The sequence below is a fragment of the Salvelinus namaycush genome, chromosome 11 (genome assembly GCF_016432855.1).
Source record: "Salvelinus namaycush isolate Seneca chromosome 11, SaNama_1.0, whole genome shotgun sequence".
NCBI classification, from domain to species: domain Eukaryota; kingdom Metazoa; phylum Chordata; class Actinopteri; order Salmoniformes; family Salmonidae; genus Salvelinus; species Salvelinus namaycush.
This window is the reverse complement of record NC_052317.1, coordinates 2,047,425-2,119,513: the sequence shown is the minus strand read 5'-3', so window position 1 is coordinate 2,119,513 and position 72,089 is coordinate 2,047,425. Positions and strand designations below refer to the sequence as shown.

General features: G+C 41.7%; 1 protein-coding gene across 1 annotated transcript; it reads left to right on the top strand.

The window, feature by feature from the left end:
* The first annotated feature begins 18,309 nt into the window (after positions 1-18,309).
* Positions 18,310-71,240, top strand: mfn1a (mitofusin 1a). The gene is made up of 20 exons (XM_039004443.1): positions 18,310-18,564; positions 18,780-18,899; positions 27,169-27,345; positions 32,276-32,399; positions 32,697-32,832; positions 33,253-33,415; positions 33,737-33,861; positions 42,410-42,518; positions 42,867-42,974; positions 43,402-43,555; positions 43,931-43,998; positions 44,105-44,226; positions 44,825-44,951; positions 45,401-45,505; positions 60,078-60,180; positions 60,739-60,965; positions 61,333-61,491; positions 62,497-62,693; positions 70,876-71,010; positions 71,171-71,240. Exons 1-20 carry the CDS (start codon positions 18,310-18,312, stop codon positions 71,238-71,240), a joined length of 2,784 nt encoding a protein of 927 aa, XP_038860371.1.
* The last annotated feature ends 849 nt before the right edge of the window (positions 71,241-72,089 follow it).

Sequence of the window (72,089 nt, the reverse complement as noted above, 5' to 3'; positions counted from 1 at the left end):
ACAGAAAATAGCTTACAGTTGTGAGTGTGACTAAATAAATGCAGGGCATTCTACCTGAGAATTTATTTACTTAGACACTGGCCTAATGTTATATACTAATTTAACTTTGGTGCAGGTAATGCTGTTCTTCACATTACCGTGTCTGGTAAACACATACTCTATCAAATATATTCTTTATATTGTGACAAGTTTATTGTCACATGCACAGGATACAGAAGGTGCAAACGGTATAGTGAAATGGTTACTTGCATAGTGGGTTATTTTGTTTAGACGTGTAGCTAGCTAGCTGACCAGGTAGCACAAACATCTGGTCCACATCTGGCCTGATCTAAGACTACTGGCCCGAGTCATTCGTTCCAGATCTGACAGCTTTAACTTTTTTTATTTATGGATAGGCAGGGGCACACTCCAACACTTAGCCATAACTTACAAACGAAGCATGTGAGTTTTGTGAGACCGCCAGATCAGAGGCAGTAGGGATGACCAGGGATGTTCTCTTGATAAGTACGTGAATTGGACCATTTTCCTTTTCTGCCAAGCATTCAAAATGAAATGTAATGAGTACTTTTGGGTAGTAGGGAAAATGTATGGAGTAAAAAGTACATTATTTTCTTTAGGAATGTAGTGAAGTAAAAGTAAAAGTACAGATACCCCCAAAAACTACTTAAGTAGTACTTTGAAGTATTTTTACTTAAGTACTTTACACCACTGAGGCTACAGTACAGTTACAGATCTCTCTTTTGACGAACATATCAAGACTGTTTCAAGGACAGCTTTTTCCATCTACGTAACATTGCAAATATCAGAAACTTTCTGTCCCAAAATTATGCTGAAAAGTTCATCCATGCTTTTGTCACTTTTAGATTACACTACTGCAATGCTCTACTTTCCGGCTACCTGGATAAAGCACTAAATAAACTTCAGTTAGTGCCAAACACGGCTGCTAGAATCTTTACTAGAACCAAAAAATTGGATCATATTACTCCAGTGCTAGCCTCTCTACACTGGCTTCCTGTTAAGGCTAGGGCTGATTTCTAAAGACTGTTGACATCTAGTGGAAGCAATAGGAACTGCAACCAACTGCCTTAGAAATCTAGATCCACATAGAAAACAATTGAAAACACTGTCACCTCAAAAAAAAAAAAATCCTGGATGGTTTGTCCTCGGGATTTCGCCTGCCAAATAAGTTCTGTTATTCTCACAGACATTATTCAAACAGTTGTAGAAACTTCAGAGTGTTTTCTATCCAAATCTACTAATAATATGCATATCCTAGCTTCTGGGCCTGAGTAGCAGGCAGTTTACTTTGGGCATGCTTTTCATCCGGACGTGAAAATACCGCCCCCTAGCCTAGAGAGGTTAAGCCATGTTTCAGTCAGGCCAATCACATCAAGATTATGATCAGTGATTAGTTCATTGACTATAACTGCCTTGGAAGTGAGGGATCTAACATTAAGTAGCCCTATTTTGAGATGTGAGATATCACAGTCTCTTTCAATAATGACAGGAATGGAGGAGGCCTTTATTCCAGTGAGATTGCTAAGGCGAACACCGCCATGTTTAGTTTTGCCCAACCTAGATAGAGGCACAGACACGGTCTCAATGGGGATAGCTGAGCTGACTACACTGACTGTGCTAGTGGCAGACTCCGCTAAGCTGGCAGGCTGGCTAACAGCCTGCTGCCTGGCCTGCACCCTATTTCATTGTGGAGCTAGAGGAGTTAGAGCCTTGTGTCACACGCAATGTTCATGAAATAATCTGAATACATTTTAATAATCAATCCTATTTTATGAAATCGTATTTTATGAAATAACCCAATAGGACTTTGTTTTAATGTGTTATTAAAATGTTGTATATACTGTACATTGTGGACAATTGTCTGGCGTGATGTATGTATTGAAATTAGGATGACACTAAATATCCCTAATATTACATAAAACATTACCTAGCTGCTGGGTCAATCACCCAAACCAATGTGCTGGTTTACGTCACAATACACTGGGTTCTTTTAACTCAGTATTATAGTATAATTTACCCAACAGTTGGGTCAAGAGCTCAACCGAAAGTGCTGGATTAGAAACACAACCCAAACCCACTGGACTGAATTAACCCAATGCTGTTTTTGCCAATTTTGACCCAGTGCTGGGTTATTACCCAAATTTGTAATTCTTTTGAGTAACAATAATTCATTTCGGAAAAATATTATGAATTGCCATATTAGGCATAACAAAATTTCTACCTTTTAGGATGTCATAATATACATTGTTTTCAGAAATTGTTTGCAGTATCCTAATTTAGTTTAGTCTGAGCAAATTTTCAGCAAACTGGCTAAAGGTTTGCCACAACGGTTTACCAGAAGCCTGTTTCTTCTGTAAGGGTAATCCCTGGCAACCCTACAAAACAATAGTTATATCAAGTACAGTACAGGTATAACGTACTGAGCTGTTTCCCAAATCAGATAACACACACTTGTCCCAGGTTCAGTGCCTAAATGGATGTTGCATGAAACAACCAATAATATTATGTTCAACATACACAATAACAACATACCGTCTCCAACCTTAAGATCACAGATTCAAACAGATGAAATGGAGAAACAACTCCATTATTTTAATAGGAATTAGTGACAAAGTTCATGAGTTCAAATAATTCTATACATGCAACAATTTCAACAACTTTACTGGGTTACAGTTCATATGAGGAAATCAGTCAATTGAAATAAAGTCATTAGGGCCTAATCTATGGATTTCACATGACTGGGAATACAGATATGAATCTGATATGAATTTTCCTTTAAAAAAAATGGACCTCAAGATCTCGTCACTGTATTTTTTGTGCATTGAAATTGCCAGTGGACAAAATGCAATTGTGTTCATTGTCCGTAGCTTATACCTGCCCATACTATAACCCAACCGCCACCATGGGGCACTCTGTTCACAATGTTGACATCAGCAAACTGCTCGCCCAAACACTGCCATACACATGGTCTGCGGTTGTGAGGCCGATTGGACGTACTGCCAAATTCTCTAAAACCAAGTTGGAGGCGGCTTATGGTAGAGAAATTAACATCTAATTCTCTGTCAACAGCTCTGGTGGACATGTCTGCAGTCAGCATGCCAATTGCACGCTCCCTCAAGACATCTGTGGCATTGTGTTGTGTGACAAAAGGGCACATTTTAGAGTGGCATTTTATTGTCCCTGTGTAACACGGAGCACCTGTGTAATTATCATGCTCTTTGATCAGCTTCTTGATATGCCACACCTGTCAGATAGATGGATTATCTTGGCAAATGATAAATGCTCACTAACAGGAATATAAACAGATTTTATTTCAGCACATGAGACATGGGACCAACACTTTACATGTTGCGTTTATATTTTTGTTCTTTGTAGATTTGAGACTGTTTAGTTCACATTCCCTTCCAGTTGTGCATAAAGTAACAATGGACTTAACAAAAAGTAATGCATCCTGAAAATGCAGTGACCCTGTATGTGATATGGGCTTGCACATGAATCGATCCACATCAGCTTGGTTTGAAAAGTACTTTTCCTCATGTTTTGGTGGCTCATAACTTGATCCCGACGACTTTTTCTTATGCAAACCAAATGACCCATCTGCTGCTACCACCACTGTTCTATTGTCCTGTAAAGAGATATACTTGGATACAACTTAATCATTTTTTGGACCCCAGGAAGAGTAGCTGCTGCATTGTAACTGTCACGACTTCTGCCGAAGTCGTTGCCTCTCCTTGTTCGGGCGGTGTTCGGCGGTCGACGTCACCGGTCTTCTAGCCATCATCGATCCATTTTTCATTTTCCATTGGTTTTGTCTTGTCTTCCCACACACCTGTTTTCAATCCCATCCATTACCTCTTGTGTATTTAACCCTCTGTTTCCCCTCATGTCTTTGTCAGAGATTGTTTCTTGTTAGTATTGTTTTTTATGTGTATAGGTGCGCGACGGGTCTTCGTACCCATATTTGTTTGTTCGTTTCTTATTAGTGTTATGGAGCATGTATTTGGACTTTCATTAAAAGACTCCATTTTACACTCTGTTTGACTCTCCTGCGCCTGACTTCCCTGCCACCTATACACACGACTCTGACAGTAACATATGATGGGGATCCTAATAAGGGACTGGTCGAAATGTACGCAATAGTTACCCGGAGGAAAATGGGGAAGGGTCATGCTTTTTCAATTTCAGTCAGAGAGAGGGGTTTAGCCTTTTTCATATCCAAAACGTGGGCATCAAGAGTATCTACAAAAAAAAGTCAGACGTGTCTGTCCTGAGTGAAATAAGAAAGAGCAGGAAATATTAGTTGTTTTTTACATGTATTTAACCCCTTATTTTTGGCATTAAACAGGGAGGGTTCTACTTAGCTATATGGAATTGTTTTAAGAAGGTCATACCAAGGATCATTTTGCTATTTGATTTTGAAATGTAAGAACCCTTTAAGTATAAAGAAATATATCAATAAATTGTTATTTATATCATTGATCTTGGTTTCATAATACAGTTTCTTCTTCTTTATTTAATCACATAATATCTCACTTTGCAGTAAGTCAGCCAGTCAGTCAGATTTGCAGCCAGACTTATTAGCCACTCCTTTTATCCCAGCTCTTTCAACCATACAGTTTTGCAATTCCTTATCAATCCATGGAGCCTTAACAGTCCAGTCATTTTCTTAACAGGTGCATGTTTATCAATAATTGTAAGAAGCTATTTCATGAATTCATCAAATGCAGCAGCTGGTTGCTCCTCATTAATCACATCAGACCAACAAATATTTTTAACATCGTGAACATAAGAGTCATAGCAATCTTTTGTAGGATCTCATATACATTATTTTAGACCCAGCATTTGGAACTTTGGCTCTCTTAGATATAGCCACTGTATTGTGATCACTGCATCCAATGGGTACAGCTACAGCTTTAGAACAAAGTTCTACAGTAATAGTAAAAATGTGATCAATACATGTGGAAGATCTTGTTCCTGTAGTCTTTGTAAAATCCTGGGTAGGTTGATTAATAACCTGAACCAGATTACAGGCACAGGTTACAGTGAGAAGCTTCCTCTTGAGCAGATAGCTTGCTGAAAATCAGTTAATATTCAGGTCCCCACCCCAAGAAAGTAGACCTCTCTGTTTACATCACATACACTATCATGCATTTCACACACATTATTTTGATACTGACTGTTAGCACTTGGTGGCCTATAGCAACACCCCAAAAGAAAAGGCTTTAGATGAGGCAGGTGAACGGCAACCACAGTTCTTCAATAACACTTGACATGAGATCTTCTCTAAGCATTACAGGGATATGGAATATATATAGCAACACCTCCCCCATAAGCATTCCTGTCTCTTCTATAGATGTTATATCCTTGTATTGCTACTGCTGTATCATCAAAGGAATGATCTAACTAGTCTCAGAAATAGCCAATGTAATTTGGCTATTGTGTTTGTTTTCTCACATTATTTGTAACTTATTTTGTACATAAAGTTGCTGCTACCATCTCTTATGACCGAAAAGAGCTTCTGGACATCAGAACAGCGATTACTCACCGTGAACTGGACAAAGATTTTTTTCTCTTAGTCCAAAATTACATGCCCAAATCTAACTGCCTGTAGCTCAGGACCTGAAGTAAGGATATGTATATTCTTGATGCCATTTGAAAGGAAACACGTTGAAGATCTGGAAATGTGAAATGAATGTAGGAGAATATAACACATTAGATCTGGTAAAAGATAATACAAAGAAAAAAAACATGTATTTTTGTATTTTTTTTGTACCATCTTTGAAATGCAAGAGAAAGGCCACAATGTATTATTCCAGCCCAGGCGCAATTTAGATTTTGGCCACTAGATGGTGGCAGTGTATGTGCAAAGTTTTAGACTGATCCAATGAACCGTTGCATTTCTGTAAAAAATTGGGTTCAAACCCTCCAAGACAGTCGTGAATAGGGCACGACTACACCTTTCCCCCCTCAGGAGACTGAAAATATTTGGCATGGGTCCCCAGATCCTCAAGAAGTTTTACAGCTGCACCATCAAGAGCATCCTGACCGGTTGCATCGCCGCTTGGTATGGCAACTGCTCGGTATCTGACCGTAAGGCGTTACAGAGGGTAGTGAGTACAGCCCAATACATCACTGGTGCCAAGCTTCCTGCTATCCTGGACCTATATACTAGGCGGTGTCAGAGGAATGCACAAAAAATTGTCAAAGACTCCAGTCACCCAAGTCATTGACTGTTCTCTCTGCTACCGCACGGCAACTGGTACCGAAGTGCCAAGTCTAGGTCCAAAGGCTCCTTTACAGCCTCTACCCCCAAGCTATAAGACTGCTGAACAATTAATCAAATGGCCACACGGACTATTTACATTGCACCCCCCCCCAGTTTTATACTGCTGCTACTTGCTGTTTATTATCTATGCATAGCCACTTTACTACCTCGACTAAACTGTACCCCCGCACATTGACTCGGTACCGGTAGCCCCTGTATATATCCTCGTTATTGTTATGTCATTTTATAGTGTTTTTTTACTTTAGTTTATTGAGTAAATATTTTCTTCACCCTATTTCTTGAACTGCATTGTTGGTTAACGGCTTGTAAATATGCATTTCAAGGTAAGGTATATACACCTGTTGTATTCAGCGCATGTGACAAATAAAATTTGATTGGATTATTATGGGCTATTTTCAGCCCTTTCCTGGATAGCTTAGACATAATCTGGAAAATAACAAATATTCAGCAGTCCATTAATCAGTTGGTGTGCGTAAGTGTTTGTGTGTGCTGCGGGGTTGAAGCGACAAGCCCATAGGCTTGGCTCTCTCATCCTTTCCAGGCTTTTGGGATGGAGGGTGGACAAATGAGCCTGTTATAGCGGATGTACGCAATGTCCCCACGCGCTCTGGCAGCTTTCACGGCCGGGATAAGTTATTTCCTTTCCTGGCGCACAGCTTCAGGATAGTCCTTGTTGAGGAAGATGTACGTTCCTCAATGAGGACTATCCTGCCTTTTTCCAGAACAGTTCTTGGCTCTTTCCAGAACAGCTACCTTGCACCTGTGTATGTCACCTGGGTCAGTGGTGGATTTTCCATTCCTGTGGGTGCGCTCCTCCTCAATCTTCCTGTGGTCCGACTTAAGTTTCTCCGAGATCACTTCCCCCACTTTGTCCTCAAACTCTGTCTAGTTCTCATGTGGAGATTCTGCAATTCCGTCCACAACAATGTTGGTCAGCCTGGATTGTCCCTTGAGATTTGAATCTGATTTCGCCGTCACTGTTATCATGGATTCACATACAGAACTGGTGTCCTCTCTCAATTACATATAGATTGCTGTCATCTTGCAGTTTTCCTGTTTAAACTCATCGAGCTGACCCTAGGAGAACTTGCAAACTGTTCATCAGGTCCTGGACCTCTCTGGTCATGTCGTTCATTATTTTACAAAATCATTTACAAAATAATTTACAAAATAGCCTCCAACACCCTACTCAATAAATTGGATGCAGTCTATCACAGTGCCATCCGTTTTGTCACCAAAGCCCCATATACTACCCACCACTGCGACCTGTACACTCTCGTCTGCTGCCAATGACTGGAATGAACTACAAAATTCTCTGAAACTGGAAACACTTATCTCCCTCACTAGCTTTAAGCACCAGCTGTCAGAGCAGCTCACAGATTACTGCACCTGTACATAGACCATCTATAATTTAGCCCTAACAACTATCTCTCCCCCTACTGTATTTTTTTATTTATTTTGCTCCTTTGCACCCCATTATTTCTATCTCTACTTTGCACATTCTTCCACTGCAAATCTACAATTCCAGTGTTTTACTTGCTATATTGTATTTACTTCGCCACCATGGCCTTTTTTTTACCTCCCTTATCTCACCTCATTTGCTCACATTGTATATACTTATTTTTCTACTGTATTATTGACTGTATGTTTGTTTTACTCCATGTGTAACTCTGTGTTGTTGTATGTGTCGAACTGCTTTGCTTTATCTTGGCCAGGTCGCAATTGTAAATGAGAACTTGTTCTCAACTTGCCTACCTGGTTAAATAAAGGTGAAATAAAAATAAATACAAATATTAGTTGACACCACCAGTATTTGGACAAAACACTTGAAGTTATTTTCTTCTTGTTGTAACAACTGCTTGCAGAACTATTTTTGTTCATTTAAAAGATCCTTTACCTCTGATAGAGAGACACCACTGTCCTCAACGGTACTCCCACCGGCTCTGGTCTTTGTCATGGTAGCAACGTAGGCGCTGCTGTTAGTCCACGCAGTTCCAGACAGGGAAGGTCACAGGGAAGATGGAAACAGCAACAAACAGCAGGGATCTAGACAGCCATAAGCCATGTGACAATACACAGTCCCAGCCACAAGGGCTAACCGCGTCACGGGTTATGTTCAAGCCCTCAAGGAAACCCCGCTAGCTTGATAGGCAGCTAACCAAGCAGCTCATCAGACCAAGGAGGATCCCTGGACAGATAGCAACAGTCCCAACAACTGATGCCAACTGCATCACAGAATCCAAACTCAAAAGGTAGCGCCTAGTAACCAAACTTTTTCAATAGAACACTTTTTCAGAGACTGTCAAAACTTTCCCCAACAAATCGAGCTCTCCCTCTTTCCATGTAGTCAGCAGACCACTGCAGTCTGAGGCTGGCGGAGTGTACAAGGCCAGAGCATATACCTGACCAATGACACTGCTTCCGGCACACACTGGCAGAGCTCTACTCACATCATGCACTCGGTCTGAAAGAAGAAAATGTTAGTCATGAAAAGTTCCAATAAAAAGTCACACAAACTGTTAACAGAATGGAGCAAAAACTAATTGTTTTCTATGACATACTGTATCTGTGGTCGGGAATTACATTTCACCACCATTCAGGGTCAACAATGTAGAAAACTTTGCATTTCACATAGTAAACATAATCAACATGCTTAAGAAGTTTAGGTTTGGTGAAACATTTATGGGAAATAACACTACCTCCTGCATTACAATTAGCCTTGTCCTAGCCTTAACAGTCCATAGGGCAGAAGCATATGTCCTGTTTCTATAGTGTAAGGCATCTTGATATACAAGTACATCCCCCCCGGACCAAACCCTAGTTTATTGCAATGCCTTACCCCGAATCCAACTCCTTAATGCTGAATGCCAAGCAGTGATGCATTGGGTCCCGCTTTTTAGAGTCTTTGGCACAACTTAACTGAGGATCGAACCCAGCCTTTCAATCTCAGGGCGGACACTCTAACCCCAAGGCCACTGAGTTGATGGGTGCATTATGCTTCATGTAAAAACATCTGCTGCAGATTGTCTGCTGCTCTAACTCAAAACTGAGGTTCTAGGTTTTCTCTTTCTATGATTTCACCTTGAAACTAAATGTTTGAGGGCAATAGCTTACCGAAAGTTCACATTTACTATCTGCAAAACCTTGCCTTCCGAGTTGTAAAGGGGTGGCCAGCCACATCATTTTTTTTAAAGTCTCCCATGACAACAACTTTCCCATTGATTATATCCAATAATAGTTTCTTATTGTTCTAGGTATAATATCATAACACAGTTACTCTACTACAATTAACACTAGAACCGCCATAGTCCAACGGCCACTGACCTTTGATATTGTACATATAAAAAAATCTGCTCCTTCCCTGACTTTTACTAATTGTTTGTATTTTACACTGCTCATTTGAAATGAATTTTGAAATCACAAACAGTATTTAGAGCCTTTAGAGTGGTTTTCATGTCAATTCCCAACTTTCCAACCCACCAAAACTATGTGCTGTAGGACGTTGGTACCCAGCTAGGCACTAATGCACCTCTCTCTCCTCACTGAATGAATGCCAAATGGATGAATGGGCAATAATTGTGCACTTCACAATGAAATTTAAATTGCTCCCAACTGAATGATGAGGGTGAAGAGGTTGTTTTAAAACCACAATAGTGTAAGAACCGACACTTGGAGATGAGAAGCAAGTATGGAGCGGTGAACATTTAATTAGCACAGACATAGAACAGGACAGGAACAGTGTCAGAACCGGGTAATACAGACAAATGACAATTAATGCAGAAGCAGGGAACAGAGCTGGGGAACAGACAGATATAGGGGAGGAAATACATAGGTGATTGAGTCCAGGTGAGTCCAATAAATCGCTGATGTGTGTGACGAGGGAAGCAGGTGTGCGGAATGATGGTGGCAGAAGTGCGTAGTGCAGGGCAGCCTGGCGCCCTCGAGCACCAGGGAGGGAGAGCGGGAGCAGGCGCGACAGTACCTCCCCCTCTAGGGGTGCCACCCGCCGTCCCACCTGGATGAGCCTGACGGGCCGGGCGAGGCATGGTCGCTGGACCAGCCGGCGGGGGCGTAGAAGCCCGACGAACCAGCAGAGGCGTGACAGCCTGATGATCCCGCTGGGATGTGGGAGCCTGATGAGCCAGCTGAGGCGTAGACACCTCATGAGCCGGCAGAGGCGTAAAAACTCTGACGATCCGGCTGAGGCCTGACGTGGGATGGGCACCTGCCAAGCCAACTGGGGCAAGGAAACCTCTCAGGCCGGCTAGGGCGTGGAAGCCCGACAAGCCTGCTAAGGCCCCCTGGTTCCATCGGCGGCGGTCCCTGGACCCGACGTCACCACCAACCGAAAAGCCAGCACTCCCCGATGCTTCATTTGATAGCTTCTGCATTCTGTAAGAACCGACGCTGGAGATGAGAAGCCGGTACGAAGAGTTGAACATTTAATATAGCACAGACATGGAACAGGACAAGAACAGCGTCAGAACCGGGTAATACAAAACATACGACAATTAATGCTGAAGCCGGGAACAGAGCTGGGGAACAGACAGATATAGGGGACGTAATAACAGTAAACAGTGAATGAGTCCAGGTGAGTGCAATGAATCGCTGATGCGCGTGACGAGGGAAGCAGGTGTGCGTTATGATGGTGGCAGAAGTGCATATTGCTGGGCAGCCTAGCGCCCTCGAGCGCCAGGGAGGGAGAGCGGGAGCAGGCATGACAGTACCACCCCCCTCTAGGGGCGCCACCCGGCATCCCACCTGGACGAGCCTGACGGGCCGGGCCAAGGCATGGGTGCTGGACCAGCCGGCTGGGGCGTAAAAGCCCGACGAACAGGCAGAGGTGTAGGAGCCTGATGATCCCGCTGGGACGTGGGAGCCTGATGAGCCGGCTGAGGTGTAGACGCCTGATGAGCCGGCTGAGGTGTAAAACCTGACGATCCAGCTGAGGCCTGACGTGGGATGGGCTCCTGCCGATCCAACCGGGTCAAGGAAACCTCTCGAGCTGGCTAGGGAGTGGAATCCCGATGAGCCAGCGAAGCCCCCCCCCTGGACGGCGGCGGCCCCTGGATCCGATGTCACCATCAACCGAAAAGCCAGCACTCCCCGATGCTTCATTTGATGGCTTCTGCATTCTGTAAGAACCGACACTGGAGATGGGAAGCAGGCACGGAGAGTTGAACATTTAATTAGCACAGACATGGAACAGGACAGGAACAGCGTCAGAACCGAGTAATACAAAGACATATGACAATTAATGCAGAAGCAGGGAACAGAGCTGGGGAACAAACAGAAATAGGGAGGAAATACACAGGTGATTGAGTCTAGGTGAGTCCAAAAAATCGCTGATGCACGTGACGAGGGAAGCAGGTGTGCGCATTGAGGGTGGCAGGAGTGCGTCGTGCAGGGCAGCCTGGCGCCCTCGAGTGCCAGGGAGGGAGAGCGGGAGCAGGCGTGACAAAAAGTGTAATGATGAGTTTGTGTTATGCCTATTTATCAACGTTGGCGCTCATGTTAACAATTTGACTGCACGCCTTGCTTGATACCATTCTCTTTTACATTTTACTTTCTAAAAAGTAGCTGTTACAGGACTTTTATTACTAGAACAGGGGGCAGGCAAAACGACAGGTCAAGGGCAGGCAGAGTCCAAAAGGTACAGAACAGCAGGCGGTCTTAGGGTCAGGGCACAACGCCAACTTCATCGCGAGAAGCTCACAATCCCCTACATCGTAGTTCCTCTCCGTGGCGTTGAGGCGATGGGAGGAGAAGGCGCAGGGATGTAACTGGAGATCCAGGGCAGAATGCTGGGACAGGACAGCTCCCACTCCGACATCCGAAGCATCGGCCTCCACAATCAACTGGCGGGACAGGTCAGGATGAACCAAGATGGGAGCTGTGGTGAAAAGGTGTTTGAGATCCCGGAACGCTCGGTCAGCAGCTGGGGACCAAGTCAATGGAACCTTGGGAGAGGTGACTGCAGACAGGGGGAAGGCCAGGGTGCTGTAACCCCGGATAAAGAGGCAATAGAAGTTGGCGAATCCCAGGAAACGTTGCAGCTACACCCTGGAAGTAGGCTGGGGCCAAACCACCACCAATCTCACCTTCCCGGGATCCATCTATACACTCCCTGCAGCGATGATGTAACCTAGGAAGGGGATGGTGGAGCGATGGAATTTGCACTTTTTCACTTTCACAAAAAGCTGGTTCACCATGAGCCGTTGGAAAACCTGTCAGACGTGGACCCCGTGTTCTTGGGCGGAGTGGGAGAAGACGAGGATGTCGTCGAGGTTCTTCTCCGTGATGTTGCTGAGGCCCCGGTAGTCGATGCACGGGCACAATGTTTTGTCCTTCTTCTCCACAAAAAGAACCCTGCGCCGGCAGGGGAGGCAGAAGGAGGGATGAACTCTGCAGCTAGGGAGTCCTCAATGTAGGTCTCCATGGCCTTGGTCTCTGGACCCGACAGAGAGTACATTCGGCGGAGTGGTGCCTGGGATAAGGTCAATCCCGCAGTCATAGGGTCGGTGCGGTGGAAGCGAAGTGAACACCTCCCGGAGATCCTGGTACTCTGCGGGAATGGCCCAGGAAGACATCCCGGGGCAGGCTGTGCTGATTTCAGACAATGGGCGTGGCAGAACAGGCTCCAGCCCATAATGGCACCAGCAGTCCAGTTTATGATGGGATTGTGTCGCTGGAGCCAAGAGAATCCCAATACCACAGGAACCTGAGGAGACTTAGTAAGCGTAAATTGGATAGCCTCGCTGTGGTTCCCTGACACTCATAGGTTGATGGGAGTGGTATTGTGAGTGACCCGGCCTATAGAGCGCCCATCCAGCACTCTAACGTCCATGGGAATGGAGATGGGCGGACTGGGGATGTCCACCTCGGACGCCAGGGTAGCGTCCAAAAAACTCTCATCTGCTGGGTCGGTCATGGTCAGTTCGTACTATGACGTTTTAGGGAAGACCCAGGTGCAGACAATGTCGAAGTAACAAAAGTTTATTACTAGAACAGGGAGCAGGCAAAATGACAGGTCAAGGGCAGGCAGAGGTCAGTAATCCAGATCAGTCCAAAAGGTACAGAACGGCAGGCAGTCTCCGGGTCAGGGCAGGCAGAGGTCAATAATCCAGTGTGGTGGGTCAAGGTACTGGACGGCAGGCTGGCTCAGGGTCAGTACAGGCAGAATGGTCAAAACCCGGAAAACTAGAAAACAGGAACTATAGAAAAGACAGGAGGTGTTACCGCTGGTAGGCTTGACGAACAAAACTAACTGGCAACAGACAAACAGAGGACATAGGTATAATAGAGGATATTGAGGGGAGATGGGAGACACCTGTTGGGTGGTGGAAACAAGCACACTGACAGGTGAAATAGATCAGGGTGTGACAAAGCCAAACGAATGGATGCACTGACAGCATTGCAAATGCTGCAGAATTTAGATGAGTCGGAGTCGGATGGAGGATCAGATACTGAGCTTGAAATTGACGTTGCTGATGAAGAGTCTTCATCTGAGTCTGACTTCGAACCTCCAACTCCGATGCCTGAGCCTCGCCTTAGAAAAACCAGTACAGAGCCAACTGAGACGGTGGTCACAAATGCCACGGTGAGACAAGAGTCTGGGAGGGATGGCACAGTTTGGGTCGAAAAGAGGGACGAATTTATGTGCAGATGTTGCAGCACATCAGAGATTGTATTGTTGCTCATGCAAACAGAAAAGGGAAGAGTACATGGGACATGTCTATGGGTGAACTCAAAGCATTTATTGCACTCTTGTATGTCCGCGAGTTATACGGCAGAAAAAAGATGGATGTGGAGTCATTTAGATCTGATAGGTATGGGGTGGACTTTTTCCGAGACCATACAACTCAACCGCTTCAGAGAAATGATGGGACACTTGCGGCAGGTGCTCACGAAACAAGGCCCATGAAAACTGTGTCGTGTAACCAATTTGTTTATGGGGCTTGCTCCCACAAAGCCCCAAAGCTGTGTGCTGATTGTGGACCCAAAGCACAAAGGGAAAACGAGATTGATGAATGCGTAAATGCACGCGTATAAAGGCACAATATGGTGTCCTACACAATCAACAATTATTATATATATTTTTTATCTTGTCATGAATATATTTCCACAAATATTTTTTTATGCAATTCATCCTTTACAATTGTTCATGCACTGGTGCTTTTGATTAGGAATATGGCAAATAATTTCAGGTTTGCACCTGGCTGGTTACATTATTCTTATTATTATCATCTTTTTAATTTGTACTTTGTCAAAAGAAGCTGTAACTGGGCTTTATTAATTACTATAACTCTATTACTAATTGAATCTACAAATAAAGTTGATCAAATGGATTACACTGTTATGTTTTTATTGTAAGGGAAACGAAAATAGGCATAGGCCTACATTTTTTTCTAGGATTATACAAAACCTCTAAACAAATAACTATTGTTGTTATTTTTATATTATTAATATATTTCCACTAATATTTCTTCATGCAGTTAATACTTGAATTTACCACACAGTCAGAGCAAAATATTGTCTAAGCCCCACAGTCAGTGCATATTCTTTCTGGCTCGATCCCACACATGGAGCAGATGGATTTTACTGGGGGAGCCATGTTCTCCTCATTATGTTGTGCAGCTGCTCAATGCCTTACACATCTGGCTAAAAGATTATAGTAGCTCTGCTGGAGTCACTTTTATAGACAACTTTGACATCTTCTGGAAACAGAAGATACTCTACAGGAATGACGGTGTCCATCCAAATCATCTTGGCTCCTGTCCACGCATTTCAAGGCTGCGTTGAAACAATGACGTATCAATGACCCAAGACCAGCTGAGCTAATCCCTACCATTGAGACAATTAGTTATCATAATGCTGCATTAAATGTACATTATCCTAGCGGCATTGGCAGACACAATGTAAGTAACTTAATTTATGTCCCCTTTGTTGCCCTGAATACCTTTGTTAATCCTACAGCTATTGGATGCAGTAATCATGAGCCTATGAACCAGAGTTACACTGTTAGCACTGAGGCGGTGTCCCCTAGTAGGAAGACCACTTTGTGCAGCTCACCCTGCACTATCAAGTCTACTTCTGATAAGCTTCCCAGTAAAGCATTGTTTTTAATCAAGCAACCCAGAAAATATCTAAAAACTGTTCATATTAACATATGCAACCTGAGAAACAAGGTCCATGAAGTCAATAACTTGCTTGTAACAGATGACGTTCATATTCTGACTATCTCTGAAACTCACTTAGATAATACCTTTGATACAGTGGTAACAATACATGGTTATAACATTTACAGAAAATACAGAAATGCCAACGGGGGTGGTGTTGTAGTCTATATAAAGAACCACATTCCTGTAAAGCTTAGAGAAGATATCATGTTAAATACTGTTGAAGTAATATGGCTACTGGTTCATCTGGCTCACCTAAAGCCCATTCTTGTGGGAACCTGCTATAGACCACCAAGTGCTAACAGTCAGTATCTGGATAATATGTGTGAAATTCTTGATAATGTATGTGATATCAACAGAGAAGTATATTTTCTGGGTGATTTTAAATATTGACAGGCTCTCATCAAGCTGCCCACTCAAGAAAAATGCAAACTGTAACCCCTGCCTGCAACCTGGTTCAGGTTGTAAGTCAAACTACCAGGGTAGTTACAAACAGCACAGGAATTAAATCATCAACATGTATTGATCACATCTTCACTAATGCTGCAGAAATTTGCTTTAAAGCAGTATCCAAATCCATAGTATGTAGTGATCATAATATTGTAGCCATATCTAGGAAAACTAAAGTTCCAAAGGCTGGACCTAATATAGTGTATAAGAGGTCATACAATACGTTTTGTAGTGATTCATATGTTGATGTAAATAATATTTGCTGGTCTATGGTGTGTAATGAGGAGCAACCAGAAGCTGCACTTGACACATTTATTAAATTGCTTATTCCAGTTACTAATAAGCATGCAATCAAACCTGTTTGGGCGCATGAACAGCTAGCGGGACACCTACGACAACATCCGGTGAAATAGCAGAGCGCGAAATTCAGAATACAAAAATCGTAATATTAAACATTCATGAAAATACAAGTGTCATACATCATTTAAAAGCTTAACTTCTTGTTAATCCAACCGGGTTGTCAGATTTCAAAAAGGCTTTACAGTGAAAGCATACCATGTGATTATCTGAGGACAGTGCCCCACATCAAAATACTTTCTCAACCAGCACAGGCGTTACAAAATCACAAATAGCGATTAAATAAATCACTTACCTTTGAAGATCTTCCTCTGATTGCAATCCCAAGGGTCCCAGCTACACAATGAATGGTCATTTAGTTCAATAAAGTCCTTCTTTATATTCAAAGATTCTGTTTAGTTGGCGTCAATGATCTCAGTAATCCACTCGTTCAACGTGCATACAAACGAATCCATAAAGTTACCAGTAAAGTTCATCCAAACAAGTCAAACGATGTTTCTAATTAATCCTCAGGTACTCTAATATCTAAATAAACAATAATATTTAAGACGGAGAATAGTATGTTCAATAGGGAAGATAAATAACGAAGAGCACGCACCTCATTCACGCGCCAACAAAACTACTTTTCTAATGAGAGACACCTTGTAGTTTTTCCAACTACTTGCTAATTTGTCAAAAAAACAAGCCTGAAACCCTTTCTAAAGACTGCTGACATCTAGTGGAAGCCATAGGACCTGCAATCTGGGTCCTATCTATTTGTATTTCCCATAGGCTAGCACTGAAATGGCCTGTGACCTAAAAAAAAAACATTTCCGAATGGATTTTCCTCGGGTTTTCGCCGGCCATATCAGTTCTCTTGTACTCACAGACATTATTTTAACAGTTTTAGAAACAGAGTGTTTTCTATCCAATGCTACCAAGTATATGCATATCCTAGCTTCTGGGCCTGAGTAACAGGCAGTTTACTTTGGGCACATCAGTCACCCGAAATTCCAAAACAGGTTAAAGGCTGTGTGGGTATAGCAAGATACAACAACAAGTTCACCCACTTGGAGACAGATAGAGGAAGAGTGTCTGACCCCTGCTACATTGGCATCTATACCTTATATTAGCCCACCTAAAGCTTTGCTAGGTCTCATAAACAACCCTTTCATTAAAAACACTTTAAATATATGAATGGAAGTCTGTAAACAAACAGAAGGGCTTAGATCTATATGTGAACAAACACCTTTCTATAATTACCCCATCTTACCCAAAGCCCTGAGAGATGGTATTACATTTTCTTGTTTCAACAAAGGCATTAAAACATTTGGTATCTCTATAGAGAAGGTGACCTAATATCCTTTCAACAACTGGCATCTCATTTTCAGTTCCCTCAACTCATTTCTTCAAGTACCTACAGGTTTTTGAATTTACTGATGTCTGGTTGGACTTTCAGCAGTTTCTAGAGACGTCACCTTAGCTGCCTCATTATTACTTTCTTCATTAATGTATTATTATTATTATTTGTTTTTGCGTTGAATAATTTATTTTATAGCATGGAATGTGAAGGTCATTCCGTTTCTTTTTTTGTTGTTAATCAGTGAAGCTAATACCGGTAAAGGGGAGGGGAGTGTTCATGTGTTGGGGAGGGAAGGGTTTTGCACGATGTGCCCCCATGTAGCATGGTGTTTTGTGTAGGTGGAAAGAATAACGGGGCATTTTCTGTGTCATATTTTGCTGATTGTATGGAGGCTTGCGTCCCTGCATCAACTACAGAGGGCTGAACCAGATTACGATCAAGAATCGTTACCCACTACCCCTGATTTCCTCTGCATTGGAGTTGGTCCAAGGGTCCCAATTCTTCACCAAACTGGACCTCTGCAACGCTTACAATCTGGTGAGAATCAGGGAGGGAGATGAGTGGAAGACTGCCTTTAACACCCCAGTGGCAACTATGAGTATTTAGTCATGCCCTTCGGATTATCAAACTCACTGGCAGTCTTTCAGGCATTGGTCAATGACAACCTGAGGGATATGATGAATAGGTTCGTCTTTGTTTACCTCAACAACATCTTGATCTTCTCCAAGACCCTTCCGGAACACATACTGCATGTCCGCCAAGTCCTGAGATGCCTCCTGCAGAGTCAACTATATGACAAGATAGAGAAGTGCGAGTTCCACGTATCCCAGGTTTCCTTCCTGGGTCACATTATCTCTACCGCAGACATCCAAAAGGACCCCGTAAAGATTGAGGCGGTCGTTGACTGGCCCCGTCTCACCTCACTCAAGCAGGTCCAGCGGTTCCTCGGGTTTGCCAATTTTTTTCTGACATTTTATACGCAACTTTGGTTCGGTGGAAGCGCCTCTCGCGGTCCTAACCCACAAGTCCCAGACCCGTTTTTGATAGACCCCCGAGACTGACAGGGCATTCATGGAGCTCAAGGGACATTTCACCTCCTGGACCCATTCTCATTCTTGCTGATCTGACTCGTCCCTTGGTGGTGGAGGGGGACTCCTCGGACACCGGAACAGGGGCGGTCTATTCACAGCGGATCGAGGAGGACAAGAAACTGTATCCATGCGCCATTCTCTCCAAGCGGTTCTCGCCAGCGGAACGCAACTACAATGTAGGTAACCGGGAGCTCTTGGCAGTTAAGTGGTCTCTTGAGGGTTAGAGACACTGGTTGGAGGGGGCACCTCATCGTTTCGCAATCTGGATGGACCATAAGCACTTGGTATCCATTCAAGAAGCCAAGAGAGCCAAACAGCTAAGGTGATAGAGCAACGACTCTGGAATAAATAAAAAAATGTGTATGGGTGGAGAGAGGGTTGGTTTTTGCAGGTTTACTGTTTGGATTGTCAATACTGCATGTGTTCTTGGCTGCCGTGCCGTTGCTGTGTCGGAATCGATTGTGAGTTGAACTTGGGTATGCCTTCCCATAAGGGAGTGCCCGGGGTTGGCTTGCGTTTGGCTCTGGCACGGCCATGGCACGATACAACAGGATATAATGTGATGCCTAATACTAATTTTTACTTGCAGTCATTAGCGGCCATTAGAATCTATGTTTCTTTTTCCTTCCTTTTTTAGGATCCCATGAAATATGTCTGGCATGTAATGGACATAAACAAATGACTTTTTTTAAATGAAGAGACAAAGTTTTGAACAATTGAATGCAATGAACTGAGCAGGCTGGGCTGACATGCTTATAGCCTTGCTAGGACTTTAAAATATGAGCATGCATTTATAAAATAATTTGCATTTTATTGCATGACATAAGTATTTGATACATCAGAAAAGCAGAACTTAATATTTGGTACATAAACCTTTGTTTGCAATTACAGAGATCATACGTTTCCTGTAGTTCTTGACCAGGTTTGCACACACTGCAGCAGGGATTTTGGCCCACTCCTCCATACAGACCTTCTCCAGATCCTTCAGGTTTCGGGGCTGTCGCTGGGCAATACGGACTTTCAGCTCCCTACAAAGATTTTCTATTGGGTTCAGGTCTGGAGACTGGCTAGGCCACTCCAGGACCTTGAGATGCTTCTTACGGAGCCACTCCTTAGTTGCCCTGGCTGTGTGTTTCGGGTCGTTGTCATGCTGGAAGACCCAGCCACGACCCATCTTCAATGCTCTTACTGAGGGAAGGAGGTTGTTGGCCAGGATCTCGCGATACATGGCCCCATCCATCCTCCCCTCAATACGGTGCAGTCGTCCTGTCCTCTTTGCAGAAAAGCATCCCCAAAGAATGATGTTTCCACCTCCATGCTTCACGGTTGGGATGGTGTTCTTGGGGTTGTACTCATCCGTCTTCTTCCTCCAAACACGGCGAGTGGAGTTTAGACCAAAAAGCTCTATTTTTGTCTCATCAGACCACATGACCTTCTCCCATTCCTCCTCTGGATCATCCAGATGGTCATTGGCAAACTTCAGACGGGCCTGGACATGCGCTGGCTTAAGTAGGGGGACCTTGCGTGCGCTGCAGGATTTTAATCCATGACGGCGTAGTGTGTTACTAATGGTTTTCTTTGAGACTGTGGTCCCAGCTCTCTTCAGGTCATTGACCAGGTCCTGCCGTGTAGTTCTGGGATGATCCCTCACCTTCCTCATGATCATTGATGCCCCACGAGGTGAGATCTTACATGGAGCCCCAGACCGAGGGTGATTGACCATCATCTTGAACTTCTTCCATTTTCTAATAATTGCGCCAACAGTTGTTGCCTTCTCACCAAGCTGCTTGCCTATTGTCCTGTAGCCCATCCCAGCCTTGTGCAGGTCTAGAATTTTATCCCTTACACAGCTCTCTGGTCTTGGCCATTGCGGAGAGGTTGGAGTCTGTTTGATTGAGTGTGTGGACAGGTGTCTTTTATACAGGTAACAAGTTCAAACAGGTGCAGTTAATACAGGTAATGAGTGGAGAACAGGAGGGCTTCTTAAAGAAAAACTAACAGGTCTGTTAGAGCCGGAATTCTTACTGGTTGGTAGGTGATCAAATACTTATGTCATGCAATAAAATGCAAATTAATTACTTAAAAATCACACAATGTGATTTTCTGGATTTTAGATTCCGTCTCTCACAGTTGAAGTGTACCTATGATGAAAATTACAGACCTCTACATGCTTTGTAAGTTGGAAAACCTGCAAAATCGGCAGTATGTCAAATACTTGTTCTCCCGACTGTATATGGACACTTAATCATCATGGTGCTTTTTAATGTTAAGTTTATAAACATTGGTTGTGGTAAGTACACTAAGCAAAAAAAGAAATGTCCCTTTTTCAGGACCTTCTTTCAAAGATAATTCATAAAAATCCAAATATCTTCACAGATCTTCATTGTAAAGGGTTTAAACACTGTTTCCCATGCTTGTTCACTGAACCATAAACAATTAATGAACATGCACCTGTGGAACAGTCATTAAAACAGCTTACAGACGGTCTGCAATTAAGGTCACAGTTATGAAAACTTAGGACACTAAAGAGGCCTTTCTACTGACTCTGAAAAACACCAAAAGAAAGATGCCCAGGGTCCCTGCTCATCTGCGTGAACGTGCCTTAGGCATGCTGTAAGGAAGCATGAGGACTGCAGATGTGGCCAGGGCAAGAAATTGCAATGTCCGTACTGTGAGACGCCTAAGACAGAGCTACAGGGAGACAGGACGAACAGCTGATTGTCCTCGCAGTGACAGACCACGTGTAACAACATCTGCACAGGATCGGTACATCCAAACATCACACCTGCGGGACAGGTACAGGATGGAAACAACAACTTCCCAATTTACACCAGGAACGCACAATCCCTCCATCAGTCCTCAGACTGTCCGCAATAGGCTGAGAGAGGCTGGACTGAGGGCTTGTAGGCCTGTTGTAAGGCAGGTCCTCACCAGACATCACAGGCAACAACGTCGCCTATGGGATCAAACCCACCATTGCTGTACCAGACAGGACAGGACTGGCAAAAAGGGCTCTTCACTGACGAGTTTCGGTTTTGTCTCACCAGGGGTGATGGTCGGATTCGCGTTTGTTGTCGAAGGAATGAATGTTACACCAGCACAATGGAGGCCAGCACAATGGAGCGGGATCAATTTGGAGGTGGAGGGTCCGTCATGGTGTGGGGCAGTGTGTCACAGCATCATCGGACTGAGCTTGTTGTCATTGCAATCTCAACGCTGTGCGTTACAGGGAAGACATCCTCCTCCCTCATGTGGTACCCTTCCTGCAGGCTCATCCTGACATGACCCTCCAGCATGACAATGCCACCAGCCATACTGCTCGTTCTGTGCGTGATTTCCTGCAAGACAGGAATGTCAGTGTTCTGCCATAGCCTGCGAAGAGCCCGGATCTCAATCCCATTGAGTACATCTGGGACCTGTTGGATCGGAGGGTGAGGCCTAGGGCCATTCCCACCAGAAATGTCCGGGAACTTGCAGGGGCCTTGGTGGAAGAGTGGGGTAACATCTCACAGAAAGAACTGGCAAATCTGGTGCAGTTCATGAGGAGGAGATGCAATGCAGTACTTAATGTAGATGGTGGCCACACCAGATACTGACTGTTACTTTGATTTTAACCCCCCCTTTGGTTCAGGGACACAACATATTTACACATGTTAAGTTTGCTGAAAATAAATGTTGACAGTGAGGACGTTTCTTTTTTTGCTGAGTTTATAATTGGTAAGTGGGGAAATAAAATAAAAAAATTATAATTTTATTGGCTTAACAGGTAAATTTATACATGGCTAAAAGAGAAAGAATATAATATCTATTGTTTACAGGAAACTCGTTCTACAAATATATATGAGGTTGGGTGGAAAACGGAATGGGAGGGAGAAATATATTATTGTCATTGGCAAAGAAACTCTAAAGGGGTGATTATACTAATTAATTCAAACTTTCATTCGATTGTGCAAACGGATCCGCAAGGAAGATGGATTATTTTAAATATGCTATTAGACCAAAAACAGATCTGGCTAATTAATCAATGGGCCATATAATGATCCACACTTTTCCAAAATATATATAATAATCTATTGTGTTCACAAGCCACAAAATAATCTATTATTATGGTGGGAGATTATAATACGGTTTTAAGTACCTCAATGGATCGTAAAGGAAATCATTATACAAACTATCACCCTCAAGCACAATTTCTTATGGCTGCAATCCCGTTAACGGGATCGATATGACAACAGCAGGGCGCCAAATTCAAACAACAGAAATCTCATAATTAAAATTCCTCAAGCATACAAGAATTTCACACCATTTTAAAGATACACTTCTTGTTAATCCCACCACAGTGTCCGATTTCAAAAAGGCTTTACAGCGAAAGCACCACAAATGATTATGTTAGGTCACCGCAAAATCACAGAAAAACACAGCCATTTTTCCAGCCAAAGACAGGAGTCACAAAAAGCAGAAATAGAGATAAAGTGAATTACTAACCTTTGATGATCTTCATCAGATGACACTCATAGGACTTCATGTTACGCAATAAATATATGTTTTGTTCGATAAAGTTCATATTTATATCCAAAAACCTCAGTTTAACATTGGCGCCATGTTCAGAAATGCCTCCAAAATATCCGGAGAAATTGCAGAGAGCCACGTCAAATAACATAAATACTCATCATAAACTTTGATGAAAGTAAAAGATACACTTGTTCTTAAAACTTCTTAAGACTAGGGGGCGCAGTTTTCGCTTTTGGCTAAAAAGGCGTACCCATTTGAAACTGCCTATTTCTCAGCCCCCGAAACTAGAATATGATTAGGATAGAAAACACTCTGAAGTTTCCAAAACTGTAAACTTTTTTGTCTGTGAGTTAAACAGAACTGATATTGCAGGCTAAAACCTGAGGAAAATCCAACCAGGAAGTGGCCCTGTTTTTGAGACCTCTCTGTTCCCATGCATCCCTATTGCCCATATAAAGGGATATCAACCAGACTTCTTTTTCTATGTCTTCCCTAAGGTGTCAACAGCCTTTAGACATAGTTTCAGGCTTTTATTTTGAAGGAGGAGCGTGAACGACCACATTGCGTAAGTGGATAGGTGGGGGCTCTCCGAGTGATTTTTGCGCAAAAGTGAAAGGCAGCCATTGTTTCTCTCGGTCCTAGTGTTTTTGCAGGGTGTTTTTGCAAATATCTATCGAATAGATATTTGCAAAAACACCCTGAAGATGGATTATAAACAACGTTTGACATGTTTTTGTGGACATTATGGATATCATTTGGAATTTTTTCTGGCGTTGTCGCGAACGCTCTTTCCGGTGGATTCCTGGGCATAACGCAGCAAACAAACAGAGGTATTTGGATATAAAAAATATCTTTATGGAACAAAAGGAACATTTGCTGTCTAACTGGGAGTCTCGTGAGTGAAACCATCCGAAGAGCATCAAATTAAACGATTAATTTGATTGCTTTTCTGATTTTCGTGACCAAGTTACCTGACGCTAGGTGTTCTTATTGTTTTGTCAAGCGATCGATAAATTTACACAAATGCAAGTATTGCTTGCGCTGTAAAGCATAATTTCAAAATCTGAGACGACAGATGGATTAACAAAAGGCTAAGCTGTGTTTCGCAATATTGCACTTGTGATTTCATGAAATTATATTTTATTATATACCGTTCGCGCTAGGCTAGGCTATGCTAGTCAGCGTTTCTGATGACAATTATCCCGGATCCGGGATGGGTGGTTCAGAAAGGTTATTGCAACCGCTGTGTCAGATTTCAAAAAGCTTTACGGCAAAAGCACAATATTCAATAATCTGAGAACAGCGTTCAGCCACAAAAGGAAGCCATACAGTTACCCGCCAAATTGTGGAGTCAACAAAACTCATAAATAGCATTATAAATCTTTACTTACATTTGCTGATCTTCGTCGGAATGCACTCCCAGGACTCCCACTTCCACAAGAAATGTTCGCTTTGTTCGGTAATCATTTATGTCCAAATAGCTATTTTTGTTAGCGTGTTTAGTTCACTATTCCAAAGGCACACTGCGTGAGCGCAAAATCCAGACGAAAAGTCAAAAGAGTTCCATTACAGTTTGTAGAAACATGTCAAACGATGTTTACAATCAAACCTTAGGGTCTTTTTATAATAAATCTTCAATAATATTCCAACCGGACAATAGCGTATTCATTACAGAGGAAAAAGATGGCCGCGTGACCGCGCAGTAAACAACGCATTGGCCTCAGCCTAGTCCACTTGTTGAAACAGCTCTTATTCAACCCCCTTCCACAATAGAAGCCTCAAACAACTTTCTAAAGACTGTTGACATCTGCTGGAAGCCTTGGGAAGTGCAATCTGGCCCCATAGACACAGCATATTGGATAGGCAATCACTTAAATGAAACTACAAACCTCAGATTTTCCACTTCCTGGTTGGATTTGTCTCAGGTTTTCACCTGCCATATGAGTTCTGTTATACTCACAGACATTATTTTAACAGTTTTGGAAACGTTAGAGTGTTATCTTTCCAAATCTACTACTTATATGCATATCATAGCTTCTGGGCCTGGGTAACAAGCAGTTTACTCTGGGCACCTTATTCATCCAAGCTACTCAATACTGCCCCCCTTTCCCAAAGAAGTTAAACCTCTCACTAAAAGCTTCACACATACATAAATTATACTTAAACCCAAAATGGTTCTCCAGTGGATTATTAAGAAAGGCTCATCCTTTCTTAAAAAAATGCCTTTTTGCCTTCATACAGATTACAACTTCTCATTTCCGACTAATTGAAAATGAAATTTTGTTTAAAGTATCGCCCTTTCTTCAACAAGCCATACAAAGTTGGTTATAATATCAGTTTTATCCTCCAGAAAAGATAGAACAAATGTTGTGGTTAAACTCAAATATACTGATTAATTTAAAAAAAACATTCTTCATGGAAAAAATGTAAATTTTTTAAATTATATTCATTAATGATATTATGAATAGAACAGAGGAGGTAAATCACATATGCAATTATAAAAAATATGGGAATATGTGCTCAATCCGAATTTACAACCAACTGATTGCAGCACTACCACAAAAATGGAGGAGGCAAGTAGAAAAGGGAGAAGATAAGGAACTTGTTTGCCTGCCATATATTAAAGATATAAAGTGGTTGAAAGGAACTGGCATAAATAGAAAAATATACCAGTTTCAAAAAAAATTGACGGCTGCGCCATACAGGTTGCAAAATAAATGGGAGGAGATTTCCGATGTACCAATTCCATCTCATATGGTTTATGAACTGGTCCAAAAATCTTCACTCCTGGAAGGTCGCTTTCTTTTTATGTGACTTAACCAACTAGGCTCGTTATTTAACAATGTTATTCATATCTACGGATGGCATACACAAGTTTGTTATTAAGGCACATGAAAGTTCACATGTTCGAGAAGGCATTTCTGCCAAAAAATGCAGTGTGATAAAAAAAAAAGTTTATCTTCAAACGGCTCTCCTGTGAAGTAGTGACCTGCGACAATATGCCTAGTTTCCTGAAATGGGTCACATACTGTATGGTGAATACCTTTTGAAAGTATTATTTTAAAGTGGACAGGGATTTGCTGGCTTCTTGCTTTCCTTGGGTTTGTGATCAACTATATGTATTTTATCTAATTAATCTGATTCTTGATAACTGTCCTTGGTTCAGAATTATTGAACAATGCCCAAATTTGGGAAAACAAAAATGTTTATCTTGGGAAAGGAACTATTGAAAGGTGAAAGAGGCACATTGTCCCTCAGTGCTAACTAGCTAACATTGAACCTATTTGGTTATCTTTAGCTAGTTACGATAATCGGTGTGTATTGCTAGTACTCTATGGATTAGGATTACGGTTCATTTTTTAGCTGGCATGTCTAAATAAGACTCCGCTTCGCCAGATGATTACATCAAGTTAGCCAGGTGTGTCTGACGATGATTACGACTATCTATTGTATAATAATGCCAAAATATTTGTATCTGGAATTTGTCTTTCAGCATCAGTAGAACACTTCCGACTCTCCTCCACCAGTCATACAAGGAGAATGGTCTAATGCCTCCCATCAAAAAGAGATCTGGCCCAAGCAAGCACAGGTTACACCTGAAGCATGAGGGCTTGCAGCGAGTGGTGAACTTCATCAACAACTATGCAGAAGATAGTGTTACCAGGACGCCACCCAGGAAACAAACACTTTGGTGGAAAGCTGATGCCATCCCATGTGACAAAGCAGCAGTGTGGCGTCTCTACAAGGAATCGATGACAACACTTGGTATGTAAAGCATAAACAACAAGTTTTGATTATTTAATTGACCTCCAATATGATTAAAACTACTTTTATTGATCTCACATTATTTCTGTATTTTCCAGAGGTACGTATAGACGGGCAATGTGTTATCATTTTAACTTCCACTTTCCAAGATGATGTTTCTGTATGCAGTGCTGCTGCTCTGCACATGTGTACCTACAATACCAGTTTGTGCTCTGGTATTGTATCTGGAGGACCATGCACAAGCTCCACCACGTTCTGGAACTTCACTTCCTGATCACAGGCCACACCAAGTTTGACCCCGACTGGTTCTTCGACCTCATCAAGCAGCGCTTCAGAAAGACCATAGTGAACACTTTGTCTGAGATTGCTAGTGTTGTGAAGGACAGCACTGTGACAGGGGTCAACATCCCACAGCTGGTTGGACTGGAGGATGGTACAGTGCTAGTGGAAAGCTATGGCTGGCAACAACACCTGCCTCCGTACTTCAGGCCACTGCAACAGTTCAAGCAGTACCAGCACTTCAGGTGAATATTATTTTCATTGCATTGTATGAGGTTATCCTGTTGAGGACAGAGGGCGCTGTTTTCACTTTGGGGGAAAATCGTGCCCAATTTAAACGGCCTCGTACTCAATTCTTGCTCGTACAATATGCATATTATTATTACTATTGGATAGGAAACACTCTCTAGTTTCTAAAACCGTTTGAATTATATCTGTGAGTAAAACAGAACTCCTTTTGCAGCAAACTTCCTGACAGGAAGTGGAAGATCTGAAATCGATGCACTGTTCTAGGGGCTGCCTATTAAAGTCCTTGATATTTATTAGTTTAGATGCACTTCATACGTCTTCCACTAGATGTCGACAAGCAGTGAGAGAAGAAATTGAGTGTGTAACTTGATCTGGGCTCGAATAATAGCTCTTGGCATGACGTGTCACCAGTTTCCTGTTTTCTGGAGAGCGCGAGAAGGGACCTGGATTTGCCTTCTGATAAGCTGTCGTTATGGACGACTAATATCTCCGGCTTTGATTTTATTTGATACATGTGACAATATCATCGTAAAGTATGTTTTTTCAATATAGTTTAATCAGATTATTTAAATTTTTTCGGGAGTTTTGCCGTGTTCCGTTCTCTGAGTTTGTTGACGATGGAGAGATTCGCGCCACTTGGCAAGTGTGCTTGCTAAATCGAGAGGGAAAAAGGCCGTTCTAAAACCAAACAACGATTGTTCTGGACAAAGGACCCCTTGTACAACATTCTGATGGAAGATCAGCAAAAGTAGGACCCATTTTATGATGTTATTTCATATATCTGTCGTACATGTGAACTAGTCGTTTGCGCCCAGAGTTTGGGCACTCTCTCGCTATACCTAAGCTGGATGTCGTAATGAAGTTATTTTTTTAATTCTAACATGGCGATTGCATTAAGAACTAGTGTATCTATCATTTCCTATACAACATGTATTTTTTAGTTATGTTTATGAATAGTTATTTGGTCAGAATATGTGTGTCAGAAAAAGTGTCAGAAAAATATCCGGACGTTGTGGGAAAAAGATGCTACGTTAGCACAATGTATAACCACTGATTTCAGCTCTAAATATGCACATTTTCGAACAAAACATAAGTGTATGTATAACCTGATGTTATAGGACTGTCATCTGATGAAGCTTATCAAGGTTAGTCAAAAATTATATATATTTTGCTGGTTTATTCGCTATCGCTAACGTGCCTATTGCTATCGCTAACGTGCCTTGATGAATGAATGCGGTAGTGTGGTAGGCTATTGTAGTAAGCTAATATAATGCTATATTGTGTTTTCGCTGTAAAACACTTAAAAAATCGGAAATATTGACAAGATTAACAAGATGTTTGTCTTTAATTTGCTGTACACCATCGATTTTTCAGAAATGTTTTATGATGAGTATTTAGGTATTTGACGTTGGTGTCTGTAATTACTCTGGCTGCTTCGGTCCTATTTGTGACGGTAGCTGTGATGGTAGCTGCAATGTAAAACTGATTTATACCTCAAATATGCACATTTTTCGAACAAAACATAGATTTATTGTGTAACATGTTATAAGACTGTCATCTGATGAAGTTGTTTCTTGGTTAGTTTGGTTGGTTCTTGGTTAGTTAGGTTGGCTTTGTGCATGCTACCTGTGCTGTGAAAAATGTCTGTCCTTTTTTGTATTTGGTGGTGAGCTAACATAAATATATGTGGTGTTTTCGCTGTAAAACATTTTTAAAATCGGACATGTTGACTGGATTCACAAGATGTGTATCTTTCATTTGCTGTATTGGACTTGTTAATGTGTGAAAGTTAAATATTTCTAAAAAATATCTTTTGAATTTCGCGCTCTGCCTTTTCAGTGGAATGTGGGAGGAGTTCCGCTAGCGGAACGCCAGAGCCAGACAGGTTATTGTTCTTATCCAAACTTGGGAGGTGAATTGATGGTGTGCAAGGTTGTAATGTCTTCTCAATTTTTTTGTTATTTCCTGTTTTACAGCTTCGATGCTCTGGAGCCTGGTGTTGTTGTTGCCAAGGAGCGTTCAGACTCAGTCGGGACCAGGTTTCAGCTGCTGCGCAACGCTTACATCATTCCTCCCATAGATGGTTTTCTTGTACAAGCACCAGATGGACTGGACACAGCTAGACAAACTTATGTTTTTGAGAAGATCAGGGAATTTTCCAGACGAAGAGGCTATGGACATCACATGCCCTGCACCAAAGTCAAGGGCAGGACAGAAACAGGCTCTCCGAATATAGATTCCCTTGTTAATGCGTGGTTCGGACGGACCAGTCAACAGCACTATCTGCAGTACCTCTATTCAAATGATTCTCTCCTAACACACACGCCATACGTTGCTGCTACACTTTTTATCCTGCTGCTCAGCCACTTTACCCCTGATTTGTATGCATATAGCTACCTCATCTATCACTGATATGGTTATTGATATTGTTCTTGTACATACTGTATATTTTATTTATATTGACACTATTTCTGATATTGCTACTATGCAAGTAACCATTTGACTGTACCGTTTCCACCTTCTGTAGAGACCCATCCACTTGGCAAGATGTGGCTGGGGGTTATAGTATTTCTTTCACGTCGAATATTCTGAAAATATTTTTATCTGGACACTTTGTTAACCTGAAATTTTTCCTTATTGTAGGCTACTACTTTTACCACGTTTAGTCTTAATCTTAACTTTTAGCACATGAGCTCACATGTGAATCCTTAAAGAGCTGGGTGGGTGTGAATAATGCTGAATGGGTGTAGACAAAGAGGCGCTCTCCACTATGTACCAAAACATTCAAAGGCCATTTTCTCAAAAGTGAGTTTACAAGTTTATCAACTTTCAAAGCATTGTTCCCATTGTTCCTCAAAAAAATGCAGTGTATGATATACTATTTTGTAGCGCTGAGTCTCTACTTTTATCCAAAGTAAAAACTCAATTTCAAATTTTGCTACATACTGTAAGACCGATTTGAGCCTGTTGGTCACATTTTGTCTCTGCTTCACAAATCATTTGATAGGGATTATGCAACATTTAGGGTGTATTCACTTGGAACCACCGCATCCAGTAGTTGGAAGCAACACACAAACGTTTTGGGTTGTGGTCTGCCATAAAACCCCACTGAAGAAAAAAAACAGGACCTGAATCTGTGCAATTGAAACTCTAGTTTCTGTTGTAAACCCCCCGATAATAAATACATCCCAACCTGTGAACCCATGTAGCCAAGACAGCAAATGGAAGCCTTGTAATTCCACTCGATTGTGAGAAAGGACAGTTTCTCTCAAAACCCACAAATTTGGACAATTTGAACATGTGCACTGTCTCAGTTGAAATTGTCCAAAATAACCATTGAAAGGGTCGCGTATCACACAGTACAACGTGTGATTCAAAGGCACCATTCAAAGGTACCTTAGCGTGTGGGGTACCACATATCACCATTATCAATGGTGTGATTGGTAATAAGATTTCCACCTTTTAACCTCAAAGTCTAAGCCGGTGGTGGAGGGGTACTAAGCTAAAATATGGAATTGTTTTAAGATGGTCATACAATGGATCATTTAGCTATTTGATTTGGAATAAAAGACCCCTGTAAGTACAGTACCAGTCAAAAGTTTGGACACACCTACTCATTCAAGGGTTTCTTTAAAAAAAAACTATTTTCTACATTGTAGAATAATAGTGAAGACATCAAAACTATGAAATAACACATGGAATCATATAGTAATCACCCACGTACACACACACACAGACTAGTTTACTTTATTAGAATAATTGGTTAGATAGATTAAATCTAATTTTATTTGTCACATGCGCCGAATACAACAGGTGTAGACTTTAAAGTGAAATGCTTACTTACAAGACAATGCAAATAGTCCATTTGATTAGCAGATATCAAAAGTGAATGGTAAACAGCAGATATAAAATTGCCAATATCCCTAAAACATTGTAAACATTACACAAGTACCCAATCTGCAGTTAGGCCCAGTTTAACTCAGTGAACATTGCTAAAGGATAGTATTACTCATAGTATTACTCATAGTATTATTCATATTAGACGCTGCAGGTAAAGAAACAAGACGCGTAACACCGAACCACCTGATGCATTAAGTCCTAGCTAAGAGGATTGGAGATTCACAGGCTCCACACACACACACACACACACACACACACACACACACACACACACACACACACACACACACACACACACACACACACACACACACACACACACACACACACACACACACACACACACACACCAGCTGGAAAGGCTGTGTAAGTCCAGTGCGCTTCAGAGATCTGATCTTTAGACAGAAAGCAGGTAGGTCCAGGTTGTATGCTGGAGAGTGAGAGGAAGAGGGTGGAGGTGAAATAGATTGTGTATGAAGAATAGAAAGAAGTGGAAATGAGAGTGTACGGGTGCATAAACAGATGATATAATGGAGAAAAAGTGTTTTATTGGGCAAACCAGGTGTATTTGATCATTTAGAGAGAGGAGGTGTTGTCAATTCTTGTCCTGCAGCTATGCTTCTCAACACATTCTAATGGCATTGACTGGGAAGCAAATTAATCCAGAACCTCTGAAGATTTCTCTCACTGCAACTTTCCCCTAGCCAAGGTACTGACAGACTTTGTGTGCAGGTGTGTACTGTGTTTGCATAATGTGTGCCTGTGTGTCACCTGTCTGTCCGTCTGTCTGTCTGCCTGCCAGTCAGTTTGTCTGTGCCTATTAAGTTAATCTCAACACTACGCTCAGGAAGTTGAAATGGACCCGGGGGGCCCATCGCCCCTCATACATTTTGTGGTGGCGAAGAAGACTATCAACGGTATATTTGATCAGCTGCTGGAGTATGTCAAAGAGGGCTCAGAGTTTGTGGACGGTGAGTCTACATAGTGTGACTTAACAAAAAGTGTGTTTTGTAGATTATTAGCATCAATGGCATCTTACAGTTTGAATACAGATGTATACACAATGTCATAGGTATAGATGGTTTTATGCTATAATCTGCATCTTAAAGGGCACGACAATTCCCTTGTTAACTGTTAACTTTTTTTGCGTGGCTACCTATTACATATTAACGCGTACACATGGCGGGCTACCTTACACAAGTGTGGGGGTTTTTAGTTGTCATTTACCACAATATCCATTCTTGTCTATCTGCTTCTGTGATGCCCAGAGACATGGCGAAGTGCGGATCTGGAGCAGGTCGCAGTTGAGGAGCAGTGCCTTGAAATCCAGACTTGTGCTAGGAAACTGGCCACCATTCGGGAGGTGCTGGCTCGTAGGCACATGAAGGTAGCCTTTTTTGGGAGGTGAGAGTCAATGGTTTATTGGAAATAGAGTTGAACCCAATAATCAACCGATGCATTACTGAGGGTCCATATGTAAAGGACATTTATATTATACAGTTTGTTGCTGGATTGGTATAGTTAAGTAGTCTCACTGTTATTCTTTTTCATACTACCTAGATAGTATGGTGTAACTATTGATACAGCATAGCTAAATATTAACACCATAACTTTGGATGTGCAGAGTTATTTCCCCCAAAGTTAGTGTAACGGAGTTGTAAGATTTGTGCTAGCTCGCTGAGCTACCTAGGCTTTATCTCAGCATAATTACTGTGGTGGCAGGAGACCCAGGTTAGAACAAAGCCGTTCACATTAGCCCTGCGACCATAATTGTAAGCATTTTGTCAAAGGAGTAGAGACATTTCCTTTCCCTCTCCCTGGCAGGACGAGTAACGGTAAAAGCACGGTGATCAATGCCATGCTGAGGGACCGGGTGCTGCCCAGCGGCATTGGCCACACCACCAACTGCTTTTTGAGGGTGGAAGGCACAGACGGGGACGATGCCTACCTCACCACCGAGGGCTCTGATGACAGAAAAAGTGTCAAGGTCTGGGGTCAAACCAGGGGGTCGCAGACTGATCTACTGTGTGTGTGTATATATATATACACACTGTATATTTTTGGGCTTTTCCAATTTTAGTGAACAGATATTGAGAGACAATGAAAGTGGGGAAAGATAGAAAGAGTTTGTGCCCGAAATGCCAGATTCAAACCTATGCCGATAATGTAGACGGAGGCTGAGGTATGTCGGAGGCTGCGGCATTACCGCTAGACCAGCCTTTTCGATGTGCAGTATAACACACAATTGTTAGAAATTATATTTCCCTCTGTTCTACTACTTTATGTATGTCTCTGCGTCTTCTTCCAGTCAGTCAATCAGCTGGCCCATGCCCTGCATATGGAGCGCAGTCTAGACTCAGGCTGCCTAGTGAAGGTGTTCTGGCCCAAGTCCAGGTGTGCCCTGCTGAGGGATGACCTTGTTATTATGGACAGGTATGTGCTAGGGTTTAATACCAGTGACCGGTATTTCAGGACTTCCCAAACAAGCTCCTTCCCATTTCCTGAGAAAAATAATGACGGGACCCGTCCACCAATTATATAGAATTTCTATGCCACACAAAAAAAATACAAAATGTGCAGGTGCAAATAACTGCAAATGGCTTCATTCATACATTCGACCAGTCATCACAACATTAGTAGCCTACCATATTTACTCAACATTAAGTCCCCTATAGAACATATTACTTCCTTTCATGGCTTGAATTGCTAACTATCATGAATAGGCTACACACAACCTGTCAACACAGTTACGGTAGACACTCCCCAAACCAGCTGTGTGGCACTGGAAGAGGCTCAAAATGTGCTATTCACTGTTAGCAAAATGTCTGATACACTGGGTCCGAAATAGCTTAGACATTCTCAACATTGTTCAATGATGTTACACTTCAAAAGTGAGAGCAAGGCGGGCTTAGTCAGATTCGCAGGCAATTGATTAACCGCGGCGATATCCATGGTTCTATGGAGTGATTTCAGTGCCAACTGAAATTGTTTGAATTCCATAATTTTGAATTTGTATTAGGATATTTAATTGTTCTTTAATATTTATTTGTGAAGCACAAATGTAATCATTGAACTCATAAATTGAACTTGTATTTCATGATTTGAAACTGAACTGAATGAATATTGGATTTCAATTTAATTGAATGTTCAATTTCAATATTTATATATTCAGTTTAAATATAGTAGATATTTAATTTATTGTCTGTGTATCAAACTTTTCATTTCAAGTTGATCAAATAGTCAACTTCTCAGATACAAAAGTATGTGGACACCCTTTCAAATTAGTGGATTCGGCTATTTCAGCCACACCCGTTGCTGACAGGTGTATAAAATTGTGCACACAGCCATGCAATCTCCATAGACAAATATTGGCAGTAGAATGGTCTTACTGAAGAGCTCAGTGACTTTCAACATGGCACCGTCATAGGATGCCACCTTTCCAACAGGTCAGTTCGTCAAATTTCGGCCCTGCTAGAGCTGTCCCGGTCAACTGTAAGTGCTGTTATTGTGAAGTGAAAACGTCTTGGAGCCACAACGGCTCAGCAGGGGAGTGGTAGGCCACACAGAACAGGACCACCGAGTGCTGAAGCACGTAAAAAATATCTGTCCTCGGTTGCAATACTCACGACCGAGTCCCGAACTGCCTCTGGAAGCAACTTCACCACAATAACTGTTCGTCAGGAGCTATGTGAAATGGGTTTCCATGGCTGAGCAGGAATAAAGAACTCTCCAGGTAGAAGAAAGGCGGGGGTGTATGTTTCATGATTAATCACTCATGGTGTGATTGTGATAACATACAGAAACTCAAGTCCTTTTGATCACCCGACCAAGAATACCTCACAATCAAACAGCGACCGTATTACCTCCAAAGAGAATTCTCTTTGTTTATTGTCAAAGCCGTGTATATTCCCCCGCAAGCCGATACCACGACGGCCCTCAAAGAACTTTACTTGACTTTATGCAAACTTGAAACCACATATACTGAGGCCGCATTTATTGTAGCTGGGGATTTTAACAAAGAAAATTGTAGGAAAACGCTACCGAAGATCTACAAACACATTGACTGTAGTACTCATGCTGGTTAAACATTGGACCACTGCTACTGAACTTTTCGAAATGCCTACAAGCCCCTCCCCTCTGCAAATCTGATCACGACTCCATTTTGCTCCTCCGTTCCTATAGGCAAAACTCAAACAGGAAGTACCCGTGCTAAGGTCTATTCAACGCTGGTCTGACCAATCGCAATCCATGCTTCAAGATTGTTTTGATCACACGGACTGGGATATGTTCCGGGTAGCCTCTGAAAATAACATCGACGAATACATGGATACGGTGATTGAGTTCATCAGGAAGTGTATAGGAGATGTTGTACCCACTGTGACTATTAAAACCTACCCAAACCAGAAACCATGGATAGATGGCAGTATTCACGCAAAACTGAAAGCGCGAACCACTGCATATAACCATGGCAAGGTGACTGTGAATATGGCTGAATACAAACAGTGTAGTTATTCTCTCCGTAAGGCAATCAAACAGGCAAAAGTCAGTACAGAGACAAAGTCGAGTCGCAATTCAACAGCTCAGACATGAGACGTATGTGGCAGGGTCTACAGACAATCACAGACTACAAAGGGAAAACCAGACACCTTCTTTGCCCGCTTTGAGCATAACACAGTGCCACCGACGTGGCCCGCTACCAAGGACTGTGGACTCTTCTTCACTATGGCCGTCATGAGTAAGACATTTAAGCGAGTTAACCCTCGCAAGGCTACCGGCCCAGACGGCATCCCTAGTTGCGTCCTCAGAGCATGCTCCGACCAGCCGCATGGAGTGTTTACGGACATATTCAATCTCACCCTATCCCAGTCGGCTGTCCCCACTTGCATCAAGATGAACACCATTGTTCCTGTACCCAAAAAAGCAAAGGTAACTGAACTAAATGACTGACTATTGCCCCACTCACTTCTGTCATCGTGAAGTGCTTTGAAAGGCTACTTAAGGATCATCTACCTTACCTGGCACCCTAGACCCACTTCAATTTGCTTACCGCCCCAAGAGATCCACAGACGATGCAACCGCCATCGCACTGCACACTGCCCTATCTGGACAAGAGGAATACCTATGTAAGAATGCTGTTCATTGACTATAGCTCAGCATTTAACACCATAGTACCCTCCAAGCTCATCATTAAGCTCAAGGCTCTGGGTCTGAACCACGCCCTGTGTAACTGGATCCTGGACTTCCTGGCGGGCCGCCCCCAGTGGTGAAGGTAGGAAACAACACCTCCACTTCACTAACCCTCAACACAGGGGCCCCACAAGGGTGGGTGCTCAGCCCCCTCCTGTACTCCCTGTTCACCCATGACTGCGTGGCCACTCATGCCTCCAACTCAATCATCAAGTTTGCAGACGACACAACAGTAGTAGGCCTGATTACGAACAATGATGAGATAGCCTCCAGGGAGGAGGTGAGGGCCCTGGGAGAGTGGTGCCAGGAAAATAACCTCTCACTCAATGTCAACAAAACAAAAGAGCTGATCGTGGACTTCAGGAAACAGCAGAGGGAGCACGTCCCTATCCACATCGACGGGACCGCAGAGGAGAAGGTGGAAAGTTTCAAGTTCCTCGGCGTACACATCACTGACCATCTGAAATGGTCCACCCACACAGACAGTGTGGTGAAGAAGGCGCAACAGCGCCTCTTCAACCTCAGGAGGCTGAAGAAATTTGGCTTGGCCCTAAAACCCTCACAAACTTTTACAGATGCACAATTGAGAGCATCCTATCGGGCTGTATCACCGCCTGCTATGGCAACTGCACCACCCGCAACCGCAGGGCTCTCCAGAGAGTGGTGCGGTCTGCCCAACGCATCACCGGGGGCAAACTACCTGCCCTCCAGGACACCTACAGCACCCGATGTCACAGGAAGGCCAAAAAGATCATCAAGGACATCAACCACCCGAGCCACTGCCTGTTCACCACGCTATCATCCAGAAGATGACGTCAGTACAGGTGCATCAAAGCGGGGACTGAGAGACTGAAAAACAGCTTCTATCTTAAGGCCTTAAATAGCCATCACTAGCCGGCTTCCACCCAGTTACGCAACCCTGGACCTTAGAGGCTGCTGACCTATATAAATAGACTTGGAATCACTGGCCACTTTAATAATGGAAAACTAGTCACTTTAATAATGTTTAAATAATGTTTACATACTGCTTTACTCATCTCATATGTACATATGTATTCTATTCTACTGTATTATAGTCAATGCCACTCTGACATCTCTCAATCTAATATTTACATATTTCTTAATTCCATTCTTTTAATTTTAGATTTGTGTGTATTGTTTTTAGATACTACTGCACTGTTGGAGCTAGGAGCACAAGATTTCGCTACACCCGCGATAACATCTGTTAAATATGTGTATGTGACCAATAAAATTTGATTTGATGTAAAGCTTGCTGCCATTGGACTGAGAAGCAGTGAAAACTAATTCCCTGGAGTGATGAATCACGGTTCACCATCTGGCAGTCCGACGGATGAATCTGGGTTTGACGAATGCCAGGATAATGCTACCTGACACAATGCATAGTGCCAACTGTAATGTTTGGTGGAGGAGGAATTAATGGTCTGGGGCTGTTTTTAACGGTTCAGGCTAGGCCACATAGTTCCAGTGAAGGGAAATCTTAACGCTACTGTATAGTTCCAGTGAAGAGAAATCTTAACGCTACTATATATAATGACATTCTAGATGATGCTATGCTTCCAACTTTGTGGCAACAGTTTGGAGAAGGTCCTTTCCTATTTCAGTATGACAATGCCCCCCTGCTTAAAGCGAGGTCCAAACAGAAATGGTTTGTCGAGATGTGGATAAACTTGACTGGCCTGCACAGAACCCTGACCTGAATCCCATTGAACACCTTTGGGATGAATTGGAATACTGACTGTGAGCCAGGCCTAATCACCCAACATCAGTGCCCGACCTCACTAATGCTCTTGTGGCTGAATGGAAGCAAGTCCCCACACCAATGTTCCAACATCTAGTAGAAAGTTATCTTCCGAGAAGTTCTCTTCCGAGAAGAGTGAAGGCTGTTATAGCAACAAAGGGGGGACCAACTCCATATTAATGCCCATGATTTTAGAATGAGATGTTCAACAAACAGGTGTCCACATACGTTTGGTCATGTAGTGTAATTTGACGCCATACCTGAAAGTTAAGACCTCTGGAACATGGACATGACTTCTGTTCCCCTCTTTGATGATCACATGCAGCACAGGACACATTCGAAGAAAGTGTCACAAAAAGCATGATTTGGCCCCTATGAGAATATACACTAAGCATACAAAACATTAGGAACACCTTCCTAATATTGAGTTGCACCCCTTTTGCCCCCAGAACAGCCTCAATTCGTCCGGATATTGACTACAAGGTGTCGAAGGCGTTCCACAGGGATGCTGGCCCATGTTATCTCCAATGCGTCCCACAGTTGTGTCAAGTATGCTGGATGTCATTTGGGTGGTGGACCATTCTTGATACACACAGTGCGGTGTACACAAACCGGTGCGCCTGGCACCTACTGCCATACCCTGTTCAATGGCACTTAAATATTTTGTCTTGCCCATTCACTCTCTGAATGGCACACATAAACAATACATGTCTCAATTGTCTCAAGGCTTAAAATCCTCCTTTAACCTGTCTCCTTCCCTTCATCTACACTGATTGAAGTGGATTTTACAGGTGACATCAATAAGGGATCATAGCTTTCACCTTGTCAGTCTATGTCATAGAAATAGCAGGTGTTCCTATTTAGCTAATAGAACCTAGAGAGTGTTCTTCATTGGAAGCTTCTCTAACATCAGATATGTACAGTGCGGTGTCCCTCAGGGCAGTTGTTTTGTGCCGTTACTCTTCTCTATTATTACAAAGGATTTGACACTGGTCTTAAACAAAGCTAGAACGACTATGTATGCGAATGATTCCACACTCTACATGTCAGCACCCAAAGTCAGTGAACTCACTGAAATTCTAAATAAGGAGTTACAGTCAGTATCAGAATGGGTAATTAATAATAAACTGGTCTTAAATACAGCTAAAACTAAAATAATTGTATTTGGTTCAAAACATTCTGTAAGACCTAAACCTCAAATGGAGTTGTGGGTGTGACCATTGAGCAAGTTGAGGAAGCTAAACTCCTAGGTATAACATTGGATGGTCAATTATCATATTCAAATCATATTGACAAAGTTGTTGTGAAGATGGGGAGTGGTATGTCTGTTATAAAAAGATGTTCTGTGTTTTTACTAGTTCAGGCTCTGGTCTTGTCCCATCTTGATTACTGTCCGGTAATATGGTTAAGTGCAGCAATGAAAGACCTAGCAAAGCTGAAGATGGCTCAAAACATAGCAGCACACCTTGCCCTTAGCTGCACATACAGAACTAACATCAACAACATGCAGGCCAGGCTTTCCTGGTTGAGGGCTGACTGCATACATTTTTGTTTTTGTGAGAAATATTATTGTGTTCAAATATCCAAATTGTCTGTATAATCAACTTACATATAGCTCTGACAGATATACTTACCCCACCAGACATGCCACCAGGGGTCCCTTCACAGTCCCCAAATCCAGTTGGAATTCAAGGCAACGCATAGTATTATATAGAGCCACGATCATATGGAACTCCCTTCCATCTCAAATGACTCAAGCAAACAGCAAAATTAGCTTTAAAAAACAAATTAAACAACACCTCACAATACAACGCCTCACCCTTATCTGACCTAGTTTTAATGACTAAAATAAATTCAACACGCCACATTGGCTTCAGAAACCTCCAGAAGCTTCTCTTTTAACACAGAGAGCATTTGTTCTCTACCTTTCCTGGCTGGCAAAGTACCAGGATGTTGTCTCTGGTTTTGAATCTGAATTTGAGATCTGAATTTGAAAACATGCATCTGAGAAGTTGAATATACCTACCTTTGATATACTTGAAATTAGTAAACTTGATACACAGACAATTAATGCAATATCTACCATATTTAAACAGTATGAATATACAAGTTCAGTTTATGAATTCAATGATTCAATATGTCCATTAAAAATGATACAATTTTCAATTCATATTCATATCCTAATACAAATGATAAATTATGGGATTCAAATAAAATGTATGTTGGAACCAAAAAGGGTTCTTCTATGGGAACAGCCGAAGAACCCTTTTGGGACCTGTTTTTCTAAGAGTGTAGTGTCCTCAGAAAGTATTCACACCATTTGACCCTTTCCACATTTTGTTGTGTTACAGCCTGAGTTTAAAATGGGTTAAATTGAGATTGTGTGTCACTGTCCTACACACAATATCCCATAATGTCAAAGTGGAATTATGTTTTTACAAATTAATAAAAAATGAAAAGCTGAAATGTCTTAAGTTAATAAGTATTCAACCCGTTGTTATGGCAAGCCTAAATAAGTTCAGGAGTAAAATATTGCTTAAAAAGTCACATAATAAGTTGCATGTACTCACTCTGTGTGCAATAAAATTTGATTTGATTTGATTATAATAGTGGTTAACATGATTTATTAATGACTACCTCATCTCTGTACTCCACACTTCTGTAAAGTTCCTCAGTCGAGCAGTGAATTTCAAACACAGATTCAACCACAAAGACCAGGGAGGTTTTCCAATGCAAAGAAGGGCACATATCGGTAGATGGGTATACAAGGCAGACATTGAATATCCCTTTAAGCATGGTGAAGTTATTAATTACACTTTGGATGGTGTATCAATACACCCAGTCACTACAAAAATACAGGTGTCCCTTCTAAACTGCCCAGGAATTTCACCATGAGGCCAATGGTAACTTTAAAACAGTTTAATGGTGGTGATAGGCGAAAACTGATCATGGATCAACAATATTGCAGTTACTCCACAATAATAACCTAAATGACAGAGTGAAAAGACGGAAGCCTGTACAGAATATAAATATTCAGAAACATCCTGTTTGCTTGAAGGCACTAACGATAAAGTGCAAAGAAATTAACTTCAAGTCCTGAATACAAAGCATTATGTTTGGGGCAAATCCAACACAACACCTCGCTGAGTACCACTGAGTTCAAGCATGGTGGTGACTGCATCATGTTATGGGTTTGCTTGTCATCGGCAAGGACTAGGGAGTTTGTGGGATAAAAATAAATGGAATAGAGCTAAGCACAGGCAAAATCCTAGAGGAAAACTTGGTTCAGTCTGCTTTCCAACAGACACTGGGAGACGTGTGGCTCAGTTGGTAGAGCATGGCGCTTGCAACGCCAGGGTTGTGGGTTCATTTCCCACAGGGGGACCAGGATGAATATGTATGAACTTTACAATTTGTAAGTCGCTCTGGATAAGAGCGTCTGCTAAATGACTTAAATGTAAATGAGACAAATGTACCTTTCAGCAGGACAATAACCTAAAACACAAGGCCAAATATACACTGGAGTTGCTTACCAAGACGGCATTGAATGTTCCGAGTAGCCTAGTTACAGTTTAGACTTAAATGGGCTTAAAAATATATGGCAAGACTTGAAAAGACTCACAGTTGTAATCGCTGCCAAAGGTGTATTGAATCAGGTGTGGGTAGACTAGATATTTCTTTATTTCATTTTCAATAAATTTGTTACATTTTCAAAAACATGTTTACACTTTGTCATTATGAGGTATTGTGTGTATATATGGGTGAGAAAAATGTTTAAATTAATCCATTTTGAATTCAGGCTGTAAAACAACAAAATGTGGAATATGTCAAGGGGTATGATTACTTTCTGAAGGAACTGAACAATATACAACCTGGACCGGCTCTGTTACGCTGGGTTGTCCTGACTTGTCTGTGCAGTGTTTGTATATTTTGTATTTCATGAAAACTGTGTTCACTTGTTCAAAATGTATTATTTTACTTCCTCTAATCAATCAATTCTACTTATATTGTTGCATTATGCATGCGCACACGCAGCCCAGGGACTGATGTGACCTCTTACCTGGACAGCTGGATCGACAAATTCTGTCTGGATGCTGACGTCTTTGTGTTGGTGGGCAATGCAGAGTCCACACTGATGAACACAGTGAGAGAAAAAAACTAAACCACTCTTGTAACTCTTTAGCATTAACACTAACGTACATTACCATTAATTGACAGAAAACTTTAAGAATGTTTTTTTGCCATTCAAATATATTTTCTGCATTTTTATACTATCTTACAAAATTCACCCCATTCCTACTGGAAATTACGCCTATGCACACCACTATGAGCATAATCAATTACTATATTGTATCTAGATGTTTCGGTGTGTCCCATGATGCATTTATGCACGTTATGCACACTTATTTGTTCATTTAAAAACCATTTTTTCTTTCCATTGCTTCTCTACTCATATATATGTGTTTCTTGATGTGTCTATTACTCTTTAAAGGAGAAGCTGTTTTTCCACAAAGTGAGTGAGCGAATATCCAAGCCAAACATTTTTATCCTGCACAACCGCTGGGATGCCTCTGCGTGGGAGCCCGAGTACATTGACGAAGTGAGTTTGACTGTGAAACTACACTGCAAGCATAGTGCAAGCATTTCATAAGCGTTGTTTTTGCCATGCTACACCAGAAGCAGCAAAAGGACGAAGCAATCAATAGTGCAATCCGCTTATGGAGAACACTGAAAGCAGGAATGAAATACTTGAAATAGACACTTAAGCAGCGCAAGAGCGCCTCATTCACTTGCTGCTTGCTCAGCTGGAGTATGATTTCTCTTTGCTCACAGTGGCTCAGTCATCCACGCTTGCCCTTTGTGTACACTATGCTTACATTACACGTCTTGTGTAGTTTAGCTGTGAGAAAAACAAGATGGGTCCCACTTATAAAGGGCTTATGGGTGCTTCATTGAGCCCTTCATTCGATTTGCCTACTTTTTGAGTGACCAAAATGTCAAACCTAATGGATCATGAGCTCCCTCAGGTGCGTAAGCAGCACATGGACCGCTGTGTGAGTTTCCTGGTGGAGGAGCTGAGGGTGGTGAGACAAGAGGAGGCGCCAGGCCGGATCTTCTTTGTGTCGGCCAAGGAGGTGCTCAGCTCCAGGATGCACTGTGCCCAGGGCATGCCCGAGACAGGTGAGATCGGCGAGGAGGGACCAAAGGCTAGGTTGCATGATGCTGATTGACTGGCTGGGCTGGCTCTCTGATGAGGTTTGGGAACAATAATTATACGATATTGATATGGTTATGGTAATTTAGAAGGCAACATAACAATTTACTTGAATACATAGGCATTCATAAGAAGTTGACAAGCAGTCGCCAGCACACTCCTGACAGATTTTCCCCCATCTCTCTCCTGTTACTGTCTCGCCTCAAAAACATCATTGCTGTCTTAAAGCTTTGAACTGTTCACCTTACCCGGCCATCCATGAATGCCCACATTAACTATAACTTAACATGCTGGTGGTCCCCCATTGTTATTTTGATTTTGACTTCTGCTGGTCTTGCTAGGAGGCGCTTTAGCAGAGGGATTCCACGAGAGACTGAGGGAGTTCCAGAGATTCGAGAGGACTTTTGAGGCGAGCACTGAAGCATAACTGATTGTCATGGGCCATTGTAACATCACTGTCAATTTCACCTTGAGTGGCATTGGCACACTAACTTGCTGTACTTACGACTGCACAGGAGTTCATCTCACACTCTGCGGTCAAGACCAAGTTTGAGCAGCACACGCTCAGGGCGTGGCAGATCACAGAAGCAATCAAAGCAGTCATGGACGCCATAAATATCGCATCCGCCGAAAGGAAGTGAGTTTCTCCCCCAGTTTTTTTTATAGGAGCATTGGTAATGTGCTTCTGCCATACGCCCTTAAACACTATTGATTATTAATCATTAGATTAAAGGGATACTGTGATATTTCAAGATTTAGACCGTTTATCTACTTACCCAGAGTCCGATGAACTCATGGATACCATTGTTATGTCTCTGCATGCTGTTTGGAGATTATTGAAGTTAGCATATCGTTAGTTTAGCGATATTGCTGGAAGTCCCCCAGTACAGTAGCCAGCTCCTCTCAAAAGCAGGGGAATAGACCTTCTAAATACTCCAAAACTGGGTGGTTGGTCATTTAAGGTCTTACAAAGCTATTCATAGTAATGGATAAATAGATTGAAGACCTAAATATCGCAGTATCCCTTTAAAGGTCCAAACGCTAGATCTGTGCATCCAAACCTCCATTTTTTACACTAACTTCCTACTAACATCCATGTACTGTATGAATTGCGCAAAACTCTGACTCAAATGTGCATCTCGGCATAGGATTTAGCCTTGAAAGAGAGAAGCTTTCCAATTTGCTCTTAACTATGACAACCTTTGCTCTTTCCCCTTTGACCTCTCCGTGTGCAGGATATTTTCCCTGGAGGACCGAGAGGACCAGAAGGACCGTCTAGATTTTGTCAGAGGCCAACTTAACCGCCTGACTGAGAACGTCAAAGAGAAGATCAACACCATAACAGATGAGGTGGCTGCCAAGGTAGACATTCGCACTCACCCATGTACAGTTGTATAAAAAGGGAGGGACTGTTAAGACAAATGACAAAGAGGAATAGCCTATTATTTACTATAGGCCTGATTCAGAGTTGAGATAAGCGCACACATCTTTCACCCTTGACCTAAATAATGAATTGATGTTAATGGGAGAACATTTTCATGAAGCACACAGATCTCAAATCAAAATAATGCAAGGATAGCGGTGCGTAAATGTGTGAGTAAATGATTGGTTCCGGATTAACAGACGAACAACTCTCTCATACAACACATATGTTTGTCTATAGTTGGCCTGACAAGGAGTTTGTGTTCATGATTTTGTGTTCAGTGATATTTTGTGTATTGTTAGCCACATATAAATAGTGTAGGAAATGGAGAGATTAAGGTTAGTAAAGGATCTGTTGGTTTATGATTTTACTACACATTTTTGTTTAGGTGACCGTTGCCATGGTGGAGCAGATTCGTGGTCTCCCAGCGCTGGTTGATGAGTTCAGTGCTGATTTTATACCAACACCACACGCATTGCCGCTCTACAAAGCAGTGAGTTCTGCTTCTAGATCCTATATCCTAGCAATATTAACCCATGATCAACAGTTTAACGCTATCTTAATTGTTACACGTACCCTACAGGCCTAATCCTAACAACACACTTTTTTCAGGACAGAAAAAGTGGCATTCAAATTGTAATTCCCTTGAACTATTTCACCCTTTCTACCCTGTCATGTTTTTTAAATGTGACATTTAACCTCCACGCCCATGGGCAAACACTCAGATGTGCGCACCGACCTGTGCACACAAACACACACTAGGGTTTCCTTTAGGAAAATGTGGCGCCAGACAATGTGACCAGGAAGTTTTTAATTTTACCGGCCATTTGAGAAATACCAGACCTATACAGTGTCTGCATTGGGTGTCTAACCCATTAGAGCGTCCACCCACAGTGCTCAGAATGATATAACACTTAGATCACATTTCGATTATGGCAATTCATCTTAACAGATCATGCAACTCCTGTAATGTAGCAGCCAATAAAACGTAATTTTCAAACACTTGACAAAATGCAATTCGCAGGAAAACACCATTCTAAACAGCAAACCTGATATGAGTGGTTCCATATGTGAAAGAGATGACAATCTCTGTTAAAAACTGAGAAACAGTGGGTATCTAAAGATGCAACAACTAGGATGCGTCGCTAATATGACTAGGATTGTGCCTTTTGCTTTTGGACAACGAAAGAAAGGTGATATGAAAACCTAGAGAACAGGAGAGAAACGCTGGTAGAGCGCGATAGGACAAGGAAATGCCGGCTGGCCAAACCCTCCCCTAACCCAGACGACGCTGGGCCAATCGTGCGCCGCCTCATGGGTCTCCTGGTCACGGCCGGCTGCGACACAGCCTGGGATTGAACCCGGGTCTGTAGTGACGCCTCGAGCACTGTGATGCAGTGCCTTAGACCGCTGCGCGACTCGGGAGGCCATGAGGAAGTCTTAATAAAATAATTGCCTCCACGCTTCTATGGTCCAATTTTGACTAGGCTACTTTGAATCAAATCGAGGTAAGACATGCCTCATAATATGAAGTAAAACATTCAGGTTTCAAACAATGAAATATATGTTTTCAAAATGCATACACATTGATAGATCACTAGATCACATTGCAAAGTGGTGGGTGACGCACTGATAGCCTGCCTACTATTGCCTATTGTTAAGATAATTATATTCTCAATGCTCATAAACTGAACTTCAATTAACTACTCAGTCTGCAACCCAGAATTTGTAAGATACTGGTTGAAATGAAAACAGACAGAGGCCCAGCCTACAATAGTCAAATGTTTATTCACGAGAACGTTCTGAAGTCCACAATACAAAGACATCCATTTTATAGCGGCGCACATACATACACACGAACAGTAGGTATCCTACGCACATACTTTATCAATACCCAGTCGACAAAGATTAGGGAGACCGTGAGAAGCACTCCCTGTCCTCCCCCAAGATTAGGGAAACCGTGAGAAGTACTCTCTGCCCTCTCCCAAATCTCTCAGTGGCCCCTAGCCAAGATCGGCACCGAATTTTGCTCAGACAGTCTGTGTTTTAAGATACTATAAAGACATATTGTACAGATATATTGTTTTACCCTAATTCTGACTAAAACTACACACATCATTTATTATAATTTTACTGACTAAGACTACACACATCATTAATAATAATTTGATGATTCTAATCAATTTCATTGATGATTCTAATTCATTTCATACAATTATATGGTTTCAGGGTGGAATATTCTAATCATTCATTTAAACATATAAATTCCATTCACAATCTACCCTTAATGACTAAATAATACACCCTGATACCTCAAACACTATATGGAATGGTATACAAGAATAATCCAAACCAATACATGTTTGTACATTCGATATTCATCAATGACTGTTATAGGCCTATATCCAATCATAACGCTTCCTGTTTGTAGTAAAAATCCTATCTTCATAAAAAAACAGTCTAAACAATCCTATGTAGTCTCATCCAACATTGGCTCCCCGTAGTTAAAAGAAACGGAGCCATCTCCTAGGCCTGGAGGCCTGTATTCATCCCACTGGCCGGAGCTCGGAATCGGTCCGTACCTCACCATCTGTTGCATCATTGACCTCTCCAGAGTCCTGGTGATCAAACCTCTCACACATGGGACCAAACAACATCCACACAGAACCAAAACACTCATACAGGTGAAAGTTGCCCACAACACAGTGATTATGACATTTTTCCATTTCCCAAACACACTGTCAAACCAATTTGTTAGAGAATTATCCACCCCAGAGTTCTCTGCTAATTCGTGAGCTAATGTGGTTAAACCAGCCAGGGCCTTGGTCACTGATCCGTCTGGAGCTGTGTTATCAGGGATGAAAGTACAACATTCTGATTCGAATATCACACACACCCCACCCTTTTCAGCCAGTAGCATATCCAATGCTATTCTATTCTGCCATACCATCAAACTAGTTGCAGCTGTTTGTTCTGCTAACCCTTTCATCGCCTCTCTAGTATAGTTGATGAAATGCTGTTGGTTATAGTAGATATAATTTATCCAATCTACATTTTTATTGAGAGTTGACCACCAGAAGATGCTTGATTCCAATCCAGCCCATATCTGATTCCTAGCTTTGTACTCATCAGGCACCCCCCTTGGAACCCCAATGCTATCAATGTAAACTCTATTGTCAAAAGATCCTGACGGAGCACTCCTTCTTTCTCTTCTACCTGGCACTAGGTCTTTGTGTTGGATAAGGGTGAAGGGCATGCCTAACTGCACTAGTGCACAAATACCGGTCCAATTTGTAGGCAGGTTAGGCCACAGCTTCATACCGCCACACAACCACCAGACATCCGCTCTAGGCCTTTTTATCTTACTAAAGTCTTTGGAACTCCACCACCCAGTCAGGTCCCTCATTGTCTTGTCGATTGTAACATTCTCTGTCCTATTGCATGTTCTTACTTCCCCTACGTCCTATCCGTGTGTGATGTATCGAGCCATACAATAATAATTTCCTCCTGTAACTGTGAAAGGGGGAAGTCTGGATGTAATGGGCACATGGGGATACAGATAATGCAGATCATTGCAACTGTCATTGTCTGGCTGCCCTGCCTTCATGAACAGCTTTACCACACAGGCCATTCCCCTGGGTGAATCAATTCCATCAAGTGGAAAGGGGATGGTTGTCAACTGAGGTTTGGCTGTAGCGCAGGCATAACATTCTTCTTTAGCTACTGATCTGGCTGTATACTGAATCCATTCCAACCACAGGTTGGAATCCCCATAACCAGTTTCTACCTCAATCACTTCCTTAAGATCTTTCGTCTGAACTATCCGCACCGGTCCTTGGCTCTGGACGACTCCACGGTCAGTATCTGTTTCGTCAGGGGCTCTGCTTGTATTCTGGCTGGCTGTAGAACTATCCCCGGCCCTAACCTCTTCTACCCGGAATGGTACTATGGTGTCAACCGAAACCTGATCAAACCCAACATACCATAACCCTAGATCCTCTTTCTTTACGCTTTTAATGGTAATTCGTAACTTTATGCAACACTTCCCTCGCTCCGGATTACAGTCAAAAACCCTCACCTTCACTATACTCCATCTTCTTCCATACTGGGTATGTGGATTTATATAGCCCTCTCTCTCGGTGTGAGCTATGACCTGTTTCCATGAACTACACGGGGACCTGCACAGATATCTTCCATAAAGGCTCATAGTTCTAGACTGCCAAACGGTCAGAAACCCCATTTGGTCTACATAGAGCTCGACTGAGATATCCTTCCCTAGCTCAACTCTCACTTCCTGTTTATCCAGATTAAGTGACCTTTTGCACGCTGTCAATACAAAACCCTCATCTTCTACAATATGGCTCCCACAATCAGACAGCTCAGACTGACCAGCACTCCTGTAAAGCCCCACCCCTTCCCGGAGAACATATCATCAGCTAGAGGCCAGCCCATACTTTCACTTCTATGAACAGGCACAGGGAGGATAGGGCGGGTTAGGGAATCTTCGTTAGATAGGTAACCCCCGAACCTTATTGGTATTCGGTTCTTCTCCTAACTCTGTGATTGTTCGACAGTGTCAGTGTGTCTTACCCTCTTGCAATGTGTGATATGAACCCAGGTAGCTCTTTCAACTATTCTCACCGCGAAGGCAGTCACCAGGAGTATTTGATATGGCCCCTCTCACCGTGGCTGCTTCCAGTCTATTCTCCTCAGGGACTGGATCCACACCCAGTCTCCTGGTTGGATTGAGTGAATCACCTTCTCCTGTAATTCACCTGTTGGACACAAAATCTTGGACATATGGGTTTGGTTAACTTCTCTAGGATATGTGGGACGCTAACGTCCCACTTGGCCAAAAGCCAGTAAAAATGCAGAGCGCCAAATATATTCCTATAAAAATCAAACTTTCATGAAATCACACATGAAAGACACCAAATTAAAGCTACACTTGTTGTGAATCCAGCCAACATGTCTGATTTCAAAAAGGATTTATGGCGAAAGCACACGAAATGATTATGTTAGGTCAGTAGATAGCCACAGAAAACACAGCCATTTTCCCAGCCAAATAGAGCAGTAACAAAAGCAGAAATAGAGGTAAAATTAATCACTAACCTTTGATGATCTTCATCAGATGACACTCATAGGACTTCATGTTACAAAATACATGTATGTTTTGTTCGGTAAAGTTCATATTTATATCCAAAAATCTGAGTTTAGGCGGGACGCTACTGTCTCACTTGGCAAAAAGCCGGAGAAAATGCAGAGCGCCAAATTCAAATTAATTACTATGAAAATTACTATAAAAATCTAACTTTCATTAAATCACACATGAAAGTTACCAAATTAAAGCTACACTGGTTGTGAATCCAGCCAACATGTCAGAATTCAAATAGGCTTTTCGGCGAAAGCAAACAATGCTATTATCTGAGGATAGCACAATAGTAAACAAGGACAGAGAAGCATATTTCAACCCTGCAGGCGCGACAGAAAACGCAGAAATAAAAATATAATTCATGCCTTACCTTTGACGAGCTTCTGTTGTTGGCACTCTAATATGTCCCATAAACATCACAAATGGTCCTTTTGTTCAATTAATTCCGTCGATATATATCCAAAATGTCCATTTATTGGGTGAGTTTGATCCAGAAAAACACCGCTTCCAAATTGCTCAAACGTGACTACAAAATATCTCAAAGGTTACCTGTAAACTTTGCCAAAAAATTTCAAACTACTTTTGTAATACAACTTTAGGTATTTTTTAACGTTAATAATCGATAAAATTGAAGACGGGATGATCTGTGTTCAATACAGGATTAAAACCAACTATTGCCAGCTTTCTGCTCACACGCTTCTATCTAACAGGTCACTTAATGTGACTCTCGTTCAAGATGGCCGTACTTCTTCATTACACAAAGGAATAACCTCAACCAATTTCTCAAGACTGTTGACATCCAGTGGAAGCGGTAGGAACTGCAAGCAGGTCAATTAGAAATCTGGTTTCCCAATGAAACCTCATTGAAAAGAGAGTGACCTCAACAAAATAAAAATCTGAATGGTTTGTCCTCGGGGTTTCGCCTGCTAAATAAGTTATGTTATACTCACAGACATGATTCAAACAGTTTTAGAAACTTCAGAGTGTTTTCTATCCAGATCTACTAACACTGTGCATTTCTTATCTTCTGGGGATGAGTAGCTGGCAGTTGAATTTGGGTATGCTTTTCATCCAAACGTGAAAATGCTGCCCCCTATCCTAGAGAAGTTAAGAAACAGTCTTCTCATGTGTTCTGCTAGTATATCTTCAACTTCTATATCTACCTGTTCTGGTCCCAAACTCTGGAATCGTGTCCGCCAAGTAAGTTGGGAACGCTTCTACCCATTTACTATATCTATTATATAGAATATATATATATATTTTTTTCAATATCCAATAGGCCACAAAGTGTGTCCTAACCTGCTCTACCACCTGCATCACTATCCTTCCTCTAACATGCTTTCTGTCTACCCTGGTGCTTATTCTGCGCACAAATATTTACAGGCTCTGCCCCTGTATCAATATTGCTGCATATCTAAACAATGTCTTAGGTAGTATGGGCAAATTATCATTGTGCCAACTCTCTTCTGAATCCCTTTATTCCTGTTTTAGGATGTGCGACTTCTTCTAAGGCCCTTGCTACATCCCTCTGTCTCCATGCCCTATAGACTTCTATCGTGTCTGGTTATGCTCCATCCCCAGCTCTGGGGTTGGGTAAGGTTATGAGTGGGAATTGGGGTATCTTCTCATCGTCTTCTAATTATTCTGTGTCACTTCTATCTTCTCTCAATCCTGGCTTATTATGAGATTCTAACCTTCATAATGCTCCAGGTCACCTGCTCCTCACTCCCAGTCTCTCCCTCTCATTCTCCTCAAATTCCTTCAGCTCTCTCTCTATCTTGCTCATTTCCTGGCCACCCCCCCTCCTTCTCATCATACTCCCAAACCATCAAGGTCACCTTCGGCCTCCACATAGGGCGGGGGAGCCCTTCTCCGTCTGCCTTTTCTACTATCTGTCATTCGCTCCTTCCCACAACCGTCCGTTCAAATATAGGTTGTTTCCAAATATTTACTAAATTTCTGAACTGTCTCCCTGTCTGAAATTTTTTTGGGGTGAAAAATCACATGTCTATGGTAGTAATCTCTAAGTGTCAAATTTCTTACACTGCATACAACAACAGCTGACTCCCTAAAGGAAAATAAAACTTTGCTAGATTTATAAACATTACTTAAGCCACCTGAAAATCAGTATTACAAATTACCTTCAATTCATTATCCAAATGGCCCTCCTATGAGGCTGATCAGACCACAAAGGAAAGCCATGATAGAGGTCAAAAGTCATACCACCCTTTCACAGTAGTGTTTCTTATTATATTAGACAAATTAAAGAAAAATCATCAACCATTTTCTACATGGTCTATCCCAGGTTCCCAGAACATTCCCTTCTCCACAGAATTCACGTGTTTTATTAAAACTCATAAAATCAAACTTAGTTAACTTCTCTAGGGTAGGGGGCAGCATTCGGAATTTTGGATGAAAAGCATGCCCAAATTAAACTGCCAGCTACTCATCCCCAGAAGATAAGATATGCATATTATTAGTCGATTTGGATAGAAAACACTCTGAAGTTTCTAAAACTGTTTGAATCATGTCTGTGAGTATAACATAACTTATTTAGCAGGCGAAACCCCGAGGACAAACCATTCAGATTTTTGTTGTTGTTGAGGTTACTCTTTTCAATGGGTTTTCATTGGGAAACCAAATTTCTAAGGGACATGAAAGCAGTTCCTACCGTTTCCACTGGATGTCAACAGTCTTGAGAAATTGGTTGAGGTTATTCCTTTGTGAAATATAGAAGTACGGCCATCTTGAAAGAGAGTCACTCGACGTGTCCTGTTTGTTAGAGGCGCGAGACCAGAAGACTAGCTATAGTTGGTTTTCATCCTGTATTGAACACAGATCATCCCGTCTTCAATTTGATCGATTATTAACGTTAAAAAATACCTAAAGTTGTATTACAAAAGTAGTTTGACATTTTTTGGCAAAGTTTACAGGTAACCTTTGAGATATTTTGTCGTCACGTTTGAGCAAGTTGGAACCTGTGTTTTTCTGGATCAAACGCGCCAAATAAATGGACATTTTGGATATGTATCGACGGAATTAATCGAACAAAAGGACCATTTGTGATGCTTATGAGACATATTGGAGTGCCAACAACATGAATTATATTTTTATTTCTGCGTTTTGTGTCGCGCCTGCAGGGTTGAATATGCTTATCTCTCTTTGTTTACAATGGTGCTATCCTCAGATAATAGCATCGTATGCTTTCGCCGAAAAGCCTATTTGAATTCTGACATGTTGGCTGGATTCACAACCAGTGTAGCTTTAATTTGGTATCTTTCATGTGTGATTTAATGAAAGTTTGATTTTATAGTAATTTTCATAGTAATTAATTTTAATTTGGCTCTCTGCATTTTCTCAGGCTTTTTGCCAAGTGAGACAGTAGCGTCCCACCTAAACTCAGATTTTTGGATATAAATATGAACTTTACCGAACAAAACATACATGTATTGTGTAACATGAAGTCCTATGAGTGTCATCTGATGAAGATCATCAAAGGTTAGTGATTAATTTTATCTCTATTTCTGCTTTTTGTTACTGCTCTCTTTGGCTGGAAAAAATGGCTTTTTCTGTGACTTGGCTCATACCTAACATAATCGTTTCGTGTGCTTTCATCGTAAAACCTTTTTGAAATCGGATACTTTGGCTGGATTTACAACAAGTGTATCTTTAAAATGGTGTAAAATACTTGTATGTTTGAGGAATTTAAATGATGGGATTTCTGTTGTTTTGAATTTGGCGCCCTGCAATTTCACTGGCTGTTGTCATATCAATCCCGTTAATGGGATTGCAGCCATAAGAAGTTGTGCTTGAGGGTGATAGTTTGTATAATGATTTCCTTTACGATCCATTGAGGTACTTAAAACCATATTATAATCTCCCACCATAATAATAAATTATTTTGTGGCTTGTGAACTCAATAGATTATTATATACACTGCTCAAAAAAATAAAGGGAACACTTAAACAACACAATGTAACTCCAAGTCAATCACACTTCTGTGAAATCAAACTGTCCACTTAGGAAGCAACACTGATTGACAATAAATTTCACATGCTGTTGTGCAAATGGAATAGACAACAGGTGGACATTATAGGCAATTAGCAAGACACCCCCAATAAAGGAGTGGTTCTGCAGGTGGTGACCACAGACCACTTCTCAGTTCCTATGCTTCCTGGCTGATGTTTTGGTCACTTTTGAATGCTGGCGGTGCTTTCACTCTAGTGGTAGCATGAGACGGAGTCTACAACCCACACAAGTGGCTCTGGTAGTGCAGCTCATCCAGGATGGCACATCAATGCGAGCTGTGGCAAGAAGGTTTGCTGTGTCTGTCAGCGTAGTGTCCAGAGCATGGAGGCGCTACCAGGAGACAGGCCAGTACATCAGGAGACGTGGAGGAGGCCGTAGGAGGGCAACAAACGAGCAGCAGGACCGCTACCTCCACCTTTGTGCAAGAAGGAGCAGGAGGAGCACTGCCAGAGCCCTGCAAAATGACCTCCAGCAGGCCACAAATGTGCATGTATCTGCTCAAACGGTCAGAAACAGACTCCATGAGGGTGGTATGAGGGCCCGACGTCCACAGGTGGGGGTTGTGCTGACAGCCCAACACCGTGCAGGACGTTTGGCATTTGCCAGAGAACACCAAGATTGGCAAATTCGCCACTGGCGCCCTGTGCTCTTCACAGATGAAAGCAGGTTCACACTGAGCACATGTGACAGGCGTGACAGTCTGGAGACGCCGTGGAGAACGTTCTGCTGCCTGCAACATCCTCCAGCATGACCGGTTTGGCGGTGGGTCAGTCATGGTGTGGGGTGGCATTTCTTTGGGGGGCCGCACAGCCCTCCATGGGCTCGCCAGAGGTAGCCTGACTGCCATTAGGTACCGAGATGAGATCCTCAGACCCCTTGTGAGACCATATGCTGGTGCGGTTGGCCCTGGGTTCCTCCTAATGCAAGACAATGCTAGACCTCATGTGGCTGGAGTGTGTCAGCAGTTCCTGCAAGAGGAAGGCATTGATGCTATGGACTGGCCCGCCCGTTCCCCAGACCTGAATCCAATTGAGCACATCTGGGACATCATGTCTCGCTCCATCCACCAACGCCACGTTGCACCACAGACTGTCCAGGAGTTGGCGGATGCTTTATTCCAGGTCTGGGAGGAGATCCCTCAGGAGACCATCCGCCACCTCATCAGGAGCATGCCCAGGTGTTGTAGGGAGGTCATACAGGCACGTGGAAGCCACACACACTACTGAGCCTCATTTTGACTTGTGTTAAGGACATTACATCAAAGTTGGATCAACCTGTAGTGTGGTTTTCCACTTTAATTTTGAGTGTGACTCCAAATCCAGACCTCCATGGGTTGATAAATTTGATTTCCATTGATAATTTTTGTGTGATTTTGTTGTCAGCACATTCAACTATGTAAAGAAAAAAGTATTTAATAAGAATATTTCATTCATTCAGATCTAGGATGTGTTATTTTAGTGTTCCCTTAATTTTTTTGAGCAGTGTATATGGAATGTTTAACTTCTCTAGGGTATGTGGGACGCTACCGTCCCACATACCCTAGAGAAGTTAAACATTCCATGTGTGTGTGTACCCCTTTAAGATATCGTGACTTCTAGGAAACATTCCAAAGAGACAATGAAACCTTCCTATTCCCAGAAAAAAATACAACCACTTGGTTCGGCATTTCATTATACAACCCCGATTTAGAAACCCAAACGTTGACCACAAACAAAACCTAATAATACTGATAATTCCTTTGTACTCTCTCAAATTATTAGTTTAAAATTTTCTCAATGGTTATATGTACTTAATTGAGCATGCGCTACCCTTGGATACAATGCTGTACTTTAAATCTATGAAATTCCCCTACTTTAACATACTACTTGCCTAGTTTGGTCCAAGCTTGCTTTGCAACTTCTTTGGGCTGCAGGGGCAGTATTGAGTAACTTGGATGAAAGGTGCCCATTTCAAACGGCCTCGTACTCAATTCTTGCTCGTACAATATGCATATTATTATTACTATTGGATAGAAAACACTGCAGAACTAATTTTGCAGCAAACTTCCTGACAGGAAGTGGAAAATCTGAAATCGATGCTCTGTTCCAGGGCATCCCTATTCATTTGCTTGATATGTATTAGTATACATGCACTTCATACGCCTTCCACTAGATGTCAACAGGCAGTTAGAGAAGAAATGGAGTGTATAGCTTGATCTGAGGTCGAATAAGAGCTCTTGGCATGACGTGACACCAATTTCCTGTTTTCTGGAAGGCGCGAGAAGGAACCGGGGATTGCCTTCTGAAAAGCTGTCGTTATAGACGGCTACTATCTCCGGCTTTGATTTTATTTGATAAATGTGACAATATCATCGTAAAGTATGTTTTTTCAATATAGTTTTATCATATTATTGAAATTTTTTCGGGAGGTTAGGCGTGTTGCGTTCTCTGCGTTTGTTCAAGAAGGAGAGCTTCGCGCCACTTGGCTAGTGTGCTTGCTAATTCAAGAGGGAAAAATGCCATTCTAAAACCAAACAACGATTGTTCCCGACAAAGGACCCCTTGTACAACATTATGATGGAAGATCATCAAAAGTAGGACCCATTTATGATGTTATTTCATATATCTGTCGAACATGTGTACTATTAGTTTGCGCCCAGATTTTGGGCGCTCTCTCGCCATAACATAAGCTGCATGTCGTAATGAAGTTATTTTTAGAATTCTAACACGGCGATTGCATTAAGAACTAAGCTATCTTTAATTTGCTGTCCAACATGTATTTTTTAGTAACGTTTATGAATAGTTATTTGATTAGATTAGGTGCCTCTCCAAGATTGTTATTGCATTTTGCCTAGTATTCACATTGTATAACCACGATTTGTGCCGCTAAATATGCACATTTTCGAACAAACAATATATGTATTGTGTAATATGATGTTATAGGACTGTCATCTGATGGATTTTGAGAAGGTTAGTGAAAAAATTAATATCTTTTGCTGGTTTATTCATTATCGCTACTGTTGGCTTGAATCAATGTTGTTGTGTTTTTGGCTATTGTGGTAAGCTAATATAATGCTATATTGTGTTTTCGCTGTAAAACACTTAAAGAATCGGAAATATTGGCTGGATTCACAAGATGTTTGTCTTTAATTTGCTGTACACCATGTATTTTTCATAAATGTTTTATGATGAGTATTTAGGTATTTCAATTTGGTCTCTGTAATTGTTCTAGCTGCTTCGGTACTATTTCCGATTGTAGCTGCAATGTAAAACTATGATTTATACCTCAAATATGCACATTTTTCGAACAAAACATAGATTTATTGTATAACTTGTTATAAGACTGTCATCTGATTAAGTTGTTTCTTGGTTAGTTTGGTTGGTTCTTGGTTAGTTAGGTTGGTTTTGTGCAAGCTACCTGTGCTGTGAAAAATGTCTGTGCTTTTTTGTATTTGGTGGTGAGCTAACATAAATATACGTGGTGTTTTCGCTGTAAAACATTTTAAAAATCGGACATGTTGGCTGGATTCACAAGATGTGTATCTTTCATTTGCTGTATTGGACTTGTTAATGTGTGAAAGTTAAATATTTCTAAAAAATATCTTTTGAATTTCGCGCCCTGCACTTGGACGGGCTGTTGTCATAAGTGTACCGACACCGGGCTGCAGCCATAACAGGTTATTAAAACCCATTTAGTCTGTCTGCAAACAGTCCAAACACTAGCGACCGTATATTTTTAGGCAAAACATACCAATAGTGGTTGTGTCCTACTCGGTCACAATGTTTACAGAGAGCCTTACACTCCCGGGCGAAATGTCCTGTCTCATCGCAAATGAAACATTTTCTATCGTCTGATCCTGTCCATTTCTCCCCTTCTCTCTTAGGTCCCTTCCCCTTAAGGCCTCCTTTATGTTTGTCTACAATTATCTCGAGGTGATCTGCTTCTTTCTTTTCTATTCCTCCTCTGAGTCTGGCTGTAGGCGCCTGACCTTTTTCTCTCTGTTCTTGCCTTTGACCCTCTCTCCTATCCTTTCTGTCCTTTCTACAGCCTTGATTGTGGACCACCTTATCGCAGTGCATGCATGGTTCCTCACACTCCTTAGCCAAATGTCCTGGCTTGCTACAGTTGTAACATTTAGGTCCCTCTCTGTCATCTCTCTTCAGAGTTCTTTGTCTTTTCTCACCTCCACCCTTTTCTACCTCTATCCACTTTCACAATAAGGTTGCTAAATCCTGTCCTCCTTTCTGTGCCTCTTCCTCCTTGGTAACTCCCTTTTTCTTGGCCCCCTCCGCTCTTTTTCTAGCTTCAGCCAGCCAAATACGAGCGGTGTCGAGCCCTTCTGTCCGTTGCTTCTCTACCTTGTCCCCACAAACCCTATTTATTTGTTTAATCATTGATTCCAGTTTTTATATATTTAAACATCTGTCAAATTCGTACCTTTTCCTCCATTTCGGGCCAAAATAGATGTTCCTCTTATCTTTTCCCTGCATATATTTCTCATCTCCCGTTAATTTCGGGATTCCCTTAGGGGATTTACTCCTCATGTTTATTCAATTACTATTATTGTTATTATTGTTATGCTTCTTCTTACAATCTATGTGTATGTGCTTTTTACCGTTATTATCCTTAATAACCTATGTTAATAAATTGCCCCCGTTAATCTTTCCTAGAATTTTACAATAACTATTTGTATGGATCGTGATATATTATTTAGATCTCACACTTTATACGACTATAAGTTATACTTATTCTTAGTTGTTCCTTATGACTTTTGACTGATAAATATATCTATCTCCTTATTCTATGTGTGTGCTTTTAAAATTCTGATTAAATTACTCCTATGTGTCTCACTATTGATGTGTATGTCACTACTCCCTATGTGTGGGCTCACACTCTATGTGTGCTTTTCCTTTCTTGAAACTTTATCTATAGAGGTGTCTTTCGATCGGACATTAGGTCTCACCGTATACAACCTATAAGCTATTTTCCAGGGGTCGTAAATCCCTAGTCAGCAGCCTATTTTTCTGTTGTTCCTTGTTCTTTTGACGTTAATATCTCGTATCTCACTCCGCTATATTAGGTTTCCCTTCTTTCTCCATTTTTTGAACTTTATTTCCGTATTGCCTTTGGAATCGGATCTATGGCTAACTCACTTTTGTTAGTTGACCATTTGAGTTATCTTGTTCGCATAGAATTACCGTCCTATCTCACCAAACCTATTTTATATCCTCGCCTCTTCAATTTAGGACTTTATTTAGGTATGTTTTTTGAATTGGATCTATGGTTAATTTACCACATGTTAATTAACCATTTAAGTTATCCTATTTGCACAAAATCACAGCACCTATTTATATCCCTTGCTAATAACCTCTCGGCTATCCGCTGGAGAGTGAGCGATCAGCTAAACAGGATTGAAAGGAAAGCCTCTTAAAGTCCTGCTGGTCAGAGGGGGGTGGATGGGGTCAATAGACATAGGGTCAATGGGGCATTGTACTGTGTGTGTCTGTATGACTGTGTGTGTGAATGTAAGCTTTGTTTACATCTATGGATGATAACACAGTGATGTATGAACTTTAAAAGTACTGGTCAGTGTCATTCAAATTCTAGTTTTTTTATGGCATTAGCACTTGGTTGTGTCTAAAAAATATAATGATGGTAAACTAAATCTTCACTGACATCCTTTTGAGTAATAGGTTGTGTGTGTGACCAACCAGGTTCAAACCCGGGTTGTCTACTCACCACAACACCATTAGCCCGCTGAGCTAAAGCCTGGGCAGAGCTTTGGGAGCTAACCTAGGTATCCAGGTCTCCGATAAGGTTACTGATCACGCGAGCGTAGTTCACTGAACCACCTCCATTACATGCGGTCTCATAATCTCTTTCTCCTCATTGTTTTCACCTGCAGAAGCTTATGATGCATGTGGAAGAGAGGATGAGTACATCTTTGGCCTTTCGTTGTTCCACTGGGATCATTGGCCACATGCAGTCATGCCAGAAAAACATGATTGGTAGGTATAGTACACACTTTGCTTGAGCCGTGAATGTGTTTCTTGAAATTCAAAACAGTTTGGTGATCATGGGCATAACATTATTATATTATGGCGAATAGAGGGAGCGTGAATAGGAACCGTGTTGCTCCTGTGAAAGGCAAACAACGGTACACATTAGGGTTAACCCAGTTGGAGGGAATTGTAATGTGGGCTCATTAGTGAGGATTGCTACACTGCCCTGTCCGAACACAAAGGTACGTCTCCGTGCTGGACCATCTTTCAGGTTTACGAAGCACGTCCATCCGTGCATTGCGATGGCTTCACTGGCGCCATCCCAAACCTCTGTCACCAATATAGCAAACGTAGGGCTCGGCAATAGAACCCAGATCGCTCCTGTGAAAGGCAAACTTGTTACACATTTCTCCAATAGAGTTAACCCACTTTGGGGGAATTGTAACGTGGACTCATTAGTGAGGATCGCTACAATATCAATCCAAGAATTAGGAAGTAATTGATTTATATAGATGTATTATTTTTATGTGTAGTTAGACCCATGATGATGATTCTGTATTTCAGAGAATATTCGGCCGCTGCTGCCCCCTGCTGTCCAGGAGCAGCTCCACATTCACCTACCCAGCAGGAAGTTTGTCCTGACCTATGACCTTAACCTGGCCACCCTCTGCGCTGACTTCCAGGAGAACATCGACTTCCAGTTCTCTCTCGGCTGGACTGCCCTTGTCAGTCGATTCATTGGGCCGAGCAATGCCAAACGAGCCCTGATGGCCATGAACCAGAAGTTTCAGGTTAGCCATGGTCAGGGTCTGTATTCAGTCTCTCAGAGTAGAGGTGCTGATATAGGATCAGTTTTGCCTTTTAAATCATATTTCAAAAATATGGCATGGACATCATCCTAGATCAGCACTCCTACTCTGAGATGCTTAAAAAAAAGTTTACTTTGACAACATTAGGATAAATGAGTGATATGCCAGGGGTGGCCAGCCATCCTCTTGAGCTACTGGGACTGCAGGGTTTTGCACAAACCCTATTCTTAACGCCTGATTCAGCTAATCAAGGTCTCGAAGAACAGCTAAGTAATTTTAGCAGGGTTGGAATGAAAGCCTGTACACCCCATAGCTCTCGATGAGGAGGATTGATGTAGGTGGCCACCAGTGTCATATGCCCTTAAATTCTCTCCAGAATACCTCTCCTACTGCACTCCAGGCACATGGTGGAACCAGCCTACAGGACCACGTGGCCTTTTCAATGGCAACAGGTGTAGTGTCACTCACCTCCAGAGCCTCCATGACTGTGCTTGTCATTGGTGGAGTGGTATGTGCACGTTCTCTTCTATTCAAACCAATTATGTTTGCATTTCATTTTATAATGTACTCTATTTGCTAACAGCTACTGATAAAACTGAAAGGTGCTTGTATTGACCATCGCTAACACATGCATTGCTAGCCGTTATCTTTTGGCACACTAACGCTTAACGATAATTAATAAACTTCCATACATGATTGATTTTTTTAAATTGCGGAAGGGGAAGCTAAGGCTACTGAGTAATAGTGAAAGGGGGAGGTATGTTGTGTGAGACAGCTTTTTTCACCCGATTTGGGCAACTTATCACCTCTACATTTTTTATAAAACACTATAAAGAGTTCAAATAATGTGTCATTACATACCTATTTCAAGGTTTGTGTCGAATTTGAATAGGTCTTAGGGCAGCGCTAAAGTAATATTCACAAGTAAACTGCGGCTGTCACGGCTTTTGAGAGAGATGGCTTGCAGTGATGACGCGAAAAATGAATGCATTCGGTTGTACAATTGACTAGGTATCCCCCTTTCCCTATCCCTTTCACTTTCTTGTATTTAATCTGCGAGAGAAGCGCGTATCGTACAGCGTCAGAGGGGTCAGGTTTTTCAATTTTTCTCGAATACTATTGGTCTATTACCATGTCAATCAACGCTTTAATAGAAACGTAGTTTACGCCCCCCGGATTTTGATACCAACAATGTCACTACAGTCCCATTTGTTTTCATCGCAGCCTCGTTTGAATGCCATGGTACGCAAAATCTGTATGGAACAGTGTTAGCTACCGTTACTTGTTTGTAATGATAACAGATAACTTGCGTGCCAAAACTGACACAGTAAAGCAAACACTGACACGTGATTATATTGCTAATTTGCTATTAATACTGACAACTGTTTGTAAAAGCTAATGCTAACACTGATTTTTCTTGCTAGTCTAGCACTGCTATTACAGCAATGTTTACATGGCTAATGGCTGACAGCTAATGCTAAAGCAGGTGATCTCCTCCCACCCTGTGCGGCAGGTGTGGCGCTCAGTGGGCTGGAGGCTCATCGCCCTCTCCGCAACACTTTATGGCCTGCTCTACCTGTACGAGAAGCTGACGTGGACCAACGCCTCCAGGGAACGGGCTCTGAAGCAGCAGTTTGTGGAGCTCGCCATCCACCGACTTAGGGCCATCATCCCCTTCACCAGTGGGAGCTGCAGCCAGCAGGTTCACCAGTGAGTCCCAGTTCTACCGAAACAGTTTGAGAGAGGATAGGATTTAATTTAGTTTCTGTGGCTTTCGATTGAAATTAAATGAGTGTATGGTAGTGTTACGCAATAAACCTATTATTATTATAAATGATTTGAATTCCATTTCATTCAGTTTTTTTCTGTGAGCTCAATGCACACATTCCTCAGTTTCTCTAGAGCTGTGGTCACCAACCTTTTTTGAGAGATCACTTTGAGTCAAAATGCAAGCGCAATTATTGTTTTACATTACTTAAAAAACATACAATTATGCAACATGAACCTATTAAAAACAGTACTGTAGTATTGAGGTTTGTGCAGTAAGCTATAGGCCCAAAACATTATCACTGCATACAGTGGTTCCTCCTTTAAAAGTTGCGAGCTTACATCGCGGGACTTAGAGGTACGCAGCGTCACGGCTTCAGTGCGCCAGACCGCCGCAAGGGGGAGTTAGAGCACTCATTATGCATTTGGGTCCCAAGGTTTTTATATAACCATTCATATCGAGTGGTTCCAATGACGAACTTGACGCGAGCCATCGGTCCCTGGTGACTTTCTTCAAAGATGGCTGGCAAAACATTACGGTGGAAGCAAATGTAAGTAGTTATAACGAGTCAAGCAAAAAATTTACAATTGAGAGGAATATGTTAGTTAATGTAGATACCAACGTTTGTGCATATTTTTTTGTCATATAGTAAATTTACGAAAATCGCTATTTAGCATATTAGCTGACTAGCTAACATTAGCCAGCTAGCTAGTTAGTGTTATGACATGAGTATGAATTTGTAATTCGTGTTGTTTAATGTTTTAGGGACTCCTGAGAAAACCAGCACACCAGGCTGTTGTCTTGTGAAACAGTGGATGTACTACCTACATTTTCGACCCCTTGATCAGCTCGCACTCTGAAAGTAAAGTATCTTTTTTGTAGATATGAAAACAATAACTGAGATATCACCGTTCAATCTAAAGCAGCAGATCTCATTTTCAGGATACATCAATACAGCACAGAAAGCATAACACCAGACTGGTATTGTGGTTGTTCATTAGATAATGGGAAATGGGCAATATGCATACAAAATAATATACTTACCATCCTTGAAAATCCATTTATACCGCCAAAGATGGCAATGTTGTGTCTTGAAAAAAGCATTGGAATTAAAAGTGAAATGTTTAACCTATTAATTAACCTGCTTCATTATTTATGTGTTACCAGTTGATGAAGAATAACTCCAATTTCATACATCATTGAAAATGTGTCTACGAATAAGTACGAATAAAAAAGTTTAAATCAATTCTTATATTTGATGAAGACATTATACATCTAAGTATAAAGGCACAAGGCGAGACCCAGATGCAGACACAGGAGGCAGATGGTTGGAGTCTTACAATGTTTAATAATCCAAAGGGATAAGCAAGAGAATGGTCGTGGACAGGCAAAACGGTCAAAACCAGATCAGAGTCCAGGAGGTACAGAGTGGCAGACAGGCTCATGGTCAAGGCAGGCAGAATGGTCAGTCAAGCGGGTACAGAGTCCAGAAACAGGCAAGGGTCAAAACCGGGAGGACTAGAAAAAGAGAATAGCAAAAGGAGCGCGGGAAAAACACACTGGTTGACTTGACTAAACATACAAGACAAACTGGCACAGAGAGGCAGGAAACACAGGGATAAATACACTGGGGAAAATAAGCGACGCCTGGAGGGGGTGGAGACAATCACAGGAACAGGTGAAACAGATCAGGACATGACACTTAGTACCCTATCAATTTATGATTTGTATCAATGTGGACAAGAGACAGGGGAGCAGGAACAGAGTATTTTTGCCGAGCAATGCAACGAAGCTGGATCATTCTGGCAATGATACCTGCACCATCTACACGCTGCAAAGACTCCAACTCTTCGCCATTGTACACGATGGCCCATTGCTTGAAGACTTCCTTTGACCATTCTAAAGCCTGCATGGGGCATCCTTGCCTTAATGGCCCTGACTTTCTGGTCTAACTCTTCATCTGACATATCAGAATAGCATTCCCTGACAGACATATTGTGCTCTTTCATCCTTCTGTAAAAAAAGCTAACCGTTACACTGTCATGTAATATGATTATATATCGACTATGAAACAAATAGGACATGGCCTGCTTATGAGTTGCCATGAAAGAAAGTTAGATGAATTCAACTGAAAATGGCGAGAACAGGCGTTCGTAGCTAAATGTTTTTGGTTAGTTTGAGAATAATAATTGCATGATTTATCATTCTATGTATTTATATATCTATGTGTATATATCTATATCTATATATCTATCTAGCCAGTGTCACTAAACTTCGCAATTAAATTGTTTCCAGCAGCACAGTTACAGTCACCAACACTCAGGTTAACACAAAAACTGCCTAGCCAGCTAGGGTGAGTAAAATGGTCAGAGTGGTGTCATTTGTGTCTGGAAGTAGCGATCAAGCTAGCCAATGTTAGCTTGGGTGCTTGACTGCTGTTGTAAGGCCAGGACGCTCAAATCAATCCTACTCCTCGGCCCGAACGTCCAGTGTGCGCTCGGAGAGTGAAACGGTCTGAATGTACCCAGAGGGTTTTTCCATTTTTCATGGAATAGAAACACCATAACATTTATCAAATTAATTAAGCAAGTACCAATCAAACATTTGGACACACCTACTCATTCCAGGATTTTTCTATATTTTTACTATTTTCTACATTGTAGAATAATAGTGAAGACATCACAACTATGAAATAACACATATAGAATCAGTTAAGAACAAATTCTTATTTACAAGGACAGCCTACTCCTTCCTCCACATCAGGGAATTGAACCCTGGTCTCCTGCAATTTGAAAGACTATCAAATGCTTCTCAAAGATGCCCTCTGGTCGTCAAATTAGCAATAACTTGCATTAACAGCAAAAATGTCTGACAATTAGATAACTTTTGCCACAGAATGCTGCAGCAGCCCGCAAGGTGTGTCACAGTATGACGCAACTTTTAAAGGAGGAACCACTGTATGTGACCGACCGGCTCGATTCGGTCTAATGTAGCATCATTTGAAATAGTTTTTTTTTTTACATTGGATATATAAGTAGAGACTCAGAGCTAGAAAATGGTATATCATACACTACAGCTGAGGAACAATGGGAAAGTAATTCTGTTTTGAAAGTTGATAAACTTGTAACCTCATTTGTGAGAAAAAGGCCCTTGAATGTTTTGGTAAACCTACTGGAGAGCGCTTCTTTGTCTACAACCATTCAGCATCGTTCACACCCTCTTTAGCCTTAACCCCACCCATCTCTTTAAGGATTCACATGTGAGGCCATGTACTAAACAACCAAAGATTTCAAGACTAAAGGCTGGTTTATACTACGTCTATTGACAGTTGTCGCAGTGACATCATGAACATTCTATTGCCATCTGACATCAAACATGTTAGAATCTAGCTAGCTAAACAATGAACCATAATCCTAACTCATAACGTTACTACCCTGCATGAATCTGCAGGTAGCTAACCAACCAGGTTCAATGTTATCTAGCTAACTAACATTAGGCTATAACTAGCAATGCAAATGGCTCTGAGATTCTAATGATATTACTACACAGATCATACACGTAACGTTAGCTAGCGAGCCAGCCAGCTAACGTTAGCTAGCTAGCTAACACTACGCTTTAACTTGAAATGAAAACGACTTTCTGACAAAATTAGAAACGTATAATATCTGAAAATGTAGCTAGCTAGACTATCTTACCCATATACATGGATGAACGCTTCTCCCTCTCTGTCACAGATGCCATGATTGCCCTTAGTTTGAAGATGTAATCCGGAGACAGGTGTTTTGCCTTGCATTTGTGGTTATTCTCAGACCATTTAAAAAAAAAAAGATATTTCAACATTTGATGTAGGCTATATGATTAATAGATTAACGGTAATATATCAGTTGTTGTATTACTTGTTTTATTTTTTTCTGTGTGTTCCCTTTTCGACTCCCTCTGCATATTTGCAATCAAACTACAAAATCTCCTTAGCTATCATACTCTAATTCCACCGGTCATTCCACTGATTTCAAATCTTGGTCCTCCAGAAAGTGGAGAGCAGCAGTATTTCTGCTCTACTATGTGATATCTTTCAAAAAAGCCAAGTTAGAAAGGATTACCTACACATACTGACCAGCTCATGTTATAGACAGAAGCGAGCTATATGGCAGACCAATCCAAACTCCTCTCTTGGCATGTCCAGCCAATCCATTATCTCAGACTATCATGGCTTGTGGGAAGGTTCCTGGCTTTTTCCATGGCTCAACCAAATAGGCTCGTAATTTAATTGTATTAATTGTATTCGTATTTACAGATGGCATACAAGTTTGTTTTTAAGGCACATGAAAGTTCACATGTTCCAGAATGCATTTCTGTCAAAAATGGTTTTAGATTTCTTTTTAAGGTTTACGTTCAAATGCCTCTCCTGTGAAGTAGTGACGCGCGACATACGCCTAGTTTCCTGAAACGAGTCACATATTCGTTTTGCTTGAATTGCCTTGCATTTGTGGTTATTATCAGACCATTTAAAAAAATGATATTTCAACATTTGATGTAGGCTATATGATTACACCGGTAATAGATCAGTTGTTGTATTACTTGTATTATTTTTTATTTTACTGGGCTGATGGAGCCTGCATCGGATGGTGACTCTCAGTAGAGGGACAGGGCAGCAGAATGAGGGTTCGCCTTTCAATGTCCCTCCGCTCTCCCTTTAGAAAGTGTTGACAGTGTTGCGTAAACTTAAACAGGAACTCAATCATAAAAACAGTAGCTCTTTGCTGTATTTGTTGATAGTCTCTCTCTAGTCATGGTTTTAAAAGCTTTGAAATCTCACAATATCAACGTTGCAGTAGCTTTCTTTTTATACCTGCTACGTTTCTGCAAACAAGAAGATCTGAGCCATCCGATTGATAAGTGGTAGGCCTATAGTCCACTTGATTTGCTACCCCCGGCCCGGCGGGAAGGTACCTTCAGACATATGAAATGGTTCAAAATGGGAACACATCGCCTACCCGACACGCAGGGCAGTTGAATTGGGTGCACTTAACACCAACAACTTGAGACAAATTAATAAAATACAAACACAAGTCTTATAGTTTGGTTTTTTACAGATCTCCATCGATCGGTTGGTGACCACTGCTCTAGAGATAAATCAGATCAAGCCCGAACTGTGCGATGTATTCGGGAGTTGTAGTTTCCAACAGGCCAATATTCTACATAGTTTAGCGCAGAAAACATGGTAATTAACTACAATGACCATAATTCATTGCACACCGACTTGTCCGGTCTGTGTGTTTCTTTTACACCTGTTAAGTTAGGTTAGTGTGGGGTAGACACAGAGAGGGAGAGAAGCGACAGAAGAATGCACAATCGAGAGGGTTAGAAAGCAGTTGCTTCGCGAGGTATTTCTACCTGAAAATACATGATAAAAGTGGTTGGTATTCAGCAGTCATAAAAGTCTGCCTTATTTACTTTTTAAGAACTAGTAAAATAGTGATTTTGTCAGACAGCATAGGCAGCAGCTCTATAGAGATAAGATGATGACTTGAAATGAAATAATAGTCATCAAATAAAACAAATGTAATATACACAACTGAAATATTTTATTAAAGTAATGTGAATAAATGATGGTTAACCTGTCTCGCCCAGGCGTTCTGCTAGCGGAACTCCTCCCACATTCCACTGAAAAGGCAGAGCGCGAAATTAAAAAAATATTTTTTAGAAATATTTAACTTTCACACATTAACAAGTCCAATACAGCAAATGAAAGATACACAACTTGTGAATCCAGTCAACATGTCCGATTTTTTAAAATGTTTTACAGCGAAAACAGCATGTATATTTATGTTAGCTCACCACCAAATACAAAGAAGGACAGACATTTTTCACAGCACAGGTAGCATGCACAAAGCCAACCTAACTAACCAAGAACCAGCCAAACTAACCAAGAAACAACTTCATCAGATGACAGTCTTATAACATGTTACACAATAAATCTATGTTTTGTTCGAAAAATGTGCATATTTGAGGTATAAATCAGTTTTACATTGCAGCTACCATCACAGCTACCGTCAAAAATAGCACCGAAGCAGCCAGAGTAATTATAGAGACCAACGTGGAATACCTAAAACTCATCATAAAACATTTCTGAAAAATGCATCGTGTACAGCAAATGAAAGACAAGCATCTTGTGAATCCAGCCAATGTTTCAGATTTTTTAAGTGTTTTACAGCGAAAACACAATATAGCATTATATTAGCTTACTACAATAGCCAAACACACAACCGCATTCATTCATCAAGGCACGTTAGCGATAGCAATAGGCACGTTAGCGTTAGCGAATAAACCAGCAAAAGATATTAATTTTCACTAACCTTCATAAACCTTCCTCAGATGACAGTCCTATAACATCAGGTTATACATACACTTATGTTTTGTTCGAAAATGTGCATATTTAGAGCTGAAATCAGTGGTTATCCATTATGCTAACGTAGCATCTTTTTCCCAGAATGTGCGGATATTTGTATTAGACTCTCACCTATTCTGACCAAATAGCTATTCATAAACATTACAAAAAAATACATGTTGTATAGGAAATGATAGATCCACTAGTTCTTAATGCAATCGCCGTGTTAGAATTCTAAAAATAACTTCATTACCACATAAGGCTTACGTTATGTCGACCGAGTGCCCAAAACCTGGGCGCAAAACTACTAGTACACAGTTCGACAGATATATGAAATAGCATCATAAAATGTTTCTTACTTTTGCTGATCTTCCATCAGAATGTTGGACAAGGGGTCCTTTGTCTAGAACAGTCGTTGTTTGGATTTAGAACATCGTTTTTCCCTCTTGAATTAGCAAGCACACTGGCTAAGTGGCTCGAAGCTCTCCTTTCTGAACAAAGGCACACAACGCAACACGCCTAACGTCCCGAAAAAATTTCAATAATCTAATAAAACTATATTGAAAAAACATACTTTACGATGATATTGTGACATGTATCAAATAAAATCAAAGCCGGAGATAGTAGTCGCCCATAACGGCGGCTTTTCAAAAGGCAATTCCAGGTCCATCTGCGCGCTCTCCAGAAAACAGGAAATTGATGACTCGTCGTGCCAAGATGATATATTCCACCTCAGACCAAGATAAACACTTCATTTTTTCTCTCACTTCATCTTGACATCTAGGGGAAGGTGTATGACGTGCATGTATACTCATACGTGTCATGCCCATTTATAGGCAGGCCCTTGAACAGAGCATAATTTTCAGACTTTCCACTTCCTGGTCAGAAAGTGTGCTGCCAAATGAGTTCTGTTTTACTCACAGACAAAATTCAAACGGTTTTAGAAACTAGAGAGTGTTTTCTATCCAATAGTAATAATAATATGCATATTGTACGAGCAAGAATAGAGTACGAGGCCGTTTAAATTGGGCACGTTTTTCCCCCATAGTGTAAATAGCGCCCTCTATCCTCATCAGGTTATACGTTTTAAGCAGTAATGGGCATTCACTACCATCATGGAACTTTTTCTCTGTGTTGTTAGAGCATTCAACCGACATAGTGTGTTTATTTATATATTTTTTAAACAAAATCGAAAACCGTGATTATTTATAATCGAACCGAAACCAAATTGACCTCAAAAAGCTCAGCACTAGTGTATGGTGAGTAGAGTACTAACCTTACAAAAATAATTGCAGTTACAATGCAGTACATTGCACTTACACTACTGCGTCTAAACAATGACAGATACTTTTGTAACTGCAGGGTTACTACAGTATGCTGTATGCATTGCAGTCATTTTGCTTTTAACTGTGGTTATTTTACAGTTATACTGTCATGTGTATCCTATGTAGCCTCAATGTGGAATCACTCGCTAATTAGCTGTGCACTAGTAGTGGCAATCTTCCAAGTGATGTCACCCTCTATTTGACCTAGAGATCGTGTCACCCTTGCTCAACCAAGAACATGTTTTTTGTAGAGCTATTGGTTAGAATGTTGCTTTGTGGGTGATAAGGGTCTCTGATTTGCACCCAGCTCGGGCCAGAACAGAGACAGAAGCTATACTGTTACATGTACAGTAATGTATGTGTATTTTCCAGCTCTCATGCCCTCCTAACGTGACCTTTTGGTTGTGGCAGGGAGTTGGCAACGACCTTTGCCCGTCTGTGCCAGCGGGTTGACCTGAGCGAGGTGGAGCTGGAGGGGCACATTCGACTACTGAGTGGCAGGATCCAGAGACTGGAGAACGTCCAGCGACGCTCCAAGACTCTCAGGTCGAATAGCCACTCTACCTTGCATTGTTCATCTCAGCTTTTTAATATCTGACAGTAGGGCTTTCTGAACACATTGTACACACACACACACTTCAACACAAACTACTGACATGAAAAGTTAGAAAATAACAGAGTGATAAATCTCTTCTGTTTCCCACAGACACAGAGCCACAGATCTGGAGTCTCAGCTGGAGGCATTCTCTGCCCAGTATCTGCAGAATCAGTGCTGAGTGAACAGATCCTCACAAGGAGCTACATTGAGATTTTCAATGGAACTGGTTCTAAAATGGTCTGCGGTACCATGATCATTCTATACAGAAACTACTCAGTTTCCAAGAACCTATTTAAAACCAAAAACAGGCATTCCCACAACATCCAAGGAACCAAATGTTCTAGCTGGATAGCATCTGGATGTGTCATTGCATGTGTTATCGCATGGGGCACATCTCACACAGGTACAGTGCATTCGGAAAGTATTCAGACCCCTTGACTTTTTCCACATTTTGTTTTACGTCACAGCCTTATTCTAAAATGTATTAAATTATTTTCATTTCATCATCAATCTACACACAATACCCCATAACGATAAAGCAAAAACAAGTTTTTATAAATGTTTGCACATTTATAAAAAATCGAAAACTGAAATATCACAGTACTCAGACCCTTTACTCAGTACTTTGTTGAAGCACCTTTGGCAGCGATTACAGCCTTGAGTCTTCTTGGGTAGGACGCTATAAGCTTGGCACACCTGTATTTTGGGAGTTTCCCCCATTTTTCTCTGCAGATCCTCTCAAGCTCTGTCAGGTTGGATGGGGAGCGTAGCTGCACAGCTATTTTTAGGTCTCTCCAGAGATGTTCGATTGGGTTCAAGTCTGGGCTCTGACTGGGCCACTCAAGGACATTCAGAGACTTGTCCCGAAGCCACTCCTGCGTTGTCTTGGCTCTGTGCATAGGATCGTTGTCATGTTGGAAGGTGAACCTTCCCCTTAGTCTGAGGTCCTGAGCGCTCTGGGGCAGGTTTTCATCAAGGATCTACATTTACATTTTACATTTTAGTCATTTAGCAGATGCTCTTATCC

What these genes read in the sequence shown, in the direction of transcription:
- mfn1a (XM_039004443.1), top strand. Translation starts at nt 18,310, where the DNA reads ATGAATAGGTTCGTCTTTGTTTACCTCAACAACATCTTGATCTTCTCC. An exon ending in CCAGGGCATGCCCGAGACAG is followed by an intron (nt 43,556 to 43,930) that starts GTGAGATCGGCG and finishes TGGTCTTGCTAG; the next exon opens with GAGGCGCTTTAGCAGAGGGA. An exon ending in CCATGAACCAGAAGTTTCAG is followed by an intron (nt 60,966 to 61,332) that starts GTTAGCCATGGT and finishes GGTGGCCACCAG; the next exon opens with TGTCATATGCCCTTAAATTC.